General features: G+C 38.2%; 4 protein-coding genes across 5 annotated transcripts; all 4 read left to right on the forward strand.

Annotated features, from left to right (window-relative positions):
• Nucleotides 1-4,898: 4,898 nt before the first annotated feature.
• odc1 (ornithine decarboxylase 1) lies at nt 4,899-10,017 on the forward strand. Its single transcript, XM_054613589.1, has 11 exons — nt 4,899-5,020; nt 5,751-5,900; nt 6,190-6,327; nt 6,530-6,703; nt 6,845-7,017; nt 7,126-7,342; nt 7,439-7,522; nt 7,686-7,848; nt 7,960-8,075; nt 8,167-8,381; nt 8,603-10,017. Exons 3-11 carry the CDS (start codon nt 6,226-6,228, stop codon nt 8,739-8,741), a joined length of 1,383 nt encoding a protein of 460 aa, XP_054469564.1. The 5' UTR covers nt 4,899-5,020; nt 5,751-5,900; nt 6,190-6,225; the 3' UTR covers nt 8,742-10,017.
• Nucleotides 10,018-16,962: 6,945 nt separating this feature from the next.
• LOC129103757 (matrilin-3-like) lies at nt 16,963-30,297 on the forward strand. The gene is made up of 9 exons (XM_054614348.1): nt 16,963-17,206; nt 17,734-17,889; nt 18,249-18,824; nt 20,423-20,542; nt 22,543-22,662; nt 27,471-27,596; nt 27,770-27,889; nt 29,863-29,964; nt 30,245-30,297. Exons 1-9 carry the CDS (start codon nt 16,963-16,965, stop codon nt 30,295-30,297), a joined length of 1,617 nt encoding a protein of 538 aa, XP_054470323.1.
• Nucleotides 30,298-31,850: 1,553 nt separating this feature from the next.
• wdr35 (WD repeat domain 35) lies at nt 31,851-48,230 on the forward strand. Of its 2 annotated transcripts, XM_054613609.1 has the most exons (28): nt 31,851-32,082; nt 32,320-32,437; nt 34,422-34,493; nt 34,627-34,719; nt 34,816-34,944; nt 35,061-35,194; nt 35,677-35,842; nt 35,948-36,093; nt 36,896-37,021; nt 37,374-37,559; nt 37,807-37,842; nt 37,949-38,009; nt 38,802-38,946; nt 39,352-39,421; nt 39,818-39,871; nt 39,959-40,068; nt 40,205-40,424; nt 40,551-40,631; nt 41,229-41,365; nt 42,420-42,623; nt 42,782-42,928; nt 43,727-43,859; nt 43,981-44,091; nt 44,609-44,773; nt 45,096-45,236; nt 45,333-45,489; nt 45,698-45,938; nt 47,775-48,230. In XM_054613609.1, the coding sequence occupies exons 1-28, from the start codon at nt 32,059-32,061 to the stop codon at nt 47,923-47,925; spliced, it is 3,558 nt and encodes a 1,185-aa protein (XP_054469584.1). In that variant the 5' UTR covers nt 31,851-32,058; the 3' UTR covers nt 47,926-48,230. The 2 variants fall into 2 exon arrangements, with proteins under 2 accessions (XP_054469584.1, XP_054469586.1); XM_054613611.1 differs by lacking the exon at nt 37,807-37,842.
• Nucleotides 48,231-51,393: 3,163 nt separating this feature from the next.
• On the forward strand, nt 51,394-52,694 carry kcns3a (potassium voltage-gated channel, delayed-rectifier, subfamily S, member 3a). The gene is given in 2 exon segments (XM_054614349.1): nt 51,394-51,847; nt 51,850-52,694. Coding segments are annotated over 2 exon segments (1,299 nt in total).
• Nucleotides 52,695-72,089: the final 19,395 nt, after the last annotated feature.

Consider the following 72,089-nt stretch of genomic DNA (forward strand, 5'->3'; position numbering starts at 1 on the left):
GCTACGCCATTCCATCAAGTGTCATGGAAATCGGGCTTGTAGTTTTTCTGTAATTCTGCTGAGTAACAGACAAACAAACCAACAGAATGAACTGAAAACATGACCTCGTTTGTGGAAGTAATAAGCAGATCGTATATTAGTCTCCATATGGGGATATTAACACCCCCGTATGCAGTCATTTCACAAAACATGTTCCCCATTAAAATGCAAAGATATGCAACAAGGAGCCCCAGATTCATGTGGGATGAATGTAAAATGTGATCCATCCAATTTGATGCATTTGATACAAACTAACGATTGAATATACTCTGAGATTATAAAGTCATAAATCTGTGAGAAAAAACTCAGAAATTCTCTGACATTCAAGACATGAATTTATGAGAAACAAAACGTGGAAAATTGTTATTGTTTTATTGTCAAGGAACCACATTGCTTCACTTTGCAAGGTTGGATCAACCTCATCATACCACAGATGTCACTGGTATCGTGAGGCACAAGCACAAAACATATTAATTCTTTTAGTGTTTATTTATGATCATAAAATAACCCAGAAAAAATATTTTTAAAAAGTGTAAATGCATCTTTCAGGGCCTTGGCCTGTCTGAGAGGCCATCCCTATCATAAGAACACTACTTTAGGCGCAATGGAATTCAGACCGCAGCTAATTTTGTGACTTTTTATTTCAGATAATTTCTTTTTTTCTCTGCAAATTTTCTTTAATAGTAAATTTGTGAGTTATTTCTTGTAAATCTACCACTTTAATCCAGAATATCTGAGTTTTGTTCTCGTAAATGTGCAAGTTTTATCTCGGAAATTCTGTGTTATTTCTCGTAATATTTTCCCCCATCGCCCAGCTCCAACTTTTTGGTCCTAATACCGAGTTGTACAAAGGACTGCTGAGACTGATAACAACATTAGTTTTGCAGGTATTTGATAATATATCATATTGGACAAATGACAAATTTGGTTCTAGTTGTAAAGTCAGATGATTATCCCCAAGTTATTACAATTCATCCGGAGCAGGGCTTCGGTGTTTGTACCAAAATTCAATTGACGATCCATGCAATAGTTGTTGAAACACTTCACCCGAAATCGAAAAATATAAATTTCATGGTGGTGCTGGAGAAAAGAAGACACAGGATATAACCTAAACTGGGAGAATGAATGTCTGTAGAAACGTTTGTGTCACTCCTTCCAGTAGATGAAACCAAAAGAAAAAAAACATGTTGGGTTAATGTGTGCTGTTTACACAGACACAGTCAGAAGGGACAGAGCACGCAGGCTCTAGATAATTTGGGAATGTCTCCAGCTGTCTAACGCCATGGTGATTATTTCCTCAAGGACACGGAACTGTGACTAGGAAACATTTGGATCTTTTATCTCCTCGCGGCAAACCCACATTCTTAAAGCTCCTCAAAGCTTTCCGTTGTCTTCACCAATTAGCGGTCGGATATAAAAAGTTCTGCCCCACAGAACCCCCTCGAAGGGGTCACATTGTCTGATGGTGAGACATCACTGCGATAAATCCTAGATCAAGCTTGAGTTTACTAATTGAACATCATGCGGTTTAATTATCACCACAATTGAACGCTGTAAATTTATATGATGAATGGTGTGCAGTTACAAGACGGATTTAAATCAAATCCTTCGCCTTTGCTTGGGCTGCTAAAAAGTGAACAAGCTTAGATTTTAGCGCTATATGGAAATAAAGAGGAGTGTTTGCTCCACGCACACACACACACACACACACACACACACACACCTGTTAGGAAGACGAGGGAGAGATGAAAGATAAACTAAGCCCATTTTTAGCCCGGCAGCACATGCAGATGAACGGCACCCCGGACCCCCGTTAAGCCTTCAGCTCCCCGGGCTCCCTCACTTATTTTATTGTGATTATTTATTGTAAATGCCCCTGAGGGAGCGCGGGACGCGTCGTCAAACATCTGAAACCGTGACAGACGCTAAAGACGCTCTGACTTCCGTTTCACTAGCTTTAAAGAAAAAGCTGGTCCCAGTCTTGCCCTGTGTGGTTAACTGGTTACAAGCGCCACTGGGGACATGAACTTTTAAAAGAAATATGTTTTTTTTCTTCTTTTAAACGTGTGCTACTGTACACTGACATTTAAGCATTGAAATTGATACTGTAATTGACATTGACCGCTGTTCAAAAAAAGACAAAAGGAAGGCAGGAGTGTTTCCTTTATTGCTGGTGGTGAACCATTAATTATTGTCCAGTAAAAGGGTAAAGTGCAAACAGTGCCTTTTGGAAAAAATGCAATTTCTGTGTGTGTGTGTGGTCCAGAGAGTGAGGACATGCATGTAAAAATAGATTACCAAGACGAGACGTAGAGACGGCCGGAGTACAGAAACATCAGCCTGTGAATGACCTGACTGTGGATGAGCCCAGTCAGTCAGCACAGACCCACAAGACCAAACCTTCAATTTACTTCTTTTTTTTTAAGGTATTGTGGTACCATGCCAGACACTACAGCATGACTTCACGTACAAGCCAACAATATAATCTTCTCAAATGAACTCCACTTCTATGATTTATGAAGCTTGAAGGCAATATGCAGAAGTAAAAAGCTAACATGCTGTAAACAAACTACACGCGAGTCCACCACATGACTGTAAAACTGTTGTAGCTGATGGCGTTTTGTAGCCTCATTTAGCCACTTGCCTAGTGGTGGTATTTACTGATGTACTTTATGTCTTAGAACAAAACTTTAAAATCCCTTAAACAATGACTTTGAAACGAGGGAATGCTGACTAATTTCCTGCAGCACTCTATTATATATTATAGTCATTTCATAACTTAAAACGTCTTTAAGGCTTTTTGTGTTTTTAACATGAGGTATGTTGGTGCCATATTATTTGAATCCATTGATAAAGTGCAGGAAAGTTGGATTGGTTTGCTTTTTAAAACAATGCACTTCCTGTCTGTGGCCGGCTGGTCTTGGTTCAGCGGCTTTGTGGTGCAACGGTTATAACTCTACACAGATTGGGCGGAGTCCGTGGCGTCATCGGAGCTCTAGGTTCATTATCTGTGTGTCAACACGCTGTAGGGGGCTCTCCCAAATAAAGTCACACTAACCGCAGTCAGAAGAGTAAAGAAACAACACAGGTACCGCCTGCTTGGACAGGCCTGGAGCCACGCAGGGGAACACTAAGACCTCAGGTGTAATAAGCAGCTTTCTGGACCAGCAGAAAGCGCTCAGCTATATCGAGGTCAAGCCTTCATGGATTTTGAGTGTTAACCTCTTCTGAACACGTGAAGCAAACTTTAATAAGTATATTCCAATGCACATGCCTATGCTCTAGGTGTGAACGGGTTATTTTAAGTTGTGTAAACAAAATGGCATCCAGTCTTTTAACACATTTTTCTACCTTTTTTTTTTTTTTCCACAGAGAGAGACCAGACTAATCTGGATGATACAGGGACATAAGGGGATGAGGCGGTACAAACTGACTGTGAGCTAACAAAGAAGTGGAGGGCAAGACAAAGCAAGATGCAGCCATACACGTGACCCGCGCGGTCACCAAGGCCCGTAACACTGCACTGTATCTTGTGGGTGGCCAATAACAATCCTCATCCTTGTCTTTTGCGAGGCCTTGGAGACGTGGGGGGGGGTTACAATGGTGCACAGTAGCGATAACAGAAGGTCCATACAGAGCGAGACGCAGACATTACAAGGGGAAGAGAAGGGTAGAAACGCAGACATTTTGGTGGAAGTGAGACAAAAACAGTCAAACAAGGGAAGTGACTGCAGTCCAGAGAAACAATTTAACTGGGGGGGGGGGATCTTGTGATTTCTGAAACAAGCCTGATAAACATCTGTTGAAAATGAATTAGCCCAAGAACGGGGCCCACTTCCTGAGTGACCGGCATAGGGTCTGCATAGCACATGAGGCCTGCTAGAACCAAGTTCCGGCTCGGGGCAGGGGACTAAAAGGGGAGAACTGCGATGTGTGAAAATGATTGCAGATTATGTCATCACACAACTTTGCCGCTTCACCTCACTTCAACTTCTCTGACCAGTGCAGAAAAAGGGCTGCGCTTTTTACTTTTCTGACAATTAAACTGCTCGGAAAACATGACTTCACCCACCCGCCCTGCAGAATGTTTGAATGGAAACCCCGCCGTGCAAAGAATCGATTGCCATCTAGATTGTGGCCTCGAGACCTGGAAAAGATATTAAGCTGAGCCCGCAGATATGCTGTCCTCGAGAAGCCCTGAAGGTTTGCCGTTAGTGCCCTGGAACCCATGCTTGTGCAACATTTCCACATGTAGTCCGGGGTCAGGCTAACCAGATTCTTAATTTTCCTCCATTTGGTAATGTCTGCTTGTGGACCAAATGTCTATGAACGCAACCTTTGGACCGATTAGACTGTGCGGGAGCGGGGGACGTGTCTGGGGCACGGGGATTTGAGGGCTCTGGAGTAGCAGCACCATACTGATGCACTGAGGACCATCGTCAGGAAAACGACTAAAATGAACATCAAAATGGGCTTTTTCAAAAGCACAAATCTACATTTATGTTTTTTCTCAGTGAAGTAAGAAAACCTGGCAAAAAAAACCCAGCCAACCCAAGGTGTTTAATGAGAAGTATATCAGTATGTGGACTAGACTGGTTCATTATGGGCCTTGTCTTCACACACAAAGGGGCTGTGTGTGTGTGTGTGTGTGTGTGTGTGTGTGTGTGTGTGTCTCTGTCTGTCTGTCTGTCTGTGTGTGTGTGTGTGTGTGTGTGTGTGTGTGTGTGTGTGTGTGTGTGTGTGTGTGTCCTCCACCATGTGGACGAGGTGACGAGCCTAAACCGGTTCATACGTGGAGGGGAGGCCGGTTTCAGCTGGCTGCGTTGCCCTAGCAACGAGCCCTCTATAAATACCGCCGCGCTCCTTCCGCCGGCTCGCACTCCAGTCTCAGCCTCCACGGAAGCGACTCCTCCTCCGGCCTATTTCTTTTTATCCCAGCGTTCTGGTCTAATGGACACACTCTTTGTAAATGCTTTTTAAGGTACGTGAAGGTTCTCCTCGCCGTGTGTTGTGTGTTGTGTGTGGTGTGTGGTGGTACCGTGGTGCCGTCATGAGATGTGTGTGGAGGCGGCCGCTCTGCCGCGCTAACGTGGCCGCGCTGCCGCTGAGCTAACGCGATCTACCGCCTCATCTCAGCCCGTGACGTCAGCACGCTGCAGTGTGCTACGTTTATTATACATATATATATATATATTTATATTATATATATTTATATATGTTAATTGTCTGTGTAAGCTCTTCTAAACCACGGTAACTTCACATGCTAAATCGCCTCATGGCACGCAGAGCTCTAAGCGGAACCGGCATGATGACGTAGAGCTCATGCCGGTCGCTGATTGGTTGGTTCTCGTGCCACTCTTTTGGTGTGAAAGGCGGCTCTTGTTTGTGATTGGGTGAAAGCGGCACTGGGCGGGGCTTAAGCGCTTGGTCCTCTCAGTGCAGATGGTGTCTCGTACCGTTAGTCGTGACTCACGTTATAAAATGGAGAGCATCCTTGAAGTGGTTTTTTTTTTTTTTTTTTTTTTTCTGTTAATTACAATGTTTAAAATAGAATAATCATTAACTATTCATTGGTAGCTTAAAAAAATAATAATCCAGTAGTTCAGATACATTATACATTCATATTGTAGGTGAATCTGTAAATAGTTATAGCCCCCATCAGGATATGCAGTCTTGTTTGTTAAAATGCCTTCAAATGCTCTTGTTCACAGAATCATCAGTCTAGGAAGACGCACACTGCCTACTCAGCAGGCCCGGGCCTTGAGTCGTATCTGAAGGGATTTAACTTCACTGGTGAGCCGCCTTGGCTTCTCTGCACCTGATTAAACTGCAACACTAAATTCCATCTCTTTCCTATCCAAGTAAGTGTCCCCCCCCCTCTGGTGTCTCATCTTGATTTCAATACTGCATTGTCATCTTGGCAGATAACACTGAGACAAAATTCTCAAGTCAGTCAAGTGCCGTGTTTTGAGAATAACTCCCACTTGCACTGGTCTCAGACGTTCCCATGAGTTGGGATTAAAAATAGTAATGAAGGACACAAAAGACGCTGTGTTCCTCGAAGCTGAGTGTAATCTACATGTGTCCCCTGCCCTCTCTCTCTCTCTCTCTCTCTCTCTCCTCTCCTCTCTCTCTCTCTCTCTCTCTCAGTTTACTGGTGACTAATCAAGAGGACTTCTTGTGACCATGAACACTGCCACTCCCACCGAGTTTGACTTCACTTACTTGGAAGAGGGCTTCTCTGCCCGGGATATCGTCGAGCAGAAGATCAACGAGTCATCCATGACGGTGAGCGTACTGTGCCGGCATTGTTTAGTGGATACACAGAAAAGTGCCGCTGGTTTAGGTGATGAATGTCAACAAAATGCGCCTGAAATCCTACACCTGTGTTCAGCTTACACACATGGTGTTTATTGTTTGCAGTCTATCATGTAGTTCTATGATGGAGAATGTTTCATTAAACGCACGTGTACCTGTATTTTCCCCACAGGATGACAGGGACGCATTCTACGTCTGTGACCTTGGAGATGTGCTAAAGAAACACCTGCGCTGGGCGAGGGCCCTGCCCCACGTCACTCCTTTCTATGCCGTCAAGTGCAATGACAGCCGGGCCGTGGTCATGACCCTGGCGTCCCTGGGAGCAGGCTTTGACTGTGCAAGCAAGGTGCGTGTTGGAAGCTTCCTGTAACACCAAATGTTCTCAGAATAAAGCCACACAAAAGCTGTTGTGACAATTAGCTGAAATTGCACTGGCAGCTTGTGTTTTTAAATGACTGTTGGCATTGTCGTCCCCCCCCAAATCTAGATGGAGATTCAGATGGTTCAGTCTCTGGGAGTGGATCCAAACAGAATCATCTATGCCAACCCCTGCAAGCAACTTTCTCAGATCAAATATGCGTCTGCCCATGGGGTCCGGATGATGACCTTTGATAGTGAGGTGGAACTCATGAAAGTGGCCCGCTGTCATGAGAATGCCAAGTGAGACATTTTTACCATATTATGAAGACCTTCGTTTATTTGTCATTCATCTGCCCTGTTATCTCCTTTATTTCCCCCAACTAACTCTTGTTCCTTCTCTGTGCCTAGACTGGTGCTGCGTATTGCCACAGATGACTCGAAGGCAGTGTGTCGCCTCAGTGTGAAGTTTGGGGCCACACTCAAAGCTTGCCGGGGACTTCTAGAGCGGGCTAAGGAGCTGGGGCTGGATGTGATCGGCGTCAGCTTCCATGTGGGCAGTGGTTGCACCGATCCCGCGACCTACCGCCAGGCTATTGCCGATGCCCGCTGTGTCTTTGACATGGGGGTGAGTTGTGACAGAAATGCATATACAACAGATTTTTTTTAATGTGGGTTTTCATGCAGCAAAGTGAACTGAGACTCTGATTTTTGTGCCCTCCAGGACGAGCTGGGCTTCAACATGGACCTGTTGGACATCGGAGGAGGTTTCCCTGGGTCAGACGAAGCAGAACTCAAATTCGAAGAGGTATCTTGCTTCTTTTTTTTTCTTTTTCTGTGCCGCTTAATAGGCTAAACATTTTTGTCTGTTTTTGACTTAAAACAAGACCAGTGAGCTGCAGTATTAGTAGTACTAGCTCATGGTAATCCTTAATAGTATGATATTTACCCGGGGACACTTTTTCCTCTAGATCACAGCAGTAATCAGCCCGGCCCTGGACAAGTACTTCCCTGCTGACACTGGTATTAAGGTGATCGCTGAACCAGGGCGCTTTTATGTGGCCTCTGCTTACACACTGGTTGTCAACATCATTGCCAAGAAAGTCATCGTGGACGACGAGTCAACCTCTGACGGTAACTGTCTTGATTTAGAAGAGTTACTATGATTAGGAAAAAAACAAGTTTACTCTGAAAGCACATTTGTAACATTTCTCAGTAGTAAAAATGATTTAATGCTTTCTTCAGAGGAAGATGAAGGGACCAATGATAAGACTCTGATGTACTACGTAAACGATGGAGTGTATGGATCCTTCAACTGTATACTCTATGACCACGCTCACTGTTTGCCTACACTACATAAGGTAAGTGAAATTCAAGGATTGAAGAAGTAGCACTTTGTTTGTGAAACAAAGGATGACCGTTCATGCTTCTCCCCTCTCTTAATACCAATAGAAGCCAAAGCCGGATGAGGTCATGTACCCCTGCAGTATCTGGGGCCCGACATGTGACGGCCTCGACCGCATCGTTGAGCAGTGTTACTTGCCCGACCTGCAGGTGGGTGACTGGCTGGTCTTTGACAACATGGGCGCCTACACCGTGGCCGCCTCCTCCACCTTCAACGGATTCCAGAGACCCGAAATCCACTACGTCATGTCCCGCACTGCCTGGTGAGTAGACGTCACAAGAGCTGGGAGTGGTATTTTAATAATGGATCACTTTCTAGAGTGTTTTTATTTTATTTATCTAGGCAGGATAATTCCATTGAGATTTTGAAGCAGGCAATGTACAAATAAAGGAGATGACAGACTTTCATCAATCGTGAGGAAAATGTTCAGGTTTTCAGTGTTTCTTGAGACAATCTAACTTGTATCTGCGCTGTCTTCTACAGGCAACATGTGCAGCAGATCTGTTCCCAGGGCATGCCAGCTCCCGCGGAGGAGTCTTGCCTGTTGGAAGTACCAGCCTGCTGCGGCCGAGAGAGCAGCTTGGAGCTGCCCACTAAGCCCTGCCAGGCCCATGTGGTTTAAACACCTACTCTACATCACAGCAATGTTCTCCAGATCTAGCACCCTCTAGCTATAAGTTATTCAAGGGGGTTCTGTCTGTTTTTTTGTTTTTATTTTGTTTGTTTTTTCTTTTTTTTGTTGTGATAAGTTTTATTTTTCTCTTCTGCAAATATATGTCGAATTTTCAAGGCCAGTTACTTGACAGGAGAACGAGAGGGACACGCTGCTGCACAACTTTCTGTGTTCTGTATGGAAGCGGGGATCACCTCTCAATGAAATGAGGCTGAATCACACTCTGAGCGTCTCTGTGTGTTCCAGGCAGTGTTATGGGGCAACTGTGTACTCAAGCTCGTAGCTGCGCCACAATAGTCAATAAAGGAACTATTTTTCCTAACTGAAACAGTACGGGTAGTGAAACCGTCGCTTTGCTAAATAAATAAATCTACTTCACTGAATGTCACCGTAGACGTCACAACTCGTGAAACTGTAGCAAGAGATGAAGGGTCACTCATGCTATCATTTTACTACTATAAAGATAAACGTTAACAAGATTGCTTCCGCCATAAGGCAGTCGCTAGTGCTGACTGACCTTAAAGCCCTGTTAACATCTGGAGTCGCATCCCGAGCTAGTAACTCGCAAAGAGTTGGTTGGAGGGGTGATTTAATTCCTCAAAAATGGCTGCTATGTTTATATTTATCTTTTCCATGATCTCCACTTCTGTACAGAACCTCTCAAGTGTTAATCCTCAAGATATTAACATCAAGAAACACACTTAAAGAAAAAGTTGAATATGTACAGGCACACACAGAAACTCACAGTAAAAGCATGCGTCACATTCCACACGTTCCATATAGTGTGTGTGTGTGTGTGTCTGCGCTGATATGGCTGCAGCTTTTTAATGAATCAGACATCTCTAAAAATAAAAACCACTAAAACAAAATTTCAACTCCCCATGTGATCCCCAAATATTTGTTCTGGTCACCTGACACCACAGGTTCCAACAACAGAAATAAACCTTCAGGATTAACACTTAAAACACAGGGACTCAAGAAGCAGACGGCCCCTCTCCTCTTCTCCACCTTAATATTATTTTATTTTATTTTATTTTGTATTTGTTTTGTAACGTATAGAAGGCAAGAAGTCTGTGCATGACAGGAATAAGAGGCGGTGTGAAAACCTACATTTGAAATGGATACGAAAGAGACTGGATTGCAAATTCTTAACGCTTTCCTATGGAAACTTTTTTGAAGTTTTTGTATTTTTTTAATAAATAAAGCATTAGGTGCAGAGCCGAAACTTGAGTGTTGTGTGTTTTGTACATATGGAACAAATTATGACTGAACCGTACATTTACTGCTTGTTAAGCAATATGGACCTTAGAACTTGAGTCACAGAATATTTCAAGAGCTCCATCTAGTGTTTGCAGCAGGAAGTAGTTTGATAGGGTTTGATTCTCCTTCACTGTTATCTGTTTCTCCACTCACAACTGTGTTTCAGACACAAGCAAGATAACTGAAGATGCAAACCAGCGTAGAATCCTCACCTTAAAGTTGACCCCTAGACTCAAAAAGCACTCATTATCAGACGTGTTTTGGAATGTAAATGATCCCCCAGGTCAATCCTGACCTTTATAGAGTTTGAGCATCTGGATGTTAAACATGCCCTAATCTAAAAGATACCAAATTAACTTTGTTACAGAGAGTCACTTCATCTACATAAAAGCTTTCATTGAACTTGCTTCCAAAACTGTAGTATTAGCAGGTCGTCAATAAACAACTGGCCTCACAGTTTAAGGGATAATTATGTTAAGGCTAATACTTCATTTTTACAGTTGGAGACTTGAGCATTGGATACAAATGTGTCCTTATGTAGCTGTTACACGTTTTTATATATATATATATATATATATATATATAAAAATATATATAAAAATGTTTATGTGTATACATATACATATATTTTATATACATATATATATGGTTGTTTTAAGGGGAAGTTCAGGCTGTATCGATCTGACCCATAGGTACCTTGAGGTGTTTGTCTCTTTGTGTTCATCTCCCATCTTGTTGCAGATTAATTATCCATACAGGGAACACTCCATGGACAAACTCAAAGAACAAAGGAGGTACAGTTCTGAAGTATTTCGTAGGACTTTATTTATTCACAGTACACAGCCCTTCATGACAAAACACTGTGTCTACACCTCATATCTACAACTCTTATCTGAAAGATCATATGATAAAACAATGGAAAAAAAAATCACACACACAAAGTCATTAAATGTGTATATATATGTAGAAAGTAAAAAGAAACCATATTCCAAACACATGTTTACCTTGCATTCACACCTCAGTGTCTCTCTCACAGTTTTTCATCTTTGGTTCTGTATCCAGTCACATGTTCTGTTAAATTGATTTTAGATTTAGTTGAATTCAAGAAATTAAAAGATCATAATCTATCTGAATTTTTCACAACATCTCATGTTTTAACATGATTTATAATATTAATTGGTACCCAGCCCCTACCCTCAAATAATTTACGTATATGTGCATGTGGGACTATGATGTCACCACAGCCCCGCCTTTCTGCTCATAGTGCTTCCTGATGTACTCAGTGATGGCGCTCTGATTATTAAGCTCTTTCCTGAACACCATGATGTAACACTTCGGGGCCAAGTGACAGTAGAGGATGCTGTAGCTGGAAATGAGGATGGCTGTGCTCTCGATGGAACGCTTGTACTTCCCGATCAAGTTGATATGAATGGGGATGAAGAAAACCCAACTGATCAAAAACAGCAGCATGCTGATGGAGATCAAACTTGCATTTTTATACAGATCTGGCAACTGTTTGCCTTTGAATGCAAACAGGAAGCAGATGAGGGCCAAGAAAGTGTTGTAGGATAACATGGCAATAAAGAACTCAAGGGAGCCATTCTTACACTGCTTCAGGATGCTCTCCCTGAATATCTCTTCATCGGCATGCGGGGGTTTAAAGCACAGCCATGACACACACAAGGCCACCTGGATCCCAGAGATGATGGTCACCACAGCCACCGGCTGGTTGAGCCTCTTCACCCTGGACGCTGAGTACAGTTCAAAGTTGAAGCCCAGTAAGATCTGGAGCAGGTTGGCCAGAATGCAGGAGATGCAGAGGGAGAAGGCCATGCCGAAGAGAGGCAGGCCGACCTTGCAGGAAGCATCGGTGGGTTTTCCGGCAAAACTAAATGTGAGGCAGAAGCAGAACAGCAAGGAAAAAAGCTCCAGGAAGCACAAGTAGCCTCCAACAGCCTTCACAATGGGAGTGCCCCGATAGACGGTGAACAAAATAAAAAACGCAATGGTAACAATTATACCGAGGACTGCCAAGGCATTCAAGATGATAATGAAGGGATCCGTCCAATCTAGGAATTCAACAGTTTTCTTCCAACATGTATCCCTCATTGGAGACGAATACTTATTTGCATCGCATCGTTCACACTGCGTGCCTATAGGAGAGAAAACAGAAATTTAACTGCACGAGGAATGTTTGAATGTTTTTGCATATCCATCAGGAAAAATAAGGTTCCACTGAAAAGTGTGATGTCATTTAAAGCAATGCGGTTGCATTATTCAAAAGTGACCGTAGGTTTGTGCTCTCTCTTTCATAAACCAACTGCAGTATTATGATGTTAAATCTTTGACAAACGGGAAGCAGTGTACAGATCCCAGAACAGGACTGATGTGATACCTGGTCTTAGTGAGGTCTCTAGCAGCAGCACTTTGAATCAGCTGCACATGTGGTATATTGACTTAAAACGCAGGTCCGAGTCCATGATAACAACATAATACTATTTTTCATTAACAAAACAGGCTTAAAAATTGTTAAATATAAATAAAAACAATATTTAATCAGGAATTCTTAAAACCGGCAACTAATTATGTTAAATCAATCTCAAACTATTGTTACAATTCTTTGCATGTACACTCAGCAGGAAGCGATCAAACCATTCCAATTCTCCCCTTTCTTTGATGATTTCCTCAGTTATGTATCCATACTAGGGATCCTCTTAGAAGATAGTTTTTGTATTATTTGAGGTGGTGGATATTGCCTCCGGGGAGAAAACACTTACCATTTCCAGCAGAAAACTCTCCATCTGCACATGGAAAACAATGATTGCAGCAATTTGTGCTTTGCTTTTTCAACATCTGTCCTGGTTTACATGTTTTAGAACAGTTGTAAGCCGTGACCTTTGACGAGACAAAACAGAATTAGTGAAAAATGATTTACTTATATTATTTTATGAGAAATACATACATGATGACATTCTGACTTTACCGTCACATTGAGCATATTTCTAACAAGATCCTCCGGTACTTTGATTTCGCTATCCGGAAGGTATTCTCCAAGGGTTTCTAAGTGTGGGCCCTGTTTGGATCCACTCATGTTCCAATACATAATATCATATCCTAATCTGGGGTCTCCATTGCAGTCAAAGGATATATGTGTAGTGTTCACAGTGAAGTTTACTTTCTTGATTTCATTAAAAAGCTGTGGAGAAAAACATGGAGTGAAATGTTCTTATTATTGCCTGTGTTAATAGGAAAATGACAAATCATAGAACAGGAAATATTTCATTTACAAATCTTCCAAAAATGTATTTAATTTACAAATTTTCCAAAAAACATATGATTTTTTTGTTTAAAGGAGTCATTGGCTTTTTTGTTTTACTCCTTTTCTTTCAGAGTTCTAGATGAGATGACTTTACTGTACCTCCAGGGCTGTGAATTTGGTGCTACGTTCACAGCGATGCTTGTCACACTTCAGCAAGTGCCTAAGACCCTCAACAACGACTTGAACAGATAAGTAGATATTGTATGACATATCCTGATCAATGTAATCGACCAAGCGGCTTGGGTCTCGACAGTTTTGGCTGTTTGTCTGCGAGCAGTTCCTTTCTCCGTTCTCCTCCAGCTGATCAGAACAATTGAACATTGAGATGACATAGTCTTTAAAACCAGGCACCTCGTTCCTCTTGGAAATTAACCCATAAACCTCCCCGGCCATCTCGATGCCTGGCAGTGAGGATACGGTCGGAGAGGTGGACCACGCACTATTTGCAATCCACATTCTGTTGAGGCTGGCTTTGATAGCTGCTTTCATGATGATGACAACATTAGGTTCATCGGTGAACAAGATGACGGCCTCAGCAGAGGACTCATTGACATCTCTTATCAGATTAGCCAGGCATGTATTGTTAGTGGAATTGATCAGGGAAAAGTCACCGGGCAGAATGGTAATGAATTCGATGCATATATCCTTAATTTCATTGAAAAGGGACACAAGGTTGTCACTGCCATACTTCCCGTACTCATCATCACTGCCTACAATGGCCACTGTCTTCCAATTAAACTTGGTAACCAGCTTAACAATGGCCAATGTCTCAAATTCATCACTGGATATGGTTCGCAGAAAAGTGGGGAACTTCAACTTCCTGCTGAGCAGCTGGCTAGTCGAAGAATAGCTAATCTGTAACAAAAAGGAGTACATCATCTACAAATAGTTCTGCATGCTGTTTGCAACAGTAACACATTTAAATCAAAAGACAAAGGATTTAATCTATTACCACTATTGCATTATATGTTATGGAATCTTAGATCTATAAGAATTCTGTGATAATCCCATCATTAACCTCAAACGACGCCAAATCTTTAGAAATTTTAACTGTAGTTAATATGACACCATCAGGTACAGAGAAGACAAACCTGGGCAACGGATGACAGAGCAACAACTCGTGCAACGGCTGTTGACACTTCAGAAGCATATTCACCAATCACTGCCTTGGTTTCGGGTTCGGGTAGAGGACTTTGAAAGCATGAAGGTACCAGGCAGCTCTGAGGGTCTGACTGGCTTCTCAGCATCTGGAGCGTAGCTCTGATGGCGAGGCTGACGTCTCCACATGTGTCATAGATGTCATATCCTAAGGTGAAGTTGTGTAGAACCCTCGGCGTGCGCTGGTTTACTTCTCTGATGGCGTATATCATCACTTGAGAGCGAAGGAACATTTTGATGTCATAGCTGCAAAAAATTGAAAGAGGAAGGATGACATTTTTGAGATGATTTGTTTGTCTTTTAGTCAAGTAAAATAGACCAATTTTGATAAGAGCCTACTTACTCAACACAGGAGAGGGGACCGGGCAGTTTGCTGCGATTGGTTCGTAGATGAATAGGGAAAAGTCCTCCAATGACGATGTCCCCAGGAGAGTATTGGTGTAGAGGCCCATTCTCTCCCGAACAAGGGCAAAATAAAGCCATGATACTCACAAAGAACCGTAATAACAGGAGCATTGTGGATACACAGGGGGAAAACGCGTGCACGCATTTGTTCCTCTCTTTAGAGTACGGACTGGTTCCCGGACAACTGCTCCTATATAACTGCACCATGTAGGAACGTTGAAATGATCATTTGCATTGTCAGATGGCACCTGTCATCTGATCCAAAACACACGGTCTTACTTACTCATCTTCAAAACACAGTTGGCACGAAAACACCACAGTAATTTGAATCGCTCAGTTATGAATAGTTCGTGTATGATCTCTTATCTTGACGAGAGTTTAGACACGACAGGTGTCTGTATTTGGCTGGTGTGTTATGTTTCTGTATTTGAATAGGGAAATTGCGGAAAGACATTAACCCTATGAAAAATAAGTATAAATATATAATGTACCAGGTTTTGACAAATGCCTATGTTCTGGCAGCAGTCCCTTGGCAGGTACTGTAGGTAGAATAATGACATAGTCAGAAATATTAAACTTGTAATAAAGGCAAGAGGGAGCGGCATTATGTATGGTCTTGAATATCTAAAAAAACATTTGGGTTCACAATTACATTTTCAAAATGTAAAATATCATATTGAGTGAGTATATTACAGTGGTGATAGCGACATCTTCTTGTTTTTAATGATTAAGAACAGTTTTAAATGACTCGTGTGGGCGAAAGGCCGTTTGACCAGCCTTAGACCAAAATTTGCAAGGTAAAATTTAAGTGTGTCAACCAGCTTTTTAATAAGATCATTTACATTTTCACTGATGTCAGGACAGCCTCTAAGCTTGAGTCTGTTGGAAAAGTACAGTCTTTCCAACATGGTCTGCATTTGGAATCAGGGAATGGCTCTTGTTATTTAGTTCAGTGAACCCAAAATAGAATAACTGTGGCGCAGTTTGCAAAATAATCCACAAGAGGGCAACGCACTACATGTAGACTTCGGCCTCTAAGCACCTTATGGCTCAAAAAGGAAAGGTGTGTGCTTTGGTTAACGGTGAACCAGACCATCCTTGTAATTTATTCCTTAGGAAGACCTATATGGAGATAATACTATATTATGTAGATCAATTCAGGCCCATATAAACAGGTCACTGTTGGATATGAAGTCCTAAAGGTGCTCAGAATAAAGGAACTTTGACCATCTACAGTTCCATGACAACTGAACATACAGTCAATGGCCTATGTGGACCCTAAGCTTGGATAGTTTTTGTCGGTTGCTGTCTCCCCGGTCAAGAATGAACCGATACGCTTCATGGTAATTGCTTTTTATGTTAGCAGAGGTCAGAATTGAACAACACAATACAAAATATAAGGCAATACTGTAGTTGGACATTTGGAGTTACTTTGCTTTAAAAATTCAGTTCGAAATGAAACTACTACAACTGTTAACATTAAAAGTGACGTTGTCTCAGGATTAATGATTTTAGCCAGTGATAGACAAAGTACTAAGATCTTTTCCTACAGTATCATAACACCACAGTACAAAAATACTAATGCATGCATTCATTATTTTATTAAGTAGAAGTACAAAGGTTATAACGTTTAAAACCTACTTTAAATTTAAAATAAAAGTAAAAAAACTCGTTAGGTGACAGAATGTCCCCCTTTCAGAATCTGTGTATGTGATATTATTGAGTTAATATCACTGATCCATTAAGGCCTGAGCTGTATTTAAATGCTATTTTATATGCTATTAGTTTGTTTAACATTGTTTTACATTTGTAAATAAACATATACATATATATTCTAGTGCAGAATGATGGTGAAGTGACTGCTGCTGCTGCTCTGACACCACCCTCCCTTGTCCGTCTCTGGGCTCTCTGTTCACCACGCCTTGTGGGCCAGTGGACGACCCCATATAAATAGACCACAGTCAGCTGTGGAAGTGGACCTCCAGACCAGGGGCGGACGGACGGACTTCCACTGTGCGCACGGGCAACATGACCTCATCCACGTGGGGACTACTCTGTCTCATCCTGGCAGCGGGGACTCTGAGCGCCTCCACGCAGTTCGGGTCCCGAGACCGGCCGATCCACTCAATCAAACCGGTCCACCGGCGCTTGGAACAAATCAAGTCCATTGAGCAAAGCTCGGATGAAGAACCAAGTGCTGGAACTTTCCATCCGGGTGTCCCAGGGGCCGACATCTACCTGGTGCAGGAGAGGCGGAGGGCTGACAGTGGAGGTTGGTTATGTGTCCCATTAGTTCATTAGTTCATTAGTGCATGTTCATCATCCACAACTTTCTCAATTGTTTCCCCTGCGTTTCTCATGGTTTGTGCAATTTTGGCAATTAAAAAAAAAAAAAGGAATTTCAGTACACCTGTTATTATTACTACTGTCTCATATATATAAAATAAGAATAATTTTGGTGACAGACCATCTCACAGGGTTTTTAGCCAGTGACATGCATTATCTGATACAAATTTAAGAGCCTTAAAATAAACCTCTATTTAGTTAATAGTAAATAATTAATTTAATAAGATACAAATGTTTTCACCTTCTATGTGTTCTTCACCTTCTAAATTATATATTGTCCAAAACAACACATGCGATTTTGCATGTGTTGTTTTGGACAATATATAATTTCCAAAGCCTGTTAAGAAGAACTGTTATTAAGCCAATAATCATTATGCATGCCCATCATTCAACCAAAGTAACCACTGCTCCTAATGTTACGCCCTCTTCCTCTCCCCACCTCCCTTTGCAAAGATGGTGGCACTAATTCCAGGTTTTATCAGTACCAGTCCTCCCATCACCAGCCACCAAAGAATAGCCAGCCGCTCTCACAGCTGCAGCACAAAGCAGCATCCTGGCAGCCTGCTCGAGACTCCAGCGGCTTTGCTGCGTCCATCAGAGCTGACGCAGGTACTCAACTTTAGCCATAACTAACATCCGTTCATTTGACTCCCAAAAGACAGACGTGAAGTTGTGGACAGCATTTTGTTGGCATATTTTTAAGGGTCAAATCACATGACACTTTTCTCATAAAGTTTGTTTCTTAATGATTAGGCTGTAAACGGATATTGAGATTGAAAAAGGAAATCCTAAAGTGTTTGGTTACGTTTGTTTTATAAAGTGTGTGTGTGCTTTAGTGAATGTGTGGTCAGAGCATGTGTTTAGGGATGTGTAGGAATGCATGCAAAGTTTTAGTACTCTATCTATCTGAATACATCAGAAAATACACCTCTAATCAGATTAACATCATTTTGAATCTTTTTTTACAGCAGCAAGATCTAACTGCAGAAATCGTCCCATAGACCTGGTCTTCATCATAGACAGCTCCCGCAGCGTGCGGCCTGCTGAGTTTGAAAAGGCCAAGGAGTTCCTTCAAGACATGGTGGAAAGCCTCGAGATCGGCTCGGACGCCACGCGGGTCGGCCTCGTCAATTACGCCAGCACGGTGCAGATAGAGTTTCTGCTGAAGACCTACTTCACCAAGTCCGCCCTGAAGCAGGCGCTGGCCCGCGTTGAGCCCCTCGCCTCGGGCACCATGACGGGCATGGCCATCAAGACTGCCATGGAGAAAGCTTTCACGGCGGAGGCGGGGGCCCGAGCCAGCTCCGTGAACATCGCCAAAGTAGCCATCATAGTGACGGACGGGAGGCCCCAGGACAAGGTGGAGGACGTATCAGCCTCCGCCCGGGCCTCTGGGATCGAGATCTACGCTGTGGGTGTGGACAGGGCCGACTTGATGTCCCTCCGCCTCATGGCCAGCACCCCGCACGACGACCACGTCTTCTATGTGGAGACCTATGGTGTCATTGAGAAGCTCACTTCCAAATTTAGGGAGACCTTATGTGGTAAGGATGATGATAACGGGAGTGCGGATATTCCATTAGATGGCGGAGTCGGTGATAATGGACTAGGCCTAGCTGGCAGAAAAGACGGTAAAGGAATAAATAATGAAAATGATGATAAAGGAAACAACGGTATGTCAGTTCTGTCCTTTTAAATTTCAAACCTGTGGTCAGACGGGCAGCACCATAGACGCAATCTCCATTCTAAAGTAACTGGTCCTATTCTTTAGATTTAAGAATAAGGGCAAGGTAACAGGAGTGATTTACTGCGTTTGGATTTCCCACAAAAAGGTCTTCACTAACTGTTGATGGTGATAACAGTAGAGCCTATGCATACAGCTTTAAACATTTCTGGTAAATCATGTACTAACCGCCTTTATAAAGAAGACAAACCTCTGATCACTCAAATTCTGCAACCCTCAACACTTTCAAATGGTTGAAAGCTAATATGATGCTGCCTGTACTTTTCACGTGGAGCGCGCTGCTCTGTGCTAAGCTTCCCAGGTCCACTATTTGGGCTTTTGCAATCTGTGACAGAACATTAACTGCCATTCATCCTGCATGGCAACAACTAAATTAGCTTGCGCTGGCGCTCAATTTGACTAAAATGTATTTGAGCGGAAACTTTTAGATTTTAAGAAAGTGCTGAGAAAACTTAATATGCTTATTAAGATAAGACGGCAATAGACTACACTGATACATTTATTCGCTCTCTTGCAGAGTTAGATGAGATGAGAGATACCACTTTCACGTCTGAAGCTGGAGCCAGCACCGGTTAACTTAGCTTAGCATTAATACTGGAAACAGGGGTAACCATCTAGCCTCGCTCTGTCAGAACTTATTTGATTTGTTAAATTTGTACAAATGAACAATTTGCAAGACAACAAGTTGTGGTTTCACAGGGGCAACGTGTGAAACTATTTCTTGGTTGGTCGCAGTGACTTCCTGGTATCTCCACTAGTTGCCTTGATTGCAGGAAGAAATATGGCAAACCAGTAGGTTATGTTATGTTTTTCATAAACCTAACTAAGTGGTTTTGTTGCCTCACCATAACCCTGACTGTTTCACGTGTCGTAACATGTCGTAAAATGAAGGTGTCACAAAAAGCCTAATAACAACAGGCAGAAATCTCTTGCAATTATTTTTATTGCCTTTCCATGAGATTGGGTTGAATAAACAACACTATGCTTACAAATATGACCGACACACAAATTCTGTTTTAGACTGATGGATTGAACACTGTGTTTCACTGTGACCAACTCCACAGTGACATCACTACCAACGACATGCAAGGATTACGACAGTGGTTGCCTCAGTAGATATGGTGTTTGCATGGAATATGTCTTTTGACAATTAAGATGGATAGTAATTCAGTTGTCTTACATTCAAAGTCAATGTAACATTTGAAAACGGCATGTGACTACGTCTCTTCATTCCTTCACAAATAACAGGAGCACAGAGATCAGACAAACTAATCTGCATGTGGCTTTGTAGTATTACACAATTGCACAGTTGCTTACAACTTACTAACATAAATATAACACAAAATGATTGATTTCACTAGGCCTAAGCCAATCAGACATTGGAGTGTTTCTTTTCAGGTTTGGATGCATGTGCTCAGGGACACAGTTGCCAGCACATTTGTGTCAACAATGGCTACACATACGACTGCAAGTGTCGCAATGGCTATGTCTTGAATCCGGACAAGAAAACGTGCTCACGTAAGTATTTTTTCCTTGTCTTAATGTTTTTGTCCAATGTGTCAGTGTCACCAAATCTCATTGTGTTTTCACTATCTTGATACTACTGCCTAAAAAGGTTAAACATGGCTAACAGTTATATTTTCATGGAATCTGGTATTTCTCACATTTCTTCTTCATTGATGTAAGAACTTTGACAGAACCTTTGCATCCCAAGTTTATAAGCTTCAAAGCTCTTTTTGGGCATCAGTAAGTTAGGCACTTTGTGCTGCGAACACACTGCATACCATCTCTTGTTGCCAATGTTTTGGGTTGCCCCAAATAGATTAGGGCAGACATTATTCAGCACAAATTAAGTGAGCGGGACAATTATGAAGGCCTGGGCTGACAAGAGGCACAAATTCTAGAAGTAAACAATGGCCACTTAGAAACAACAAGTAGATCTTCCCTCAAACTCACATGCTGGGTTTAATGTTATTGTTCAGTAGGTCAGCAACCCAACTGCCCTGGGTGTTCTAAACCTGGAATTAGGTTTGCTGCCAACTTCCAGTTAGGTACTTTAGAACCAAAAAAATCACCATCTCTTTAAGCCACCCTCCCCGAAAAAGCCCAGTCGGCTCTGATTGTCTTGCCAGAAAAATATGGTGCACTTTTACAAAGGTAGTTCTCCAGCCGCGGGTTTAGATACTTAGACGGGGGGCGGTATAAGCCAATGAGTCTTCATGGCTTGTTGAATCACATGTTTTTCGGATGTAAACAGCCCACAAAAACCTGACTGTGTTGGCTAATATTACTGTTGTGGGGGTCGGCAGTAGTTCAGTCTGTTGGGACTTGGCTTGAGACCTGGAGGGTTGATGGTTCAAGTCCCTATGTGGACCAAATACAGAGTGTGGCTGGAGAAATGCTAGTTCACTTCCTGGGTGCTGCTGGTGGGTTCTTGAGCAAGGCTCCTGACCCCCAAACAGCTCCCCTGGCGCTGTATAGTAGCTGCCCTCTGCTCATAATACTGGAATGAATTAACAGCAGAGGCTTATTTAATCATTATCATTAATAAATGAAGATTTGTTCACGGTTGTGGGTAGGTGGGGACTCTAGTTACCCAAACGTATTTGCACAAGCACTGAAATGGGTCCTTGATATAATCTCTTTAAGCTGTATGCAATTGTCTAGAGCTCATTGCTGGAAGTCAACTACTTAGCTTCCATTCCACAGCCACCTGTTCTTAGTGTTCAGTAATAACTTAATTAGGGTCTTATGCAGGGTATTGGTCCGCAAAGATGAATAGTTAAAGCCAGTTAAAAGGGTGATGTGCACATGAATGAAATGTAACTGACTCAGGGGGTCTTGTCAGTTAGTTTGTTAAATGTCTCTTTTCAGGTTCAGATGTATGTGCCCAAGGACACGACTGCCAACATATCTGTGTCGGCACTAATGATTCGTACATCTGCAAATGTCGTGAGGGACATGTGTTGAATGCAGACCAGAAAACATGCTCACGTAAGAACCTGAATGTTTTTCATAGATTTGTTGGCTGAAAATGTATATGTATCATCTATGTACTGTGAATAGCAAGGGCCTGTGAGGCTCTTTGCACAGAGGGCATATAAGGGCATGTAAGGCACTTACACATTGGCTTCCGCTTCACTTAAGGTGGTTGCTACTTGGATTTGTGTTATTCTTAAAATTCGGAAGTGAGTGCTCAGACCATCTTGAATTTTGCACAGGCTCAGGAACAGATCAGCTCTTGTGACTATTGTTATGGGGTTGCCCAGAGTAGTGTATCCCCAAAAATGTTTGTTGTGCTCAGCAACAGTCAGTTAACATGCAGAAATATTTCTTTGCAGATTTGCCAAAACAGCTTAAAAATGTAATCTTGACAGAAAGCGCTGCAAGGGCACTGACTTTTTGAACTGTTCAGAGTGTGAAGCTGTTTATGTTTAATTCATTTTAAAAAGTAGAAAACTGGGATTTGCTCGCCATTTGCTCGTAGGATGGTTAGATGTGGAAGTGTCTCTTTTCAGGTTCAGATGTATGTGCCCAAGGACATGACTGCCAACATATCTGTGTCAGCACTGATGACTCGTTCATCTGCAAATGTCGTGAGGGACATATTTTGAATGCAGACCAGAAAACATGCTCACGTAAGAACTCCATATTTTTTATAGATTTGTTGGCTGCTTTGTGGCCAGTTCCAATGTGTTTTGCACGACTGAAAGTTTCTATGCATCATCCAAATAATGTACATGGCAAAAGGTGGTGAGGCACTTTGTACGGTAGGCATATACATATACATATACATATATATATATATATATATATATATATATATATATGAACTGCAACAATAATAATTGCCAACACAGGGTCTACAGTAAGTTCCACAATTTTTTCTTTCCAGGTTTGGATTTATGTTCCCATGGACATGACTGCCAGCATATTTGTGTCAGCACTGACAATTCGTACATCTGCAAATGTCAAATGGGTTATGTGTTGAATGCAGACCAGAAAACATGCTCTCATGAGAACCTGGACTTCTCAGGTATTTTGTTTCTTGGCACAGGTTTCCCACTAATCTACTTATGGTTCTTGATGAAGCAGCAAGAGGCAACTTTTTTGGGACTTTTCCTATTGTGCTGTAGTATATATTGAATTGATTTGAAAAAAGCATTGAATTAGGAACCTAGGTTTGATGGACAGAGAGTTTGGGAAACTGGCCATGACTTCTAAATTTAAAAATAATTTATGGCTCATTGAAGGAGCTCTACAGGAATTCAGAGTAAATCTATGATTAAGGAATTGACTCCACACTGCTCTGAACATGGTAAAGGCTCAGCCAGCAGCTAGTAGAAAATAGCGCGAACAGTGCAAACAAAGGCAACAGCGCTGACAGAGCTCGCGGTGTTTGCCTGAATGGGAACGGGGGGGGCAAGCGCTTCCGCGACAACGCCGGTGGTCCGGACGTTACCATCGTATGAGAGCAGTAGGGAACGGCGGCTATTAGCTAGCCAGTGGGGCACACAAGCAGGGACTCACTTGCGCTTACATGTTCGAAAAAGACACTTGCTGTTGGACATAACTTACTTCTCTGCTCAGGCAGACATTACACAACTATATCTTTACATTTGCTGCCATATTGATGCTTTGAATGGCTTCAAGAGAACCTTTAAAGTCTCAGCTGTTATCGGTTGACTAATGTAATTCGATTGTGTGTGTTACATGTTTGGGAGTGTCTGTTTTCAGGCTCAACTACATGTGCCCAGGGACATGACTGCCAACATATTTGTGTAAACACTGAGGATTCTTACATCTGCAAATGTCCTATGGGATATGTGTTGAACGCTGACAAGAAAACATGCTCACGTAAGCACCTTTGTCTTTGTTGTCCATTTGGACTGGGATTTTCTGTAAGTATCAAATGGATTGTAAAATGGACCAGAAAACATGCCTAATGAGATTTGACATGCATCCCTCAGAGCAGTGTTTCTGGTTAACAACAGTCATTACTTTAGTGTTTGATTGAATACAGAACCAGGTTTACCAAGTTTTGCTGTTTGACAGGGGTATTGCAATGTGGGCTTGTGTATTTTTCTGAATGAAAGTGACTGTAATTCTGAGGTTGTTGAGGTACTTTGTACAGACAGACTTTCTTCACGGCGCCTTGTGGCTATTATGACAGTTTTTCAGCTCAGCCTGAATAACTCAGATACTCGGGAGACTGATTGATACAGATATAGGAGTTGAGCATGGAACCTCATAGTACAAGGAACAATGGCCATACCAAGGCTCCAACAGTCCAGGATGTCTCCTGGACTGATGTCATGATGTCATGATATGTCAGTCATCTAACGTTATGTGGGCATATCTCTTTACAGGCTCTGATCCATGTGCCCATGGACATGATTGCCAGCACATTTGTAAGAACAGTGATGACTCGTACATCTGCAAGTGTCAAGTGGGATTTAAGTTAAATGACGACCAAAAAACATGCTCACGTAAGAACTTGGACCTTATTTTATGCATGTTTTAGGATATCATGCCATTGTTCCGAAATACAGGGTCTGGAAGTCCGATAGTCAGGAAAATGTACCGTTGGACCGAAAAGTCCATTTGTCCGACAGCCAGTTATCCCAAAAAACAAACATCCGTTCTTCCGAACGCCCATTGCTAGGAAGAAACAAAAACTTTCCCTGCAAGAAGCATATGGCTAAATATAATGCAGAATGATTTCACAGAATCTTCCCATTTGCAATATTTTTTGCACGTGAGATTTCTGTTAGATAAAAAAATTGGGAAGGTATAATGACATCATTTTGCATAATAAAAAACGATGTGCTTACGAACAACGGCCGCTTCTTTTCGGGATAATAGATTGAACATGTTCGGACTATTGGGGTTTCAGAATATGGGCCTTCAAAATAATGGGCAGTCCCTTGTCTTACTGCAGTGTGACTGTTTAACAAAATTTCTAAATGATGGTCTAAGCGTTAGCTGTGGAAGTTTCTCTTCTCAGGTTTGGATACATGTGACCAGGGACATGACTGCCAGCATATATGTGTCACAAACGGTGATTTGTACCTTTGCAAGTGTCGTGAGGGATATGCGTTGAATGCAGACAAGAAAACATGCTCACGTAAGAATCTGAATTTTACTCGACGTCTGTCATTTCATTCACTAACAATTCTTGAAGTATCGGTGTTTTCCACTACTCCATAAGTTACATTTGGACAGCAACAGCTTTAAAAGTTCCACATTAGGCTAAGTGCCTCTTGATGGCTATCGTTCAATTAATCAGCTACAAATCTGTTACAAGTGTGAGTGTCCCTTTTCAGGTTTAGATACATGTGCACAGGGACAGAAATGCCAACATGTCTGCATCAGCATTGATGACTCGTACGTCTGCAAGTGTCAAGTGGGATATGTGTTGAATGCAGACCAGAAAACATGCTCACGTAAGGAGTTTTTGTCTTGATATGCATGTTCCATTGTACGGTCTGTGGTTGACTAAAATCTTTATGGTTATCATTGTAAATACTTGCTTAAATGCAGAAGGAGGCATTGAGCATTTGGCCATGGCCCTCATAATTCTCCCGAAATCAATTTTAGACAATTAAAAACTTCAGCATTGAAGTTTGCTGTGGAAGTCAGCTGTAGAAGTGTCTCTTTTCAGGTTCAGATGTATGTAACCAGGGACATGACTGCCAACATATTTGTTTGAAAAATGGCGATTCTTACTCTTGCACGTGTGATGAGGGATATGTGTTGAACGCCGACCAGAAAACATGCTCACGTAAGAACCTGAATTGTTATTTTATACTTGACATGCATGTTACTGTTGACCCATCTTTAGCTCCACAACAGGCCAAATATTCATTAACTGATAGTGTTAGAATACAATTTTTATCTGGTGAAGCACTGTGCTGTGGATACAATACGTAACAGCTCATGTAGGTTGTTCTAAAAAGATTAATGTAGTCTGTAGCGAATTCATTTTGAACAGAGCCTGGGGCTGATATACAGCCTTGATTAACATAACTTGTAAGTGCGATTGTGGCTCATTAGAGGCTCCAGAACTGGCAAGGTTATGCTTGACGGATGTAATCAGATCAAGCTAGTTACAGGTGTCTTTACAGGTTTGGATGCATGTACCCAGGGTCATGACTGCCAGGAAATCTGTATCTTTTCAGTCTTTCTGTGGTAACCTTGTATTCCAATACAGCCTTAAGTGTCACTCTGACACTTGTAGGGTGCTTGTTATTATCAAGAAAGGTCAAAAGTTTGGTTTGTTATGGTTTACATGGTCATGATGTATATCAACTGCAAGAGATTGGTGGCCCATTAAAAGCTCCATAAGTCCTTGACAGATGTAATTAAATGTCAGTTACCTGTGGGTGTCACTTGCAATGTCTCTTTTCAGGTTCAGATCCATGTACCCATGGACATGATTGCCAGCACATTTGTATAAACAGTGATGACTCGTATATCTGTAAGTGCCGAATGGGATATATTTTGAATCCAGACAAGAAAACATGCTCACGTAAGAACCTGAACCTTTTTTTTTTTATCTGTGGCGGTTGATGGATTGTCTCAGAGAGATTATTTTGACCCATCATAGGTTCTTTTGAGTGATGTAAATTGAGCCCATCAGATGCGGGAGTGTTTCTTTTCAGGTTCAGATACATGTGCCCAGGGACACAACTGCCAACATATCTGTGTCAGCACCAATGACTTGTTTGTCTGCAAGTGTCGAATGGGATATGTGTTAAATGCAGACCAGAAAACATGCTCAAGTAAGAACCTGCACATTTCTAAAAGTTATGTTTCTTTGGTGCAGGTTGTTAAATGTCCCTCACAATGTCTCACAATGTCATTTTCCACTTACTGTACACTGTAAGACACACTTCACACACACTCACACTTCATATCACCTCTTGAAAGTTAGGTTATGGAAACTCGTCAGATTGGGGGGGTTCTCAATTCAAGAGCATATTGACGTATGTTTAGGCTAAGTCAGATGTGAAAGTGTTTCTTTTCAGGATCAGATGTATGTGCCAAGGGACATGATTGCCAGCAGATTTGTGTCAACGGCAATGACTCGTATATCTGTGAGTGTCGTGAGGAATATGTATTGAATGCAGACCAGAAAACATGCTCATGTAAGCACCTAATTTAATTTAATATGCATATGTGTCTGTGCCGTTATCCAGCAACTCAGATATTCCACAAAGCACCACATTTGGAGCTTGATAGCAGCTGGTGAGGCAATTTGATATCAGTTCTCGCAAATATTGCTTTCAGTTGTCAGCGTAAATGAGCGGGAGATATAGAGAACGGGAATGTTGAAATGCATCCACTTCTTCTAAAGGGAACTGTGACCAAAGGCTCTGCAAAAAGCTAAGTGTTTTTAATGTCTTAAGACATAAGTCGCTGAGGTGTGAGCTTCTCTTTTCAGGTCCAGGTTTGGATGCGTGTGCCCAGGGACATGACTGCCAGCATATTTGCGTCAACAATGGGAGCTCTTACATCTGCAAGTGTCGAGTGGGATACCTGTTGAACATGGATCAGAAGACATGCTCCCGTAAGAAACTTCTTCCTTTCAACTAGACATTGGTGCAGCATCTCGAGATGTTTTGAATAGTTCTTGTATTGTACTGGACACTAATACATATTAAGGTAATGATAACCAATAGCTCCTTGACCTTGAATTACTTAGACCAAGTCAGTTAGATATGGGAATGTCTCTTTTTCCAGGTTCAAATGCATGTGCTCAGGGACATGACTGCCAGCAGATTTGTATCAACAACGGTGACTCATACAACTGCAAGTGTCGAGTGGGATATGTGTTGAATGCAGACCAGAAAACATGCTCACGTAAGAATCTGTAACTTTTTTTTCCAACATACATAATGGTGTCTGTGATTTGAGACCTTAAAAATATTCCCTGAATGTTTAATCAGTTCTAGCCTCAAGTTAAATGTGTCCTCCAACCCTCTCATATTATTGCCTTGTGAGCTGTATTGTACAACTAGGGTTGGGCTCAGCCCGACTGAGAAAATGTGCCAGACTGGCACTAACTTACTAAAAGGTGTGGAATGCATGGACACAGTTTTGGAGTCCTCACTGGAAGTATGAGCAACCGAGTTTCCTTGAATACTCTTTCCCTATAAAACTCAAAGAGGCTTTATCGGAGATGGGCTGGACCCTGTGCTTGATGTGACGAGAGCAATTCTCAAGCCATCCTAAACAATGCAAGAAGATTAAAGGTGAGAGTAAGATATTTTCCAATTGTTATCTGTTATGATAATGATATACATTTCATATCATGTCATATTATAAGGGTCTATAGGCTTGACTAAATTTCCCATGCAAAGTAGTACTGAAATTTACTTTGGCATCCACGTTATGACTGCCAATATAGACAGCACAGAAGCCTAGAGTAGGCGATGGTGGTACTTCTTCCATGCTGAAAAGATTTGGACAATGGAATATGCTCTCTTGATATTCTGGCTCAAAAGAAAATACAGTTAGGTTTGGGCAACAAAACTACTTAGTTAGAGCTAGGAAAAAATTAATGGTTTGGCTAAAAATAAGTCTGTAAACTGCGGAAAATACGTAGGTAAATAACGTAACATACCGTAAGTACGGAAAACAGTTCACTAACATAACTTCAAATATCTAAACAACAATTTTATCATGGGACACGTACGGCGGTTTCCTGGGTGAAAGTCCTGTGTTCTCGCCCACCATAAGTAGTCCTTATGGGCCACAGAGACCCAGATTCCTTCCAGAATGTTCTAAGATCCTAGAAGTTATTAACTGGCCCCTTGCGTTCGGTCATCTTGCAAAAGTGGCCCTGTAGCCTTTATGAAACAGAATTAAGTTTAAGGATCCCCAATTCTATGACCACAGGTCTCTAACCGTCTGTCAACCAATCTACACAAATCACTGATTTGTGGATGCAGACTGTATTGTATGTAAGTAAGAGATATTACATGACTATTTATAGAGTCATGTAATATCTCTTACTTACATGCTCACCCATGAATTTTAGTGCACTGCTGTAAGTCGGAACTTGGTCAAGCTTATGGCACTGATGGGGGACTTTATATTTATTTTAGTAACAATGCATAAACTTTGATCTTAATAGTTATCATACCTTTTACGTCTACCTTTTTGCATTCTTTAGCTGTGGAGAAGTCTGCAGTTGACTGCGACCAAAGCCACTGTCCAACGACGAGCAATACTTCCACTGATCCAGCCGTTAACAGCACAGATTGTAGGAAACACAAGTGTGCTGTGCTTCTGGTTTAAGGAATGAGAGACTGCAATGGAAGTTGTGGTGGGAGCCCACCGAGAACTTTGGTCCAAGTAAAGGACCAAAAAAATGTGGTTGTAATTGATTGTCTTTTTCCGTAATTGGTCTTGTATGTATATGTGAGTATATTGCTCAAATGATAATTAGCATGCGTCCTCATAAATGCCATCCACGTCTGACCTCAGTAACTGAGCACTCCCAAGTTGTGATTAACTAGTTGAAGTGATGAATCTTTTTTTTCCAACATGTTTCCTAATCTCAATCACAAAAGCAAAAATCATGATTTTAACTGCTCTTTACTAGATTGTTCAATCGATATCCATTATGCTTATGTTCCCATCTAAACAATACCTAACATTTATCTGATTTCGTCAGCTCCAAAATGTTCTCATACTGAACACCGACATCGAGGAATATAAAATGGGTTGTGGAGCCAAAAGGAGTTTTACAAAGCGGCCACACCAAACACAGCGAAACATCACTCACATGCTTTGACCTTCACCATGTGTATTTTTTCTCATTCTTTCAGAGGAAATGAGAAGTGAAATAACTCAGGATGCCTGCATGTGTGAAGCCCAGATTGTGTTCCAGAAAAAAGTGCAGTCCGCCATTCAGGAGCTGAGCAGAAAACATATCCTTTTGCTTGAGAGACTTAGAAGGGTCTGCTTTTTGATTATTTATTTTTTATTGTGATTATGTAAGAAAATGTCTGCTCTGGGCTTCTAAAAATGTAAGATATTGGGATTCTGCTACAATCGTTTGGTCTCTAGAACTTTTAATGAGCATAAATTTGATCTGAATCCATAGTTGGAGTCTGTTGATTTGTAGCGTTGCATCTTTAGAAATGCTCAGTGTGATGATGAACAACTACATTGTTTAGACAAATTTGATTTCCTTGACAGTCTGTTCACTTGATGAACTTTCAGATAAAGTGAGCCTGATTGAGGGACAAAAGCACAATTAAGGACAGCGATGAAGACGTACAAGACTTGCATCTTTTTGACCAGCGGAAGTCATTTGTTACCCTCAAAAACTCATAATGCTTCAGTAAAAATGTCTACCATTTCTTTGAGGTCTGCATGGTATGGATTTCTCATGCAGTATACTGATTGCGTTAATATGTTATATGATAAACAAGCGATTTGCATCCACAACACTGTATGTTATTACTTCTTTCGGTAAAGTCAGATATAACTGGTGTAAACGTTTACATATACTGTATCTGTATATTTGCAAGAAAAGCTCCATGTCTTCTTGGCAGTGAAAGCCATTGAGTTGGGACTCAAGATATGTAAAATGATTATGGGAAATTCTAGAATAGAGAGAAGTGCAAACTTCATTATAAACATGTTAAAAGTATGCTTTCAACAATTTCAATGTTTTTTGCTGAAAACGTGTGATCCTTGTTTTGTATTCACAGATGCAAGAGCATTTCTTGGTCACACAAGGCCTCCATCCATAACCATAACACAAGAACTAATCTCTTCTACAATACGGCCATTGTTGTTACCCCGATCTAATTGGCCTATGGCATTGTTACATCACAGTGAATTACTATAATCCTGTTATTTGATACTTGAAATATTGCAACAGCTATGTTGCGCAAAATGAATTGGTTTGTTTTGTTTGGGACGGACAGGTACAACTATTTTGACGGGAGAGGGAAAACAATTTAGGGAATAATTGGACGGCAGTCTCAGCACACTTGGCAAGTGTTGTACCAAAGTATCTGGTAGCAGTCCTAGCAATTAAATAAAATCTTTCAAGTTTTGAATAATGAGATTTTAAGTCAAGATCTACCAAGTTTTTGCATTCAGCTAAAACAGCAACAGTCCCCCCAACAGCATTTTCTTCATACAATACACACATGTACTGTTTTTTCTTCTTGTCTTATCAATGGAACACACATGAAACCAATTGAAAAGAGTATGTGGTGCAGGGATCTTTGTGAAAACTGACAGTATTGTTCATATTATGGTGCTTTCGTGATAGAAAACAACTTGTCTGTATATTTTCTATTGGGTGTATAGTTGACATGTAAAATAAATATTCTCAAAGAATGGATCCCGTATGTCTTGTATTGTGTGTTGTAGCTTAGTTACCAAGGGACTTTACAAATCAATAAAATCATGTTAAGGACTTCTTAGCGTCTCAGCACAAATGAAGCCTTCTTGAGAGTGACTTAACTTTCACTATGCAGACTTTGAAAAACAAAGAGTTTAGCATTGCTTTTTATGTATTGAATTGCTGGTTTATTAAGCTTTTGTCATGCATTTATGAAATGATCTAGAGCCACTGCATGGAGCGTACTTCAGTTTTATTATTTTTTTATTATTATTTTGCTCACAGTGTGCTTAATAAAGTAGTGTGAGCAGAACATTTGAGTCCCACATACAAATAAACAAATGAGTGACTCAGTGGTGACGCAGCCAAAGGGACAGGGCGTCACCAGAGAGCAAACGTGGAAAAACTACAATTACCAGAAAGCCCCGACACGCTCTTCCGGGTTACGGTTACCACGGGAGACGGAGGGAAGCTACCAGAGTGCTGCAGTCCTCTACACGCCGATGAGACGTCACACTGGACCCGGGCTTCTCACGTGATCACCTGTGCACGCAGTCGGTCGTTACCACTGAAGGTCTACCGACACACAGCCCGTCTTCAGTGCTCGGTGGGCAACTTAGTAGCAAAGCTAACGCTGCATGCTAACGTTAGCACAGCCGCCATGTTTATCTACCTCAGCAAGAAGGTGAGTCCACGAGAGCTGGTTCAACACACACACACACACACACACACACACACACACACACACACACACACACACACACACACACACACACACACACACACACACACACAGACACACACACACACACACACACACACACACACACACACACACACACACACACACACACACACACACACACACACACACACACACAGCTGGTTAACAACGTGGCTTCACGTCCTCCTGTTTTCATAGATCGCCATCCCCAACAACATCCACCTGAAATGTGTCTCCTGGAACAAAGATCAGGGCTTCATCGCCTGCGGAGGAGACGAGGGACTCCTCAGGGTCCTGAAGCTGGAGACTCAGACAGGTGAGGTCAGAGGTCAGAGGAGGAGAGGAGACGGGAGAGGTCAGAGGTCAGAGGAGGAGAGAGCCGGGACACATCTATCTATCTAACCCAGGCCTGACAGCCTTAGTGGGTAAGAGTGGAAATCTGACCCATGTAGGAAGTCTCCAAAACCATGAACACAATCACTGTGAGGTGCATTGCATAATTAAACTTATTAGTATTGTCACCTGATTCTTGCTCTCTAGTTTCAAAGATGGGTAAGACTTGATGAGGTACAGTACCAGTCAAAAGTTTGGACACACCTTCTCATTCAATGGTTTTTCTTTATTTTAATGTTTTTCTACATTGTAGATTAATATTGAAGACATCCAAACTATGAAGGAACACGTGGAATTATGTGGTAAACAAACAAATGCTCAACAAACCAGAATATGTTTTATATTTTACATTCTTCAGAGTAGTTGAATGAGAAGGTGTGTCCAAACTTTTGACTGGTACTGTACTTCTAATAACGATGATAATGAGGAATGAGGGCAGCACGGTGGAGTGGTGGTTAGCACTGTCGCCTCACAGCAAGAGGGACACGTCTATCTATCTATCCCAGGCCTGACAACCTGAGTGGGTGAAAACTGAAGTGAGAATGGAAATCTGAACCAAGTCTCCAAAATCATGAACACAATCACTGTGAGGGGCATGGCATAAGATAAGATAATCCTTTATTTGTCCCACAGCGGGGACATTTACAGGATTACAGCAGCAGAGAGGATAGTGCAAACAAGGTACATAGTAAAAAAAGTAAAGTTCAAAAGTAAGAAAAATAAAAATCCACAATAACTAAAATAAATCTTATAGAATAATTATAGTTATCCTCCTCTTTTATCATAATTAAACTTATTAGTATTGTCACCTGATCCTTGATCTCTAGTTTCAAAGATGGGTAAGACTTGATGATATAATTCTAATAACGATGATGATGATGAATAAGGGCTGCTCGGTGGTGTGGTGACTAGCACTGTCGCCTCACAGCAAGAGGGGACGGCCTTCTGTGTGGAGTTTGCATGTTCTCCCCGTGTCAGCGTGGGTTCTCTCCGGGTTCTCCGGCTTCCTCCCACAGTCCAAAGACATGCAGGTTAGGTTAATTGAAGACTCTAAATTGCCCGTAGGTGTGGATGTGAGTGTGAATGGTTGTTTGTCTCTATATGTCAGCCCTGTGATAGGCTGGAGACCTGTCCAGGGTGAACCCTGCCTTCGCCCAATGACAGCTGAGATCGGCTCCAGCACCCCTGCGACCCTTAACTGGATAAGCAGGTTATGGAAATGAATGATCATGATGAATAAATGGCCCTCGGCCAAGTGGACAACGTGTACAAGTTGTCATAATACATTCCACTGTTAATTAAACTGATGTTGGCTAGGCCTGTTGTGTCCTAGGTCAGATTTAAATATATATAAAATACTATAGATATTACCATATATTTATTGTTTTATTGTTATTTTGCTCTAGGATAGAACAAAAGTTAGCCCAAAAAGAATATTTTGGCTTTGATGAATAATGTTCAATACATTTATCTTTGTGTTAAAGTTTATTTGTCAAAGTCATTATGTAATACCCATATGCTTTAGATTTGAGTGTTTTTGAAACAACGGCTCTTTTTTAAACGATGGCTAAGAAGCGGTCTGAAACTCTCATAAGCTTTTTGGCACAGTTTTGGTGCCTCAGTGTCCAGTCACTGTAAGTAGAAATGGTACCACCTTGTCCACTTCGTCTGCTGGACAGACCCGCTGGTATTATGTTATTATGTTGCTAAACAAACAGAGAAACCCACCAACAGTAAAGTGAAAGAAACAATGAGAACTCTATGCTGGTTTTACCTATAAGCTACTGCTCCAATGCTGTAGACAAATGCTGGTCTTTCAGAAATGTTTCTGCACAATTCCCTCACTGAGAATTGCTTGGACATTGTTGGGGCTCTGAACCTGATCTCTTTTTCTGCTTTCTCAACAGATGATGCCAAACTGAAAGGTCTTGCTGCACCGAGTAATCTGTCAATGAACCAGACTCTAGAGGGACACAGTGGTAAGTTATATTCAGCTGTTGCCGAATCATTATACTATGTTAGTAACAGGCAGCGTTCTTATTTAGGTGGTGCAGGGACGTAAAGAAGGCCACTTTAAAATGATCTGACACTTCACGACTACTACACTTGCAGGCGCAGTACAAGTGGTCACCTGGAACGAACAGTATGAAAAGCTGACAACCAGTGACCAGAATGGACTCATCATTGTATGGATGCTCTACAAAGGTGTTTACTGCTGTCAAATATAAAAATCAAGTTGACTTGAAATGAATTTGGCTTTTACAGTTGTTTGTCATCGTCCCCCCCCCCCCCCTTCTGAAGGTGCATGGTACGAGGAGATGATCAACAACCGGAACAAGTCTGTGGTGAGGAGCATGAGTTGGAATGCTGACGGTCAGAAGATCTGCATTGTGTATGAAGATGGAGCGGTCATTGTTGGATCTGTAGATGGTAAAAAATGATTTTGATCAAATACAATATTTTTCCAACAATATTTAGCATTAAGGATTGCTTTATTCACATACTGAGTATGAACTTGCGAAGTAGGATAACGCCTTTTTTTGTAGGAAACCGCATTTGGGGGAAGGAGCTTAAGGGGAATCAGCTCGCTCATGTGGCGTGGTCACCAGACAGCAAGATCCTCCTCTTTGGCATGGCCAATGGGGAAGTACACATCTATGACAATCAAGGAAACTTTATAGTGAGTGCATGAATTTAATTAAAAAATAAATGTAATTTTATTATGTACCCATGTGGAACAAGCAGATTTAGGAATAATCTATTATACATTATCAGAGGGTATATTGTTGGCAAATCATAAGCCTGCTTAAGGCTTGAAATGGTGCTATATTATATGATCTTGTTAATGTGAATTAATGTGAAATGTAAAGCCCCTTAAACTTATAACAAAAAGGCAACTGCTGCTGATATCAAAACATGCACTGTGGTAGAGAGCAATGCACACCACTACCAACTACAATGCTTGCTTAAAGGGAAAATTCAACATCTTTTATGTGGATGTCCAATCAATGTTTATGGCAAATAGTCAATTAAAGCAATACATTCCCAATACCAATACATAACCCTTTAAAGCTTTGCTTTACATTAAGAAAAACCGATTCATTCATTTGCTAAATATAACATGAAAATAATACAAAACAATAATTTCATGTTGTGTTTCAGATAAAAATGACCATCAGCTGTCTCGCCAATTCGACTGGAGCTATCAGTATTGCAGGTATCCACTGGTATGCAGGAACTAGGGGTTACGTTGAACCAGACTGTCCATGTCTTGCCATCTGTTTTGACAATGGGAGATGCCAGGTCATGCGCTATGAGAATGATGAAAGTAAGGGGGAAAAAAACCTTCAAAGACTGCAGTGTACTCTCCAGCTTACACTTCAATGAAATGTTTACTGATGGTGATGAGCTATGCTGCTGCCCTTTTCTTCAGGCCCAGTGTGTATCGACACTCTGATGAATGTGGTCAGTATCCAGTGGAATCATTGTGGCAGTGTTCTGGCGGTGGCAGGTTCCCTCAAAGCCTCAAATCTGGAGAAAGAGTTCAACGTTGTGCAGTTCTACACGCCATTTGGAGAGGTGAGGGTTTTGTTCCCTTACACAGAGCTTTGTATAAACACATGAGGGATAAGCAGTACACTACCATGCAGTGTTCCTGTCACTATCATATGTTGGACCAAAAAGAAGAATTTACATGGAATGGACCGAGTTAAATTAGAATACAGTGTCTGTTTTTTTTTTCCTTCAGTTTTGGGGTTTCATTCATAGGGCCAGTGTGTAGGATTTTAAGGGCTCTAGCCGTGAGGTTGCATCTTGTAACCAACTGATTCTTCTCTCACGTGCCAAAGCGTGTAGAAGAACTACTGTGGCCGTGGCCAAAATGCAAATGGACCTATTTAGAGCCAGTGTAAGGTTTGTCCGTTCTGGGCTACTGTAGAAACATGCCTGGGCAACATAGTGGACTCCGTGAAGAGGACCAACTCTGTATATAGATATAAACAGCTCACTCTCAGGTAACAATAAAACGCAACATTTCTTAGTCTTGAGTTATTATACACTTAATATAACATACTCATTAATATTATATTACATTTCTGCCAATGCATTAATGCTACACACTGGCCCTTTAAGCTCAAAGTACCTTACAAGTTCCTCTGTTTTGCTTATCTACATTTTTGAGCGGTTGAAAATGCAAGTAAAATGGGAAATGTACTCTGAAAGACAGAATTCTCATCACTTGGCAAAACAAGTTCTTGAGTTGTTGATATTGATTAAAAATCCTCCCTTGCATACCCATGCCCCCTAAGAACCCCAGTGGGGACATACAAATACCATGAGACAGGACAAATAGGAGATTTTGCCCTCTTTCTTGTTTACACAGCATCTGAGAACTCTTAAAGTGCCTGGGAAGCAGATGACGGGAGTTGGCTGGGAGGGAGGAGGGCTGCGCATTGGCCTGGCCGTGGACTCCTACATCTACTTTGCCAACATAAGACCAGACTACAAGGTAAATGGAAACACTTGTGGCTTGCTTTAAATTAAAGTTTTAGAGGAAAAAAAATAGTTCTCGTAAACACTCGTAGATAGAGAAAGCTAAAAATATAATACTTCATCTGGCATTAGTACAGTTAAAGCTCTGGCCAGTTGCTCAGGGTATGGGTTGCTATTGCTAGTTTAACATCATGCTTCCAAATGTTCAAAAACCAGTAACACCTAAATAACTTCACTGCGTAAAAAACAAAGAAAACATATTTTCAATGAACCTACAGTAAAAATGACCATTGATCATATATCTTCCCAGAGTTCAGAACCCCCACACAGAGGGTGAATCTCACCAGCTGCTTTATGTTTCCTAACAGTGGGGCTACTGTTGCAGCACAGTGGTGTATGCCTACACAAAGCCAGAGCGCCAAGAGTACTGCGTGGTATTCTGGGACACCAAAAACAACGAGAAGTTTGTCAAATATGTCAAGAGCTTGATGTCCATCACCACCTCAGGAGACTTCTGCATCCTAGCCAGCAAAGCAGACGACACGCAGCCTCAGGTACAGACACCTCTGCTTTATATGTCCGAACACGGCAACAGTGAGAGTAAAGCAACAGGACTTTTAATGATCTATAAAACGTTGTAGATTGACTTTATACGTGTTGTATGCCTCAGACCAGCTTATCCAGATATATTCTAACCTTTAAAACACAATGGGGAAGATACAGAGTGAGCTGCAACAGTAAGGATCACAAATGTTTCTCTGCTCTCTTGCCTCCTGTTTTTTTTAAATTCATGCTACACAGGAGGATGCTGAGTTAGAGTCTGCGAGTCATGCGAGGGTAATGTACAAATTTAAATCACGCACCCAAAATGAGGACTATTTGTTTTGATAAAGAATCATCAAGTGACCTGTAGAATAACGTTGCACCACTGTGTGTTTTGCAGTACGTCCTGATTCTGTGCAACTCTATCGGGACTCCACTGGACTCAAAATACATTGACATTGGTGAGTTCATGCAGTGAAGAAACATAAAAAAAATCGGATTTTCTTACACAAACAAGAAATGTTCCCCCTTAAGCTTGCATACAGTGGGCACACAGAAGAGAACTTGGGAGTAATATTCTTGTGGCACAACAGTAGGCTGAACAAAGTCCTATATTACCATAAGGTCGGAGTATTTCTTCAAGCAAATGTGAGACATCACACCTTGTGTATAGAGAAACGGTGGGTGGCGTTCTGCCACCTGCTGCCCACAGATCCATCTTTCATGGGCCAAAAGCATCCTATAGCAAACAGACTGTTCGCACTGGGCGTCTTCATATCTCACAAATATTCAGCATTCTGTCTCTGCTGGACGTGTCCAATGGTTTTTCTGAGCTCAAGGCGGTTCAAAGTCTGCAGATTTGAAAGGCTTAGTGAATGGTTTCAGATTTACCACTTAGGTAAAGAGTTAGAGAGTTAGTTCCTGTGTGGGCCTTTTGGAGGTGTCTCTTTCTCCTGGTGGCCTCATGAAGGCTGTTTTCTTTTAGTTAGTTTGGTATAGTTTATTGCAAGAGAATGGATTGTGTTTTATGCAACATTACACCACCCAATATGTGAATACCTAATTACTATTTGTGTATAGGTACTGTAAAGTGTATGGTGTGATCCATCAAATGACATAAAGATCCAGCAAATGACATAAAAAAAAGAAGTGGATACAACTGATTTACTTGCTCCCAAATGAGATAATTTTATACACACTCTACATTGATCCTAATCTTTCTAACTACATCTGTCCCTTGTCTACTTGGTCAGATCCGCTGTTTGTCACCATGACCAAGACACATGTGATCGCCGCATCCAAAGAGGCTTTCTACTTGTGGCAGTACAGAGTGGCAAAGAAATTAACTGCCATGGAGATCAACCAAGTGACCAGAACTAAGAAGGAGGGAAGAGAGAGGTGAGTTTTTATTTTTGCCTAACATTTACAGCACAATGGAGCTGCATCAAAACTAAATAGAACTGGCCAGGTCAGAACTTACAGTACACATCAAGAGGATCATGGAAAGTTACAGGGAGGCCAGAATGACCACAAAGCTCTATTCTGTGAGTCAGTGGATGAAACCTTGGGTTTACCGGCTCACTGTTTCTGCGTAGGGTGTTTGTATTTACTGACAGTGCTATGAAAAGGATCCATTCATCTGAATCAAATGCCACCAAGGTTCCAGACGGGCTGGGCATGACCTAATGTTCTGCCACGTCTATCCTAGCACCTGGACAACAGTTCGCCTCAGCAGAGGAAAGGGTAACTGTTTGTCTGTCTCGCTGGCTCTTTCTCATTTGTTCTCACTTCCTTCCTCTCTAGGGTTTATCACATTGACAGCAATCCATCTGCGGCTAGCGACAGCAGTCCAGATTTTGCAAAAGCCTTCACAGTAAGAGACATTTTCACCTCTCAAGATGCACAGGTTTTTACAACATCCAGGTTGAAGCACAACATCAGAAAATAACTCAACAGAAACTTCTGAGCCACTTTTGGAACATCATACTGTGACTAGTTCATTACATTTTAATTTGACCTCTCCAACTACTGTATGTGAAGCCTTTTTTTTTGTCTTATTAAAAAAAACTTAAAGATATATATATTTATAAAACACATATAAACTACTAATACTAGTAGTTATTAGTAGTAATTAAACCAGTAATACTACTCATAGTTTAATTGTTAGCACAAAAAGGAATGATTTTAATGAGAATAAAGTTTTTTTTTATTTTTTGCTGCAGATAAATTGTTTAACTCGTCATGGTTTGAATGTATGTTTCTGTTTCAGGCAACTCGAGATCCCATTTGTTGTATTACAGCAACAGATAAAACCCTAGTAGTGGTATGTACATCTCTGTTTTAATAATAACGTTTTGAGTCATGCATTGAAAGTAAAACATTGTGTGTTTGGTTGCATGTGTCCTTACAGGGCCGCGAGTCTGGCACCATCCATAGATACAGCCTCCCAAATGTTGTTCTCATCCAGAAATACACTTTGAACAACAGAGCCTTCTATCTGTCCTTGAACTGCAACTCAAGGCAAGGGTTGATTGGTGTTATGCAGATTCAACTCGTTGCTGTACAGATATCTATCATTAACAAGCTCAAACACAGGTTTGTCAGATTTGAAAGCTGTTACATTTTTCATAAACATTTAATCATTTTTGCTTTTTAGTCGTCTGGCCATAATCGACATTGCGGGTGTGCTGACTTTGTTGGACCTGGAAGTCCGTGCCTCCGCAGATGACAGCACAGGAAACCAGGCGTCTGCAGGAGATCCATCCAAGTTTGAGCGCAAGGATGTTTGGGACATGAAGTGGGCGCATGACAATCCTGATCTGTTTGCCATGATGGAGAAGACCAGGATGTATGTCTTCAGGAACCTAGACCCAGAGGTGAGTGCTCGGGTGTTTGTGTGATGGTCAGCTCCATTGTCCTTTTGTCACTAGATAAACATTTAGCAACTGTTGCCATCGTGTTTTTTTTTTTTTTTTTTTTTTTTTTTTTTTTTTTTTAAACAGGAACCCATCCAAACGTCTGGCTACATTTGCAACTTTGAAGACCTGGAAATCAAATCTGTCCTGCTTGATGAAATCATGAAGGTAAATCTTTGGAAGAAAAAAAAAAGGCACATGAGATGCCTAAAGTTCCAACACAATTATGTTGAAATCTGAAACATAACCATTTATGCTCATATAGAGAAACTTACCATATCGGCTCTTAAAGGAATACTTCATGGGGGTTGGTTTAAAAGCAGCAAAACGACATCAAAACAGCCGTTAACAAACTCACACAACTCAAGCAGGATATTCTAATTCTCATTTATCCATTTGTATGCTCACTACTCTTTGATTCTCTGTTCACCGTGGATACATGAGAGAAAAACAAAGTTTTCTTCAAGAATCTGTGTGAGTAGCTGATAAACAAATGGTCATTTTGAGGGTGAAGAATTGCTTAGAATATCCTAAAGTTGATGGCTTTACAATTGTTTAGACTTATTACTGACTTGTTTTGATGCTACTGTTAACTAATGGGTAACAGCTGATTGCAAAGGATGAGAATTTGCCCATTTGTTGTGTTAACGGGAACAAAGAGAAGCTTTCTGCATAATTATTTTGTTGTACCTTGAATGTGCTGAACGACGCAGTTTGTATTTGTTGATTTAATTAAACACTCAGTCGTGGGATCTTGCTCCACAGGATCCAGAGAGGCCTAACAAAGACAACCTCATCAACTTTGAAATCCGCTCCCTGAGAGACAGTCGTGCATTGATTGAAAAAGTGGGGATTGAAGATGCCTCGCAGTTCATTGAAGACAATCCTCACCCAAGACTCTGGTAAATATGACATTTGGTTCTTTACTAAAGCATGGCTTCAAGTTTGAGAGCGATACTTCAATCTTACAAGAGCTACAGCAAAGTTGGAAGTCCTGACTGCACAGTCTTGTTTGATTGCTCCAGAAAATCATGATGTTGATGGTGAAGAGAGGCACAGTTTGAACACACAGCACCACCAATCTGCAGCCAAAACACATGGACAATTATGATAAAAAATGTATAATGTAAAACATTTTTTGGGGTGAAAAAGGTTTAATCTCATCAATCTGATGCATTTCAAGAATAAAAACAGGAACAACTAATTTAGAAAAAGTTGGAAGGGAGGCCTTGACGCACAGGATTAATGAGTTTTGGTAATCTGACGTCTCCCACATAAAAAGGCAGAACACTGAATTTAACCTGACCCCTCAGTGTGTGTGTGTGAGGTGTGGGTGGTCATGTGGCAGCAGCCTGATGTCTTTTACAGGGGATTTAATCAAAGTAAACACGGGACATAGTGATACAAAGAAGCAAAATCAATTCTCAAAAACGGATCCTAAATTGTCTCTGCAAGAGATTTTGGAGCTTTCTTGCCAGGTCAAATTAGCAACAATTAATATCTGCTGTCAGTAGCGTCTTTCATTGGAGCATATACTCTATACCTGTTTGGAAGGATGCTGCATGGTATGAGAGATTTATGGTTGGTACTTTTGAAGTAGAAGTGTGATCGCTGCAGCTTATGTGTGTCCTCTGGCTAGTGTGTCACTTGTTAAAGCATCCCTCAAAATCTGGCAACATCAAAAAAATAAAAAATAAAAGTAATTTCCAGTCTGTGACTTAAGGACAACCTTTGTACACATTTTTTAGAGTTCTACATTTGTAGAATCATGAGGTTGACATGGAGGTGAAGAGAGAAAACGTATTTGGTGAAAAAAGATTCTTGACCTCATCAGCCTAATAGCTACATAAATCATATTAGAATGGGTATAAGGATATATGCTTACACAACATGCAATGCAGCCCAACTGGTGATAGTATCTAACATCCCCCCACCCCCCCGTTATGATCCTGTCAGGCGTCTTCTGGCTGAGGCGGCCCTCCAGAAACTGGATCTGAAGACTGCCGAACAGGCCTTTGTCCGCTGCAAAGACTACCAAGGCATCGAGTTCGTCAAGCGGCTGGGCAACCTGCAGAGCGAGCCCATGAAGCAGGCGGAGGTGGCGGCTTACTTCAGCAGGTTTGAGGAAGCTGAGCGGATGTACCTGGATATGGACCGCAGGTACATTTGGCCATATTTGTTGGCGCATATTTGATGGTGACCTCCACTGGTTGATTCAGTTCTTGTTTGGTTTTTGATTCGTTGGTCATTTTGAATGCCAACATTACATTAAGCCACCGGTTCTTTAGGCCTGATGACAGTTGATTTATTTCTTGTAGGGACCTTGCCATCAGCCTTAGGATCAAGCTGGGCGACTGGTTCAGGGTGCTCCAGCTGCTCAAAACTGGCTCTGGGGACTGTGATGATACTCTACTGGAACAGGCGTACAATGCAATCGGAGACTACTTTGCTGACAGACAGAAGTGGTATTGAAATTGAATTATTTCTCTGGTTGTTTAGTGTGTTTGAAAGTGTATTTGGAATATGCTCCACATAGTTGATCTGTTTTGGGGAAGAAAAGTGCACATTCTAAGCCATTACTCTCTCAACTGTATGGTTTTATAAATGACAATAAAAATAATTCATAATTTAAGGGAGAGTTTGGGGGGTTTAAAGTGGGGTTGTACGAGGTACTTATCCATAGGTAGTGTATTACCTACAGTAGATGGAGTTTGGAGAAACAGACAGGAGTACCAGCACAGGAGCAAAGCAATGTACTGCTGTGGACGTATTTTAGACACTTAAAACAAATGCCCATCGAAAAAAACAAAAAACACAATGACAAACAAAAATGTGTAAGCTATATTTAGAATATTTTACCCACTTTACCTCACTGTCAGACAGCCCTTTACCACCAGGAACTGAAGACGTATTCATCTATGATCTCTTCAAAGTAAAACATTTAAGTGCAAAATTGGGTGGAAAGAAGAACAGGGAGTTTGTACTACAATGACTATAACTTTATAAGGATACCTATGTGACTGAGCTAACACCAAATGCGGCAGCCTCATGTAAGCGTCAGGTAAACTTTAGAATGCCTTCTTGCACAGATCGAGGACTCAGGGTTTTGTCCCCCGTGACCTCGTCACAGCACGTATTGACACTAGGAATTATTAGAGCAACCAATAACTCTTTCAGTGCATTTAAACAGTAAACCTTTACTTAAAGATTGAAGGAAACTTTTCTCCGCTATAGGTTTTAAATATATATCTCTCTGTTCAAAGGGTCAATGCAGTGCAGTACTACCTTCAAGGTCGTAACCAGGAGAGGCTGGCAGAATGCTACTACATGTTAGAGGACTATCACGGCCTTGAAAAGCTGACCACTGTGCTTCCAGAGAATCATCAACTTCTACCGGTGAGCCGAATGTTCCGATGTATTTGATATTCTTTTTGGGCTTAACGTAGAAGCTTCAGACAACAACGACTCTGAATCCTTAAAAACCAAACCCTCTATTGTCTCCATCTCTGTGTTTCAGGATATTGGACAAATGTTTGCCACTGTGGGCATGTGTGAACAGGCCGTGAAGGCCTACCTTAAGTGCAACCAGCCCAAAGCTGCCGTTGACATCTGTGTCCATCTGAACCAGGTGAGAGACGGACAGAGAACCTGTGGCGCCACAGTCTCTGAGCGAACACATGAGGCGGCGTTCCCTTGGCATTCATACGCCCTTTGACAGCTTTGTACCTCTGCAGTCACTGTGGCACCTGCTGTCCTCCCACTCCCACCCTCCTCCTGAGTGATATTTAGCCATCCAGTGTGAACGCTGTTCTAGAACTTTGCCCTTCCAGTGTCAATTTTAACATTTGTCTCAAGATTGTTTGGACAAAGGAAATTACTTTCTTTACATACATAATTTAAGCTGCAGCTGTTTGACTTAGTAAAAAAACAGCTTTCTTTTAAAGGATGTTTAATTTTTGCTGTAAGAGTTGTTTCCATTTACTGGGATCAAAAAAAAGATTTTCACTGAAATCTAAATTCAACTAAATGAGTTATAGCACTGACTTTTATGAAAGTTAATTTAGATTCATATGATAAATGCCATAATTAAAAGATGCAGGCAAAAGTAAAGGTAATCTTGAATGAACATTGTCCTTTTCTCACAGTGGAACAAAGCAGTGGAACTCGCCAGGACCCACAACATGAAAGAGATCAAATCTCTTCTTTCCAAATATGCGTCACATCTTCTTGAGAAGAATAAAACCCTAGAGGTGGTGGAGCTGTATCGGAAAGCCCACCATTTTCTTGATGCAGCCAAACTCATGTTCAAGGTAAGCTTATGTTATCATGCTCATTGCTTTTGAGTAGCTTCATGTATAAAGATTTCTGGGACTTCTACATTCAGATGAAGAGATATAACTGTCTGTTTCAGCTTCCATCAGCACCCTTAGAGCAGCAATTTTAGGGTTAATAATTCTAATTAAGATGAATCACACCCGGCCATTTCTTATTTTATGGCTTTAAGATACTTGGCAATTTAACAAATGAGGGAAAGATTATTCTTTAATATACATATATTGTATTCTGATATGTAGCTAATTAATTGCTCAAATAACTTGTCTGTGGGCATGGACTTAAACGCTTCTGTCACAGATAGCAGATGAGGAGGCAGAGAAAGGGACCCGACCACTGCGGGTGAAGAAGCTCTATGTGCTGGCAGCACGACTTGTTGAAAATTACCACGAGCAGGTGAAAACGTCACAGCAGAGCAAAGCCAAAGGGAAGAAGTCTGAGGTAATATATCAGTACTAATACTTGATTACATATATTTACTATTAATCTTAATACCTCTTGAACAAAAGCTTTGCAATACCGTTGGACTGTAAATAGGCAACATCTGCGCTCGCCGGGCTGCTTGAGGAAGATGCAACGTCTTCAGACAATCGTATTGTGGACAATGCCTGGCGTGGAGCTGAGGCGTATCACTTCTTTCTGCTTGCTCAGAGGCAGCTGTATGAAGGCTACATGGAGAACGCCATGCGCACAGGTACAAAATCACAGAGGATACTTCACCTTATGATTGAATTATTACAGTATCATTTCCACACTGACCTTAAAGACAGGAGTAGAGATAGTAAAAGTAGAGAAGGAACCTGGAAACACCTAAGAATGAGATGGTGACACTTTGTAAAAATAAATAAATACAACCAGACAGTGTGGAGGTCTAACTCTTCACTGTTTCTCCATTATTAAAGCCCTTCACTTGCGTGAGTATGAGGACATCATCCCGGCGGTGGAGATCTACTCTCTGCTCGCGGTCTGCGCCGCAGCCAACAGGGCCTTCGGCACATGCTCACAGGCCTTCATCAAGCTGGAGTCCCTAGAAAGTCTGGACTTGGAGCAGCGGCAGCTTTATGAGGACTTGGCCCTGGAGATCTTCACCAAGCACCCCCCCAAGGACAGCCACACGATGGAGCTGTACGGATCATCAGAGGGGTGAGGGCACCGATGAGTGCACGTCAAACTCTGGCTCCGAACACTGACGGGAGACTAGCTTCCTAAACTGTACGGCTGCAAAATGACATTATTATATTATTTAGAAGTCATAATGTTGCCAGTCTTTTCCTTCTTACACAGATTTGGACAATTTCATGAATGGTCCATGCTAAGGTTTGCTTAGATCAGATTCACTGATTACGACGGGAAATAGAGAAATATTAAAGACATGATGAATTTGTCTGAATCTTCATTGGGAGCAACAACAGTAATTAGCACGCGGCTTCGACCGTGAGCTTTACAGCACCCAACAGGAAAATGACTATTGAAGATGTTGCCATTTAGAATCGATGTCATCTGATCATCTCTTTTGACCCGCCTTTATAGAGACCAGCGATCAAACAAGATCGAATAAAGGCCAATAACAATCGGTGGCCGATTGATCAGAGCACCCTTAAGACCAAACAAATTGCACGTCAATTAAAATTCAAACCCATCTATCTCTGCGAGCCTATCCACACGGAATCCAAAACTATCGTATTTCACAGTGCAGATTTTTTTCTGCAGCTGTTTTGCTTTCTTCGGATCGTGGATGCCGATTAATACAATTCAACCAATAAAATAATGACTTCAGCTAGCACAGTCAGTTGATATTTTTCTGACGTCAATGTCATACTTCTCTTCATATGGTCACGCAGCAATTTGCATATTGATCCGTTTGGTCCTCGCAAAATAGTGTCATCTTTTGACAAACAAAATAAAGATTATCGAGGCAACGAACATAAGAACGACAAACGTAAAGATAACATCTGGGGAAGTAAAACCGATGAACTTTCTTGTGATGTGAGAAGCCAACAGAAGAGGGGTAAACAAGATAATGTATAGAAGACCATCCACGTACATTATATGATGTTATGCTATGGACATTACACGCGTCAGAAATGACAGGTAAACTATTAAACCTGACTATATTGGATTAGTGATAGAATTAAATCAATTATTATTATTATTATTATTATTATTATTATTTTTATTGTTATAATTACCGGCAATGGAAACATATGAGCTCACTGTATTTCCTTGAGAACTCCACAGGGCCCCGTAGGTATTATAAACTGACCTTAACTATATTCATGTATCACTTATAATAAACTCAACACCTTTAGACTCTGCTCAGTCCAGTCATTCATGATGAAAACCAGAGCAAAGAATTTGAGCAATGATACAATAATGTGCTTCATAGGAAATGCATCCATTTTGCAACTTTTTGTACACAGTCTTGAACACTTAGAATAACGAGCCTATCTCCAGTGTGCAGAGTTGAGTGTGGGTTTAACTATAGAAGATGACGTGTGATGGTGCAAAACTTATGAATGATACTATTTGCGTCGGCCTTGGTGGGAAAGCTTGGAACACAGAAAATAATCAACAAAGTTTCTCCTGGGTCCCCGGTGCGAAAAGGCCCAAATGGTTGTTTGTTATTACTGCATAACTTGAAATGAGCTCTGGTAACCTCACAGTTGATATTAAGATGATTTGTATACACTCCAGTTTGGATCGATTTTTGGGGGATGAGGAAAATTACAGAGCCAGTTCCTGTAGTCGGAAGAAGCATAGTTGGGGGTTTTATAACTGTCCTAAAAGTGAATCCTGAATAGGGAAATGCTAGGAGTCTGCAAAAGGTCCATTTATTTTATTAAAGAAATATGTAGGATGTTAGCACTGATAATAGCACTGTGTTGAATTACTTCTGCACCGAGTTCTCTACTATTTGCCTTCCTTTAACTCTTTTACTTCTCTATGGTCTTACTATTTCTATTTGTCCCTCCTTTTTAGGGCGGAAGGAAAATTGCCCACCTGCATTGTGACGGGTCTACAGATCCAGGAGTACCAGTTCTGGATGTGCAGTGTGTGTAAACACTGCGCTCTGGGGCAGGAGATCAGCAAATATAGCTGCTGCCCACTGTGTCACACTCCTGTAGCATGAAGCTCCATCTCAAAAGAAAACTTCATCTTCACATCTCAAAGCATTGTGCTGTTCTTTAGCCTGCACGTATTCTATATTTGTTTGAGTCCAAAAATGATTTACTTTTGGAAATAGCTGCACTTCAACTTAATGCTTTAAGTTCACAAACTGAAATGTCCCATAATTTGTTGTGTCCACAGTCGAAATATATGTAGCGCTTCAATTTATACTTCTTAAATAATGTAGTTAAATGTTTTTTATACCTTTTTTAAATGTTGTAAAATACTTGAATGAACATAACTGCTGTGTTTACTATTTTTATATGAAAGGAAAAACTGAATAAACTGTCACATTAATACAACAATTTAAAATGTATTTTGCTGACCTTTTTAATGTCATGGTGCATTCATTCTTGATCTTGATCACTTTACATGATGTGGAAATGACTGAACCTAAGTCTTTCAGACCTAGTCCATTTGGAAACTAACAATCAATGCAGTAGTGTTTACTGAGCCCCACTGCTATTTGGAAAAGTGCATAACTAATCATCCAACCAGATGACCTGGACCTTGAACCCAACATTGATTGCATGGTAAGTATTTCACACGACACTAATGGTTGCTGCAAATTACATTAATGAATGTAATGCAAAAGCAAATCCTCATGGCTCTACTGTCGTTTGTACTGAAGTAGCTCTTGCTGTAAGGTTGCACCTCAGTAAGCTGCTTCTGATACAGTCTCCTCCTGCCATCTACTGTCAGTAAATGAGTAGCATACCACATCATAAGCATACAATTCCTGGCTTTTTAATTTTTTAATTTTCGATCCTTTTGGCTGTGTTAATTTATATGGCATACAATTTGGCAAGGGTGTAAGATATTTTTATTTATTTTTATTTTTGAGTTCAACCTCAGATTCAAAAATAACTTATAAACTGTGTAACCAAGATGCAGAAATGTCCTCATTGAAACCCATTAAAACCAATTTTTTTGACCGCACGGCCATTACAGTATAAAGTCATGCATTTTATTATTCTTTTCATTATTTAATTTATAATATCAGGCTTTCAATCTACAGCACTGGCTTCTAAATTGTAGTTTTTACTATTTTCCACCAAGTTGACATTTTCTCATGTTTGCCCTATGTGGCAAAAACATGATATTTTCATAGTTCCCTGCTATTAAAAAATATAATGTTGACGTGAACCAGACTGTAAAAAATAAATGAAAAATCCCCCTTGCATTTATAGAAAAAAGGCAATTTTTGTGTTTCGTTTTTTCATAAAAACAGTGGCGTTCTTTTAACAAAGTTGCGTTTAAAGGGTTAACATTTTGAAAATGAATGAAGTAATTATGATCATGACTGCTTTAAATATTTAACTGGTAAATTTGTAAAATAATAATATATCATTTGATTGCAGGTTTTTTGGTGCGCACATTTTAAACTTTTTTTTTTAAAGTGAGGCACAGATTTATCTTCTGTAATGGTGTTGTGCCTTGCAGAAGGAGATCACAGTACAGTGGTTAGGTTTGCCCATGCAGCTCGATTCGTCTTCATTATTACTTACATTGACAAAAATAATGAATTACTCGATCTTTGTGGCCCCTATCGTTTTTTAAATGAAACTTGAAGAAGGAGTTACTGTTTTATCCCCATAACTTCCAACATAACAATCACAGTGGGTATCTTCAATTCATTTGAGTGATTCCTTACATTACACACTTTGTATATTGTCGCCATAGTGAAACACTAAATCTTCCCAATGATCTGCACACCTTTTATCCTCCCCAGGCTGCCAGCTCATCGCTCTTCATCAAAATGGTGTGAGTGCAAATAATCCACTGGCAAAGGTGATAAACTGATCCTAAAACTATTTTACTATTTTGTATTTCTTCTGAACCAAATATTTATTCAGTGCTTTGTATCCCCCCTCCCCAGGACTATATTCTATTTCTTTTGCAGTTTATTATCTAAAAAATACAAAAAATATTCACAATCTGATGAAAACACAATGAGGATCAGAAGTCAGCCCTTAAAGAATGATGCGAGCACTTATCGCCCTAAAGAGACATCAATTATTTACTGTGATAAATTTGGCACACCTTAAATGAGCTGGCGCACCCCGGACACTGTTACGCATTCATGTTTTATGTTGCATAAAAACAGCCTGTTAGTGGGGAAAACAGTGAGATCAATTGTCCTGTTCGGATGTGCGCTCCGCCCTGGTCTGGGATCAGAAACACCACACCACTGCAAACGCAGCCTGTCCACTGTCCGCTGTCCGCTGTCCACTGTCCACTCCGGGCTGAGCTCCACAGGACATCTGCGCCTCCGGAGGAACCACTCACGGCCAGGTATGCTGCTGTTTATGCAGACATGCTTAAACGTTGAATATGAATCCCTTGCAGTTGACATTGTTTTTTAAAGTACTGTTTTGCGCACGACTTTCGGGTTGGTTGGTGTTACAATTTTCCAATGTCCTTGTAAAAGTCTGTTTTATATCACTTTACCTTTTGACTTTGCATGTCCCGCCATTGATTCTTTTGTTCTTTTTGACAGCCTAAAACGCTGAACACTTTTCTTGTTGCAGAATACAAGAAAAATCAAATCTGACCTTGGTTTTATTTTGGAGTTCAACCTCAGATTAAAAAATAACTCTATTATAAACTGTGTAACCAAGATGCAGAAATGTCCTCATTGAAACCCATAAAAAAAAAATAAAGTCATGCATTTTATTATTCTTTTCATTATTTCTTGTTGCAGAAACAAGAAAAGTCAAATCTGACCTTGGTTTGCCATTTCACTGCAATTTGAAACGTTATATTACCGAACAGTAACACAATACAAGTGAGACAGCGCTGCTGTTTTTGTAGAGCTACAAGCAGGAGTGTCAGCACGTATCGATGACGGTTGATGGGTACCAAGTCGATGATTTGTATGTCCATGTAAAATGCTGGCAATGCTTGGTATCATAAAATCATAAAAACACTAATGGTGCACCAATATTATAATTTGATCAGCACCATTTTTGGGGTTTGAGTCATTGTTAGCCAATACATTCAGTATTTATAGTACAATACATTGTGTTAAGGCTTGTGTCTGTATAATTTTTACACATCCAACATAAGAAAAAAGTAGAATTATGTTGTTCATTGCTTACAAATGCATTGTGCAGAGCGCAAGAGTCGTGATATGTAACACGTGTTACTCGTGACACAGAGAGAAAAGTGACCATATATGTTTAATACCTGATGGAAACCTTTTTATCTTTGGACTGTAAATAAACAGCAACTGATGCTGTCGTGCAACCATTCCATGACACAGTCTCACAGAAACCCAGATGCAACTCAATACTTGACGGCTTTGCTGTAAGGCACATCGTTGTGATCAAACAACAAACAAGACCCTGCAAGGTATTCTAACTTCAGTGTCTTTGTGTGCAGGAAAAGAAGCGTCTGAGGGCTCTCACCAGGCTGAACGGCATCTATCATGATGTATGGACAGGTCCTGCATCCGCGCCGCCCCGGCGACTGCTTTATTAATGTCAATGTTGGCGGTTTCAAACAGCGAATGGAGCATGATGTCCTGAAGCAGTTCCCACAGACGCGTCTAGGTCGCCTTCTGTGTTGCAGCTCCGACAAAGCAGTCCTGGAGCTCTGTGATGACTTCAGTCCCTCTGAAAGGGAGTACTATTTCGACCGCAGTCCGCGCTTTTTCTGCTACATTCTCAACTTTTACCTCACGGGCAAAATCCACCTGGTGGACGGGTTGTGCGTGGTTTCATTTATTCAAGAGCTTGAGTATTGGGGCATTAAAGAGCTCCACCTGGACCTGTGCTGCAGCAACAAATTCCATGAACTGACTGAGCTCATGGAAGACAAGTGCCTGGATCAGGGGAGCAACGAACAACAGGTCCACAGTGTGGACTCGTCTACGGAGGAGCTGTTCGCTTCGGGGACGACATAGCAATGTTTGTAGGCTCCTGGTGTGCGGATGTCCGCAGGAACATCTGGATTCGACTTGAGGATCCAGGCCACTCCACTTCAGCCAAAGTGATGGCCGTAGCATCCCTAAGTATGGTCATTGTATCTATTGTTGCCATGTGTGTCCACAGCATGCCGGACTACCATCAAGTCGATCTCAATGAGAAGGAGATTGAAAACCCAGTGCTGAATGTCTTTGAGATCATCTGTGTTCTGTTCTTCTCTGCTGAGTTTATTCTCCGTCTGACTGTCGCACCATCAGCTAGGAAGTTCTTGTACAGCCCTCTCAATATGATCGACTTATTGTCAATTATGCCCTTCTATGTTACTATAGCCTTTGATATCATGGATGAAGGTGAGAATTCAGACTTGGAAAATCTCGGCAAAGTGGTGCAGATTTTGAGGTTGATGCGAGTGTTCCGGATCCTGAAACTGGTTCGCCACTCGGCTGGCCTACGCTCTCTTTGCGCCACAATGCGCCACAGTTCCAGCGAAGTGGGGCAGCTGGTGCTTTTCTTGTCCGTGGGCATTTCGATGTTTTCCACTCTCATTTACTTTGTGGAGAAAGAATCTCAAGAGTCGGAGCTGCAGACGGTGCCTATTGGCTGGTGGTGGGCCACCATTAGCATGACGACAGTGGGCTACGGGGACACCTTCCCCGTTACGTTAGCTGGGAAGCTGATAGGAACCCTGTGCATCCTCTGTGGGCTGCTGATGGTGGCTCTGCCCGTTACGACCATCTTCAATAAATTCTCCATGTTCTATGAGAGGCAAAAGCATATAGATCTTAGACGAAGCAATCACTGAACCCTCATGATTGAGTACAGGAGTATTCCAAAGAGTTCCAGCATGCAATGTCCAAACGTTTTAACCCAAAACTCCTTCATCACCGACAACTATTTAGAAGTAGTAAAATAAGTTGTGACCACAACACAAGAGCAGGGAAAAGGGATTAGCTGCACAATGTACTGCAATGAACTTTGCTCAAATAAACGAGGTCTTAGCATGCAAAGATCAAGGATGGAAAATATGTTCATGGCTTAAAGGAATAGTTCGTCATTTTGGGATATGCTTGATCACTTTTGTGTCAAGAGAAGACACCGACCTTCCGGTTCTGAAAAGTTAAGCCAAAGCAGAAGTGCCTTGAACTTGCATTCTCTCAACTGACCAGCAGGTGGCGACTCTAACTTAATTTATTACCTCAGTAAACATTGTAAACTTGAGTTTATGGTCTCAATCACTAGTTTCAAGTTTTCTTCAATACAGCATGATGTTTTTACAATAAATTATGGTCAATTTCGAGTCAAATAGACCATAAAGCAGTGTATGCTTTAGGGCGGGCTACCTTGTGATTGACAGGGGGCTAACAGGGCGTTGTCCGGTCTGAGAGTTGTCTGTGTTTTCATCTTTGAACTTTCACCCTTTCATAGCTGAGTTAAGTTAATTGTTACATTTTAGTTTGACAAAAAACGTCTTACTCAGCGTTCTGTTGTACTTAGCTCCACCCTCTTGTGTCACTTCTGGTTTCTGATAATCAAGATGGCAACAGCCAAAATGCCTATCTCAAGGCTTCAAAGTAGCAGTCCACGAACCCAATGTCTATGGTGACTACCTCTACTTCTTTTATGCTATCTATGGTCAGGATCAAGATTTATACCGCTCTCACGTCAGTAACAGTACAGTACGTACAGTAAAGCTGTATGTAGCTAGCACCAGCAGCCAGTTACATTAGTTAAAGCTCTATAAAGACTGGAAACAAGAGTAAACGGCTAACCTGGCTTTGTCCAAATGCAACAAAATCCAACTACCAGCAAGAACTATTTCTTAGCCACCAGAAACTCCAGGAAGGAACTGTACCTTGCCAAGAATTATTCTGACACATAACCCCTGTAAAACAGCGTAGTAGTGTAATATTAGTAGTTTATATTAGTAGAATTTGTTAAGGTTGAAGAAGATTTAACATTAAGCTTTAGAGGTGCTGGTAGGTGGATGTTGTAATGGACAGAACCTGGCTAGCTGCTTGGCTATGCTAACCACTTGCTGGCTCCAGCTACGTAGATAGTTATATACACTAACTCTTCTAACTCTAGCCAAAAAGCAAATGATTCAAAAAATATCAAACTGCTTCTTTAACTTAATTGACAGTATGGACAAGTACTGTGTTTTCAAGCCATTACATGCTTGATGAAATGTTAAAACGTGAGTTATGAAGTGCCCACTGAAAAGATATGACACAGCATTCTGTGGTTGTTCATGTCCTTTGTCCAAGCCCGTCTCCATTCCTGCCATGCTGTTGCAGATCTCATCTGCTATTGATCCGTATGTCTTGTTCTCATGTCTCTGCTGTATTTTGTGTCCAAAAGCTCTCAATTGTGAAATCCAATGAGATGCTCCTTGCCATTTGCTGGGTTGTCAGTGTAATTAGTTCTTAATCAATGTGCCTCTGTGAACAATTGTTAGTCAATAAAAAACCCTTACAAGGCGCTGATTATCCCATAATGAGTATTCAGAGTCTTTAATCCCTAAAGTAATGTTTCTGGGTTTGTCTTGGTATCAATTACAGGATTTGTATTTCTTCCAAGCAGCTGCTATCAGATTATATATTTCATTCACATTTGTGTTGAATCTATAAGCAAGCAAACCGTCAATCGTCCTTTGGTTTAATGCACTTGCTTTATGCCCATTTAATGCACTCTTCCACAGATAAGAATGTGCCGATCAATAAGAACAGACCAAATATCCGAGTTGCCCTCCAAAGGAAGCCAACAGAAACTCAATCTAACTGATTTCAATATGAATCAGTGCCTCTGCAATAGTCAGATTACTCTCACTGGCAGCTGATGACATCAACATTTATGGTTTTTTTGCAGCTGTCAGGTGTCAGAGAATTGCTAAGTAGCTTGTGATTTCAGCCCTTAAATAAACCTCAACGTCAGCACTCAGGGGTATGGTCACCTTTTGTGCTTGGGTACCCCCTCCCGCGTCCTTCCTTTATCCTCAAAGTCACACAGTATCGCACTCTGATTCAGTTCATCGCTTTAGTCTTTATAAGTGAACGTCAACGTCAGCATTATCTGTGGCGTTCTCAGTGCTGAAGGACAGCCAGGTGGTTTCTACACAGGAACATGGAGAGAGTGTCTGTGTTGTTGGGTACTCTGCTAAGGTGGTGAATGTTGTAAACATGCAGAAGAGGTGACTCAAGTAGTTGATATACAAAATATAATTTAAAGGGTGAAGTATTCCTTTTAGGTCCACACAATCCTCGGAACCCATCGGGTATCAGTGTGAGGGGCTTTAACATGGGGTTCTGGTGTAGTCAGCAGTTATCCGGGCAAAGACGTTATTTTCCGTGTGCTTCTCATTGTTTTCAGGTCCAATAAGCAACTTGAGACACAAGACCAGAGTTGGAGATGGGAGACGACTGGATTGTTTTCAAGCAGCCAGTTTACAAGCTTATTATTAAACCGATAAAAAGCTAAATCATCATCAGGCGATAGCCGATGGGTTCACAGATTGCATTTTTGGCCAATGTGTTTTCCCCCTTTTGCTCTCCACATGGAGAGTTTACCTTCAACCAAAGCCTGCATGAACGTGATTGGTCAATACTACATGGACTACAAATGGAAACCGGAATGCCTCCAATACTAAAATCTTGTTCCCGTGGCCTACAGATTCTGCATTCAAATGCGGATATCTGTATTAAGGTCCACATTACACAGACGGTTGAGAGGAACACACCATACCAGTATTCTGCAGTTTTGTCATTTCAAATGATTCAATTGAACACTGGTTTATGGTTTACAATGTCTGATTTTTCTATTGAACCAGCAAAGACATTTTGACTTAAAAAAAAAGAAAGAAAGCATAGGTGTAATAATTTACTTTATTTAATTATTTCACAGAATCACATAATCTTATACGTCATAAGTTTCTATTTACACTGACTCCCATCACGTTAAGGTAAACTGTTCTATAGGCCTAACTGGAAATGTAAGTTAGAGTATCACAGAGTATGCAAAAATAAACTACTTCTAAAAGTTGTTTTTTTTTAAAATAAAAATATATCACCTTTTACAATGTTTAAACTAAACACTCCAAGCTCCACTATAGATACTGTTACCACTTTAAACTAAACTAAACTAACAAAGCCATTTGTCCTATTTTTGGTCTGCATGGCCTTTTGTGACACTTTAATGCACAATCGTGTTATTTACATCTTTTTTTTCAGGACAAACTGGGCTATCACAATATGTATACTGCCGTGATGTCACATGAATGTTAAAATAGTTATTACTCTATAAATAAGGAAGATGATATGATCAAGTTTAGTAGACTAAGGCTGGGGCACTGTGGGCTGATCAACCGGCTGGAAAATGTTATGAATGTGGAGTGATGAAGACTCTGTTGGTAAGAATAATGACAAAAGCTAAATTTGCTAAAAACATCATTGACTTTCTTCGGACTACAGCCTTGTATCTATCAGGAGATGATAAGATGTAGTACCTATTCCAACCAGACTGAGGCAGCAATGCGCTATGCGCACCTAATCTGCTAGGAAATCCACCTAGACAACAAGTCTCATTTCAACACGGATAAATTGATTACTAACCACTAACCACAGAGGATATATATTGTTGTATTCTCACAGATAATAGCATATGACAGTCCTTTTTACCTGTTTAAATATAATTTAAAGGGACAATACAACTGTTAAAATGCAATTTTCCACTTGCCAAAAAGGGATTCTGTTGATGAAGTTTGTTAAAGTTACTGTGAAGAAATCTTTCTTTAGCGAGGCACGAGGACAACCAGAACCAGACCCTGCTGCAGTAAAATTAGGTTTTCTAAAGGGATTCTGGTGCTTGGAAAAGCTACCGCTTTTATCCACAGAGACCGCCAAAATGAAATGAGAATGAAAAGTTCATCGTAATAGCTTTAAATGTATAATATAAAGAGGGTTGCAAATGGAATGGTGTTGACAAGGTCTGTGGGAACGATGGAAGAGTGTACATGTGTGTCCAAATCCTGCGTATCTTATTTAATTCATGAACATTATGCAATTCACCACTTTCTAGTGTTAATGCTTACTATATAATTATAAATTCTAGGGTGGGTATTAATTAATTAATTCTGTCTTTACCACAGGCCTTCAAATTATTTGGCAAATATAAATGTGTATTATGTATTATTGTTGTATGGTTTTTACTTTAAGTATCTGTTATGTTGCATGTGAAGACCGGTGCTTTTATTTGTCACACAATTTTAGATATATGTGGCCTCAATTGATGACATCTATGAAGAAGAGGAACTCTCTTGATACTTTGATTATTGTTTCAGTAAGTATAGTATACCATACGATTTTCATAATATACCATAGCATAAAAAATGCTATAGTATATTAGGATTTTTTTATGAATTTGACATAATACTATGATATTTATTAAAATACTATACTTTGCCTTTTTTCGACAAACCATACTATGACATTTTACAACATACTATTCTATGACTCTTTTGGACATAAAACCAAGACTATGACTTTCTATGACTTTCTCCGACATCGTATAACATTTTTCATCATACTGTACTATCACATTTTAATGACCGTTTTAGACATACTATACGATTACTTTTTTACGACTTTTTTTTAAAACTATTTTCTACATGCTTTACTATGACTTTTTTATATTTTTTTGAGACATACTATGACGTTCTTTTATTTCAACATACTATACTATGATTTTTTTGATATAGTATACTATGATTTTCTTATGACTTTATTAGACATAATATACTATGACGTTTTACAACATACTATACTATGACTTTTTAAAAAATCTTTGACAAACTATACAATTACTTTTTAATAATTTTTTTCAGCCCACAATACTATGAATTTTTGTATTACTATTTTCTACATACTATACTATGACTTTTTGTATGACTATTTTCTACATACTATACTATGACTTTTCTATAATTCTTTTGGACAAACTGCACTATGACTTTTTATCGACTTGACTCTTAAAATTATATTTTTTAACATACTATACTACGATTTTTACCTGCTATAAAATGCTTTTTTGCAAACTATAAGTTGCTATTTAATGATTTTTTTTGACATAATAGACCATGACGTGAGTTTTTCAACATTCTATACTATGTTTTTTTGATATAGTATGATTTTCTTAAGACTTTTTTCAACATACTATACTATGACTTTTTTTTAAATACTATACTATGACTTTTCAACTTACTATAATGTAACTTTTTTCAACATACTATAATATGACTTTTTATCACATACTATAATAGGATTTATTATCACATACTATACAATGACTTTTTATCACATACTATAATATGATTTTTTTTTACATACTATACTATGACTTTTTTCAACATACTATAATATGACTTTTTTTTACATACATACTTTTTTTCAACATACTATACTATGACTTTTCAACATTTTTTTTACATACTATACTATGACTTTTTTTCAACATACTATACTATGACTTTTTTCAACATTTTTTACATACTATACTATGACTATTATGATTTTTTTCGACATACTATACTATGACTTTTTTTTTCAACATACTATAATGTAACTTTTTTCAACATACTATAATATGACTTTTTATCACATACTATAATATGACTTTTTTCAACATACTATACTATGACTTTTTTTACATACTATACTATGACTTTTTTTTACATACTATACTATGACTATTTTTTCAACATACTATACTATGACTTTTTTTTAAATACTATACTATGACTTTTCAACATACTATAATGTAACTTTTTTCAACATACTATAATATGACTTTTTATCACATACTATAATATGACTTTTTATCACATACTTTATACATATGATACTATTTTTATCACATACTATAATATGGTGGTTTTTTATCACATACTATACTATGACTTTTTTCAACATACTATAATATGACTTTTTATCACATACTATACTATGACTTTTTTCAACATACTATAATATGACTTTTTAACATACTATACTATGACTTTTCAACATACTATAATATGACTTTTTCAACACATACTATACTTTTTTAACATACATATAATATGACTTTTTTTTTTTTCAACATACTATACTATGACTTTTTTATTTTTTTACATACTATACTATGATTTTTTTTTTTTTTTACATACTATACTATGACTTTTTTCAACATACTATACTATGACTTTTTTCAACATACTATACTATGACTTTTTTTTAAATACTATACTATGACTTTTCAACATACTATAATGTAACTTTTTTCAACATACTATAATATGACTTTTTATCACATACTATAATAGGATTTTTTATCACATACTATACAATGACTTTTTATCACATACTATAATATGACTTTTTTTACATACTATACTATGACTTTTTTTCAACATACTATAATATGACTTTTTATCTATACATACTTTTTATAATGTATACTTTTTTCAACATACTATACTATGACTATACTATTTTTTCAACATACTATACTATGACTATTTTTTACATACTATACTATGACTTTTTTATGTTTTTTTTCGACATACTATACTATGACTTTATTCAACATACTATACTATGACTTTTTTATGACTTTTTTCGACATACTATACGATGATCTTATGACTTTTTTCGACATACTATACTATGACCTTTTTGACTTTTTTTCAATATACTATACTTGGTCTTTTTTCAACATACTATACTATGACTTTTTTATGGTTTTTTTCGACATACTATACTATGACTTTTTTATGACTTTTTCGACATACTATACTATGACCAACATACTATACTATGACTTTTTTTTATTCAACATAATATACTATGACTTTATTCAACATACTATACTATGACTTTTTTATGACTTTTTAAACATACTATACTATACTATGACTTTTTTTATGATTCAACATACTATACTATGACTTTTTATGGTTCGACATTATACTATGACTTTTTGACTTTTTTCAACATACTATGACTTTTTTTTTTTCAACATACATCCTACTACTCCTCTTGATGGTTTTTTTCACATAATTATACTTTTTTATGACATTTTGGACATACTATACTATGCTTTTTAATATTCAACATACTATACTATGACTTTTTTATAACTTTTTTCGACATACTATACGATGACCTTTTTGAATTTTTTTCAACATACTATACTATGACTTTATTCAACATAATATACTATGACTTTATTCAACATACTATACTATGACTTTTTTTTTATGACTTTTTTCAACATACTATACTATGACTTATTATGACTTTTTTCAACATACTATACTATGACCTTTTTGATTTTTTCAACATACTATACTATGACTTTTTTCAACATGACTTTTTTAGGTTTTTTCAACATATACTATGACTTTTTACTATACGTTTTTATAACTTTATTAAAAAGGGCCGCTGTGGCACACCAGGTAGAGCGCTCATCCCTTAACCACGAGGTACAATTCTATGACTTTTTTCGACATACTATACTATGACCTTTTTTTGACTTTTTTCGACATACTATACTGTGACCTTTTTTTTGACTTTTTTCGACATACTATAGTATGACTTTTGTTATGACTTTTTACGACATACTATATTATGACTTTTCATGACACACAATACTATGATTTTTTTATGACTTTTTTCGACAAACTATACGATGACCTTCATGACTATTTTTCAACATACTATACTTGGGCTTTTTTCAACATACTATACTATGATTTTTTTATGGTGTTTTTCGACATACTATACTATGACTTTTTTATGACTTTTTTTGACATACTATACTATGACCTTTTTGACTTTTTTTCAACATACTATACTATACTATACTATAACCTCACCAACCGTCCACAGTATGTGAGGATAAGGGAGTGTGAGTCAGATCGGGTGTCCTGCAGTACGGGGGCCCCACAAGGAACCGTTCTGGCTCCATTCCTCTTCTCCATCTACACATCGGACTTCAAATATAGCTCTGCTGCCTGCCACCTGCAGAAGTTCTCTGACGACTCTGCAATCGTCGGCCTCATCTCCGCCGGCGATGAGAGGGAATACAGAGAACTGAACCAGGACTTCATAGGATGGTGCCGGCGGAACCGCCTCCAGATCAACTCTGGTAAAACCAAAGAGCTGGTGGTGGACTTCCGCCGGGGTAAACACTGTCCTCCGGAACCAGTGAACATCCAGGGACAGGACATTGAGATTGTGCAATCTTATAAGTACCTGGGTGTTCACTTGAACAATAAACTGGACTGGACTAATCACACAAATGCACTTTATAAAAAGGGTCAGAGCAGACTCTATCTGCTGAGGAGACTAAGGTCCTTTGGAGTGCAGGGAGCACTCCTGAGGACCTTTTTTAACTCTGTGGTGGCATCAGCCATTTTTTATGCAGTGGTCTGCTGGAGCAGCAGCATCTCAGCAGCCGACAAGAAGAGACTGAACAAGCTTGTCAGGAAGGCCAGCAGTGTGCTGGGGTGTCCACTGGATATGGTGGAGGTGGTGGGAGACAGGAAGATGATGGCCAAGCTGTCATCCCTGATGAACAACACCTCTCACCCCATGCAGGACACCCTGGCAGCTCTGTGCAGCTCCTTCAGCCACCGGCTGCTTCACCCCCGGTGTGTGAAGGAGAGGTACCGCAGGTCCTTCCTTCCTGCTGCTGTCAGGCTGCACAACCAGCTCTGCTCCCAGCAGACCACATGACACATGACAATAAAAACACTGTGCAATAATAGTTAAAATAGTTTTTTTCTGTCTGTAAATATTATATTTCAGTTGTTGTGTTTTTCTACTGTTTTTGTTGCTTATTTATAATACTTTTTTTTTTATCTTGTCTTTCTTTGCTATGTCTCTTGTGTGCACTATCCTCTATGCTGCTGTAAGCCTGCAAATTTCCCCGCTGCGGGACTAATAAAGGATTATCTTATCTTATCTTATCTTATGACTTTATTCAACATACTATACTATGACTTTTTATGACTTTTTTCGACATACTATACTTTGACCTTTTTATGACTTTTTTCGACATACTATAGTATGACTTTTGTTATGACTTTTTACGACATACTATATTATGACTTTTTTTCATGACACACTATAATACTTATGACTTTTTTCGACATACTATACTTGGGCTTTTTTCAACATACTATACTATGACTTTTTTATGGTTTTTTTCGACATACTATACTATGACTTTATTCAACATACTATACTATGACTTTTTTATGATTTTATTTAAAAGTGCGGCTGTGGCACACCAGGTAGAGCGCTCATCCTGTAACCATGAGGTTGGTGGTTCAAACCCCTCTACAATCAACATGCGGAGGTGTCCTTGAGCGAGACACCTAACCCCCAGTTGCTCCGGGCATCCCACTGCTCCTCTGTGATGGGTTAAATGCGGATAATTGTAATTTCTCATTGTTGGATATGAAGGCTTCATTATTATTATTAACATACTATACTATGACTTCTTTAAGGCTTTTTTCGACATACTATACGATGACCTTTTTGACTTCATTTCAACATACTATACTTGGGCTTTTTTCAACATACTATACTATGACTTTTTTATGACTTTATTCAAAATACTATACTATGACTTTTTATGACTTTTTTCGACATACTATACTATGACTTTTTTTGACTTTTTTCGACATACTATAGTATGACTTTTGTTATGACTTTTTACGACATACTATATTATGACTATTTTTATGACTTTTCATGACATAAAACACTATGACTTTTTTCGACATGCTATTGTATGACTTTTGTTATGACTTTTTACGACATACTATACTATGACTTTTTTCGACATACTATACGATGACCTTTTTGACTTTTTTTCAACATACTATACTTGGGCTTTTTTCGACATACTATACTATGACTTTTTTATGACTTTTTTCGACATACTATACTATGATCTTTTTGACTTTTTTTCAACATACTATACTTGGGCTCTTTTCAACATAATATACTATGACTTTATTCAACATACTATACTATGACTTTTTTCGACATACTGTACTATTACTTTATTCAACATACTATACTATGACTTTTTTTATGAATATACTCAAAAGGGCGGCTGTGGCACACCAGGTAGAGCGCTCATCCCGTAACCACGAGGTTGGTGGTTCGAACCCCTCTACAGTCAACATGCGGAGGTGTCCTTGAGCGAGACACCTAACCCCCAGTTGCTCCCTGGGCATCCCACTGCTCCTCTGTGATGGGTTAAATGCAGATAATTGTAATTTCTCATTGTTGGACTATGAAGGCTTCATTATTATTATTAACATACTATACTATGACTTTTTTGAGGCTTTTTTCGACTTACTATACTATGACCTTTTTGACTTCATTTCAACATACTATACTTGGGCTTTTTTCAACATACTTTACTTATGACTTTTTCAACATACTATACTATGACTTTTTTATGACTTTATTCAACATACTATACTATGACTTTTCATGACTTTTTTCGACATACTATACTATGACCTTTTTTTGACTTTTTTCGACATACTATATTATGACTTTTCATGACACACAATACTATGAATTTTTTATGACTTCTTATGACATACTATACTATGACTTTTTTCGACATACTATACTATGACTTTTTTTGACTTTTTACGACATACTATACTATGACTTTTTTATGACTTTTTATGACATACTATACTATGACTATTTTTATGACTTTTCATGACATACAACACTATGACTTTTTTCGACATACTATACTATGACCTTTTTGACTTTTTTTCAACATACTATACTTTTTTTTTCAACATACTATACTATGACTTTATTCAACATACTATACTATGACTTTTTTATGGTTTTTTTCGACATACTATACTATACTATGACCTTTTTATGACTTTTTTTCAACATACTATACTTAGGCTTTCTTCAACATAATATACTATGACTTTATTCAACATACTATACTATGACTTTTTTATGACTTTTTTCGACATACTGTACTATTACTATATTCAACATACTATACTATGACTATTTTCATGACTTTTCATGACATACAATACTATGACTTTTTTGGACATACTATACTATGACTTTTGTTATGACTTTTTACGACATGCTATCCTATGACTTTTTGACTTTTTTTCAACATACTATACTATGATTTTTTATGATTTTTTTGACATACTATACTATGCACTTTTTTTTTTTCACATACTATACTATGACTTTTTTCGAACATACTATACTATTTCCCCAACATACTATAACTTATGATTTTTTAACATACTATACTATACATAATATACTATGACTTTTTTTTTCAACATTATACTATGACCTTTTTGATGACTTTTTTCAACATACTATAACATACTATACTTTTTTATGATACTATTTTTATGACTTTTTTTTTGACTTTTTTTTCAACATACTATATACTATGACTTTTTTCAACATACTATACTATGACTTTTTTTTTTTCAACATACATACTATTTTTCAACATACTATAATATGACTTTTTTATCGACATACTATACTATGACTTTTTTCACATTTTATGACTTTTTCAACATACTATACTATGACTTTTTTATAACATACTATAATATGACTTTTTGGCACACAGGACTCATTTTAACACGAGGTTTTTATCACATACTACATTAACTTTTTTCAACATACTATAATATGACTTTTTATCACATACTATACTATGATTTTTTGACATACTATAATATGAATTTTTATTTTTGGACATATATACTTGATTTTTTTACTATGACTTTTTTGACATACTATACTATTTTTATGAGTTTTTTTCATGACATACATACTATACATAATATACTATGACTTTTTGACATTATACTATGACTTTTTTATGACTTTTTTGACATACTATACTATGACTTTTTTATGACTTTTTTCAACATACTATACTATGACTTTTTTCATAACATACTATACTATGACTTTTATTGACATACTATACTATGACTTTTTTTTGACTTTTTTACATATATACTATGACTTTTTCGACATACTATATTATTTGACTTTTCATGACTATACAATACTATGACTTTTTCGACATACTATACTATGACTTTTTTATGACTTTTTTCGACATACTATACTATGACTTTTTTATGACTTTTTTCGACATACTATACTATGACTTTTTATAACATACTATACTATGACTTTTTTCGACATACTATACTATGACTTTTTTATGACTTTTTTCGACATACTATACTATGACTATTTTTATATTTTCAACATACTATACTATGACTTTTTTCAACATACTATACTATGACTTTTTATGACTGTGATATACTATGACTTTTTTGACTTTTTCAAACATACTATACTATGACTTTTCACTTTACTTTTTCAACATACTATTTTTACGACTTAACCTTTGACGTCCACATACTTTGATTATTGTATGATTTTTTCGACATACTATCAACAACTTTTTTGTTCAAATAGTTTTTCGACATACTATACTATGAAGTTTTTTTATCGACATACTATACTATATGACTTTTTCGACATACTATACTATGACTTTTTATGACTTTTTTCAACATACTATACTATGACTTTTTTAACATATTATAATGACTTTTTTGGACTTTTTATGACATACTATGTCCTTATGACTTTTTTCAACATACTATACTATGACTTTTGTGCAACATACTATGACTTTTCATGACATATAAACTATGACTTTTTTAACATACTATACTATGACTTTTTTAATGACTTTTTATGACATACTATACTATGACTATTTTTATGCCTTTTTTGACATACTATACTATGACTTTTTTTGACTTTTTTCAACATACTATAATATGACTTTTTTATGCAGTTTTTACGACATACTATATTATGACTTTTCATAACATACAATACTATGACTTTTGTCACATACAATACCATGACTTTTTCAACATACTATACTATGACTTTTTTCGACATACTATATTATGACTTTTCTATGACAGGAAGATTTTCACATACAATACTATGACTTTTTCGACATACTATACTATGACTTTTTTTATGACTTTTTATGACATACTATACTATGACTATTTTTATGCCTTTTCTTGACATACTATACTATATCTTTTTTTAATGACTTTTTATCACATACTATACTATGACTTTTTTCAACATACTATACTATGACTTTTTATACATACTATACTATGTTTTTTTTTCAACATACTATACTATGAGTTTTTTTACATACTATTTTTTTCAACATACTATACTATGACTTTTTTTTTACATACTATACTATGACTTTTTTCAACATACTATGTCTTATGACTTTTTATCACATACGATAATGTGACTTTTTATCAACATACTATATATGACTTTTTATCACATACTATAATATGACTTTTTATCACATACTATAATGTAACTTTTTATCACATACTATCATATAACTTTTTTCAACATACTATAATATGACTTTTTATCACATACTATACTATGACTTTTTTCAATGACTTTTTTCAACATACTATACTATGACTTTTTTATGACTTTTTACGACATACTATATTATGACTTTTCATAACACACAATACTATGACTTTTTCGACATACAATACTATGACTTTTTTTTTTATGACATACTTATGACTTTTTTGACATACTATATTATGACTTTTCATGACATACAATACTATGACTTTTTCGACATACTATACTATGACTTTTTTATGACTTTTTCGACATACTATACTATGACTTTTTTTAATGACTTTTTTCAACATACTATACTATGACTTTTTTATGACTTTTTATGACATACTATACTATGACTATTTTTATGCCTTTTCTTGACATACTATACTATGACTTTTTTCAATGACTTTTTATCACATACTATAATGTAACTTTTTTCAACATACTATACTATGACTTTTCTTTTTACATACTATACTATGACTTTTTTCAACATACTATGACTTTTTATCACATACGATAATGTGACTTTTTTCAACATACTATAATATGACTTTATTTATAATGAAACATTTTTCAACATACTATACTATGACTTTTTTCACATACTATAATGAACTTTTTATCACATACTATACTATGACTTTTTATCACATACTATAATATGATTTCTTTTGACATTCTATACTATGACTATTTTTTGACTTTTCAACTTATACTATACTATGACTTTTTTATGACTTTTTTGACATACTATACTATGACTATTTTTATGACTTTTCTTGACATACTATACTATGACTTTTTTATGACTTTTTTCAACATACTATACTATGACTTTTTTATGAGTTTTTACGACATACTATATTATGACTTTTTAACACACAATACTATGACTTTTTCTACATACATATGACTTTTTTCGACATACTATATATGACTTTTTTATGACTTTTTCGACATACTATATTATGACTTTTCATGACATACAATACTATGACTTTTTTTTTCAACATACTATACTATGACTTATTTTATGACTTTTTATGACATACTATACTATGACTATTTTTATGACTTTTTTGACATACTATATTTTTATATGACTATACTATTTTTTTTTTATACTATGACTTTTTTCAACATACTATACTGTGACTTTTTTCAACATACTATACTATGACTTTTTATCACATACTATAATATGACTTTTTATCAACATACTATAATGACTTTTTTTTACTATACTATGACTTTTTTTCAACATACTATAATATGACTTTTCATACTATACTATGACTTTTTTCAACATACTATAATATGACTTTTTATCACATACGATAATCTGACTTTTTATCACATACTATAATCGGATTTTTTATCACATACTATAATATGACTTTTTATCACATACTATAATGTTTTTACATACTATACTATGACTTTTTTTATTATGACTTTTTATGACATACTATACTATGACTTTTTTATGACTTTTTTCGACATACTATACTATGACTTTTTATGACTTTTTTGACATACTATACTATGACTTTTTAACATACAATACTATGACTTTTTCGACATACTATACTATGACTTTTTTATGATACTATACTATGACTTTTTTCGACATACTATATTATGACTTTTCATGACACACAATACTATGACTTTTGTCGACATACTATACTATGACTTTTTTTATGACTTTTTTCGACATACTATACTATGACTTTTTTTATGACTTTTTATGACATACTATACTATGACTATTTTTATGCCTTTTCTTGACATACTATACTATGACTTTTTTCAATGACTTTTTTCAACATACTATACTATGACTTTTTTATGACTTTTTACGACATACTATATTATGACTTTTCATGACACACAATACTATGACTTTTTTCGACATACTACACTATGACTTTTTTATGACTTTTTATGACATACTATACTATGACTATTTTTATGACTTTTCATGACATTCTTTATGACTTTTTAAGACATACTATATTATGACTTTTCATGACACACAATACTATGACTTTTGTCGACATACTATACTATGACTTTTTTTATGACGTTTTTCGACATACTATACTATGACTTTTTTTAATGACTTTTTATGACATACTATACTATGACTATTTTTATGCCTTTTCTTGACATACTATACTATGACTTTTTTCAATGACTTTTTTCAACATACTATACTATGACTTTTTTATGACTTTTTACGACATACTATATTATGACTTTTCATAACACACAATACTATGACTTTTGTCGAAATACAATACTGTGACTTTTTTCGACATACTATACTATGACTGATTTTTATGACTTTTCATACTATAATGTAACTTTTAACATACTATTATGACTTTTTTCACATACTATAATATGACTTTTTATCACATTTATACTATGTCTTTTTATCACATACTATATTTTTTATACATACTTTACTATGACTTTTTATCATACTATACTATGACTTTTTATCACATACTATAACTATGACAACATTATACTATGACTTTTTTCAAATACATACTATGACTATTTTTATGACTTTTCATGACATACTATACTATGACTTTTTTTTCAACATACTATACTATGACTTTTCATAACACACAATACTATGACACATACTATACTATGACTTTTTATCACATACTATACTATGACTTTTTTTTACAGACTATAATATTATACTATGACTATTTTTTGACTTTTCATAACACACAATACTATGACTTTTGTCGAAATACAATACTGTGACTTTTGTCGACATACTATACTATGACTTTTTTTATGACTTTTTAAGACATACTATACTATGACTTTTTTTATGACTTTTTATCACATACTATAATATGACTTTTTATCACATACTATACTATGATTTTTTTATCACATACTATAATCGGATTTTTTATCACATACTTTCCTATGACTTTTTATCACATACTATAATATGATTTTTTTTTTACATACTATACTATGACTTTTTTAAACATACTATACTATGACTTTTTTATGACTTTTTAAGACATACTATACTATGACTATTTTTATGCCTTTTCATGACACAATACTTTTACTTTTTTCAACATACTATACTATGACTTTTCATAACACACAATACTATGACTTTTTTTCCACATACTATAATATGACTTTTTTTAACATACTATACTATGACTTTTCAACATACTATAATGTAACTTTTTTCAACATACTATGACTTTTTATCACATACTATAATATTTTTTTTTCAACATTCTATACTATGTTTTTTTGATATAGTATACTATGATTTTCTTAAGACTTTTGCAACATACTATACTATGACTTACTATATGACATACTATACTATTTTTTTTACATACTATACTATGACTTTTTTTTTAAATACTATACTATGACTTTTTTCAACAAACTATTCTATGACATTTTTCAACAAACGATGCTATGATTTTCTTATGACTTCTTAAGACAAACTATACTATGTCTATTTTCAAAATACTATAATATGACTTTTTAATGACCTTTTTTGAAATAATATACCATGACATTTTCATGACTGTTTTTATATCCTTTACTATGACTTTTTTATAATTATTTTAGACATACTATACTATGAATTTTACAACATACTATAATATGACTTTTTATTACATACCAGACTTTTTAAATCAATTTCATTCAACGTAATACTAACCCATGTTTTTTTATTACTTTCTCGACATACTATGGTTAGACTTTTTTATAGATTATTTTCAACATACTATTCTATGACGTTTTTATGACTGTACTATACTATAACTTTTTTAATGATTTTGTTTCAACATACTATACTGACTTTTTAAGTTCTTTCGACATATACTGTATATATATTTAGAATTACTTTTTACGACAACCAATACTATGACATGTTTCAACATACTATGACTTTTTTTGACATACTATACTTTGACTTTACTTTTTTAAACATACTATACTTGTCACGAGTGTACTTAGGACCCAATAGCAGTCCGACAGACACAAGGACTCGTTGGTCTGAGACTTTGTGGTTGAGCTGATGAGCAGGGAGTGGCTGGCAGGTGAGCTGAGTGAGCTGATTAGGTGAGTGTGAGGCAGAGTGACAGGGGAGTATGGGGCAGAACTTTGACAATACTATGACCTATTTATGACTGCTTTCGACATACAATAATAATACCTTTTTTTGACATACTAAACTATTATTCTTTTTTTTTTTTACTTTTTTCGACATTAAGGGATGTAATCACACTTGGAACAATAGTTCTGCATAAGATTATGACGCAAATAGTGATGATAATGGTTTAACAGATGTGTTTATAGTTGTAACTATAACAGTTTTTTGTTGTTTTTTGTACATTAACTCACAATGAACACGTGTTCAAACGAAGGGTGCATTGTTGAAATGCAGCTTTTGCAGTGGAGACCAAAAAAGAGGAAGCTATGGCCACAAAAACATACAGTTTGAAACATTACCCTGAAAAAAAGAGAAGAGAAGAAGAAAAGGTCACAGATTTCCTTCTTAAATTCACTCTGAGCTGTAATCAGATCGCAGGGCTGAAAGTGATTTACTTCTGACTCGCACAAAAACAAGTGCACAGCTCCGTTTACGAAATGTCATTTTGTAATGTCATAGCTGACATTACAAAACCAAGCAAATTATTTCGTCGTGATTGAATGACACGATGTCTCTGTTCCATCCTCACTCAGCCCCAGCAGGCTAAAGGTCCCAGAAACTCAGTGTTTGATTTCAAGTAAAGCGCCCTAGGATTTCACCTTTTGATGTTTGTCCACAAACACAATCATGTTACACTCTTCTGACATAATCATACAAATAAACACTGTCACCTCTGTGTGAAATAAAAAGGAAGGATGAGAAAAAAAGGGCTGATCAATGTCATATTAGAACTGAACGACAGAAAAAAACAAGCATAAAAGAAATGAAAGATGTCAGTGAGTTGGCTAAAGGCTGAGATACTGTCTTTAAATTTGAAACACTACGGTTAAAGCTCTTAATACAAGACATTTACAGCATGACCTTATCAGGAGCAAACAAGCCGAGGAGTAAACTGAACAATATTTACATGATGCTGACAAGTTGGTCAAGAATATAGCCATGATTTTGGTTATGGTTTGACACTTACAAAGCTGTGAAGTGTCAGTAAATATATAAATACTTATTCTAGTAATGACTATATTAATACTGGATATGATACTACTACTACTACTAATACTAATAATAATAATAATAATAATATTAATAATAATAATAATATTTAAAATAATAATAAAAATAATAATAAAATAATACAATTAATAATAATAATAATAATAATAATAATAATTATTATTATTCATTATTATTATTTAAAAAATAATACAATATAAAATAACCATAACAAAATAAAAACACAGAATACGAATCTTTTACATAAAGGCAACAGATGTTTTGAAAGTCTTCACCTGAAGTGACCACTGACCTTCAGTGGAAAAAAGCGTATATATATATATATATATATATAAAAAGTATATTCTGAGTTTTTCTTCCCTTGAAGGTTTTGTAA

This window comes from Anoplopoma fimbria, chromosome 15, assembly GCF_027596085.1.
Source record: "Anoplopoma fimbria isolate UVic2021 breed Golden Eagle Sablefish chromosome 15, Afim_UVic_2022, whole genome shotgun sequence".
In the NCBI taxonomy this organism is placed as follows: domain Eukaryota; kingdom Metazoa; phylum Chordata; class Actinopteri; order Perciformes; family Anoplopomatidae; genus Anoplopoma; species Anoplopoma fimbria.

Excerpts from the sequence above, each read along its gene's own strand:
- odc1 (XM_054613589.1), top strand. The coding sequence starts at position 6,226 with ATGAACACTGCCACTCCCACCGAGTTTGACTTCACTTACTTGGAAGAG. Across the intron at positions 7,018-7,125 it reads CGCTGTCATGAGAATGCCAA|ACTGGTGCTGCGTATTGCCA; the intron begins GTGAGACATTTT and ends CTCTGTGCCTAG. Across the intron at positions 8,382-8,602 it reads GTCATGTCCCGCACTGCCTG|GCAACATGTGCAGCAGATCT; the intron begins GTGAGTAGACGT and ends TGTCTTCTACAG.
- LOC129103757 (XM_054614348.1), top strand. The coding sequence starts at position 16,963 with ATGACCTCATCCACGTGGGGACTACTCTGTCTCATCCTGGCAGCGGGG. Across the intron at positions 22,663-27,470 it reads AGACCAGAAAACATGCTCAC|GTCCAGGTTTGGATGCGTGT; the intron begins GTAAGAACTCCA and ends TTCTCTTTTCAG. Across the intron at positions 27,890-29,862 it reads AGACCAGAAAACATGCTCAC|AGGAAATGAGAAGTGAAATA; the intron begins GTAAGAATCTGT and ends TCATTCTTTCAG.
- wdr35 (XM_054613609.1), top strand. The coding sequence starts at position 32,059 with ATGTTTATCTACCTCAGCAAGAAG. Across the intron at positions 35,843-35,947 it reads GCGCTATGAGAATGATGAAA|GCCCAGTGTGTATCGACACT; the intron begins GTAAGGGGGAAA and ends CCTTTTCTTCAG. Across the intron at positions 44,092-44,608 it reads TCTGTGTCCATCTGAACCAG|TGGAACAAAGCAGTGGAACT; the intron begins GTGAGAGACGGA and ends CTTTTCTCACAG.